Raw genomic sequence first — 53950 nt, 5'->3', positions numbered from 1 at the left:
GTAGCAGCACAGCTGTTACATGTACTGAAGACAATGAGGCCTTGACTGGAGCTAAGAATGCTTTGTATATCAAATCTATCATGACCAGATTTACCCCATCCAGCAGGTCTCAGGTCAGCTCTTTGCCTCTGATGAAAATGTAGGCAAATTGGCAAAGTTTTGTAAAAGCACTCAGTATTACAATGTAACAACTATATGTAGGTACCCACAAATACATAATGCAAGTACAATGATAGTACCTGATAGTACATGTTGTTACACAGGTTGTACCACTGTACCTAATTAAGTAGGTACACTGTAACAGCGACACATTAAAATAAAGTGTTACCCAAATTACTCATATTGCTTACTCATTCAAACAAAATAACAAAACAGCTGGTGAGGTTATTAAAATTTTGAAAATGGTTGATTCTTTGGTGGAATAAAATGGACTTGCCGGATGAAACTCCACTCCGCTGTGCATCGTGGAGTTCTTTGACTCTGCATCATCCATTAATTCGTATTGGGACACCTTGGCAGCCGTTGTCCCTTACATAACACCCAAAATTTGATTAATTAACAAAACGTAAGTTAGAAGGGTAGAAATACTGCAGCTTTACTGCTTGGTCCCCAGTAAGAGAAGGCAAAAACACAATGGGAGCAGGATAACACCATCTATAATAATAATGATCTGTACAGAAACAATAGGGCTTTGCACCTTCGGTGCAGGCTGTAGACATGATTTTATGCCAATAGTGGCACACAAATGAACTGATGTAGCATACTTGTTGACAAGTTATGTTAATCCATAAGCCCAGGGACTACATAGCACCCACTTATTTCACTGAGTCTCGTGGTCGGAATGTAGTTTGTCCTTCAAGCAGAGTGTCTAACAAAAAAACTTAGAGTAAAGTTGGGTTTCTATTAAAGAAACAAATGCTGTTTCTCTTTTAGTGCGAGAAAAAGACTTATACAAGCAACATTTCTGGCAATACTGGATTATGGTGATATTTTATACATGCATGCAAATCAATCTTCTCTGAAAATGCTGGATTCAGTAGGCCTATACCATGCAGCTCTAAGAATTATAACTAATTCTGGTTTTCGTACTCATCACTGTACAGTAGCTTGTATGAGAGTGTTGGTTGGCCTTTGCACAATCGCAGGTTGGAGCATTGGTATATTTTTCTTTATAAGGCTATTCTGTGTGAACTGCCTTACTTGTGTTCTTTCCTAACTCCTAAAGTCACCACCAGAAAAATGTAATCTTCGATCATGTGGGCAAATCATGTATGACATTACCCGAACTGTCTTCAGTGAAAGTGCCTTTTTAGTTTTTGCACCCTCATCCTGAAATTGCAGAAATCATTTTAAATTAGACTGCCTACCAACAATGACAGTTAAAAACTAGGATAAAGGACTATTTGAGTAATAAATGCACATGTGCTGTTACTGAGCGCAGCTGGTGATCATGTTGAAATGATGTTAATTTGCATACTGTCTTTTTCTGTTTTATGTTGTCTGTTTTACATTGTATATTTTAATATGGAACTATTATGCTGCTGTCTTGGCCTGGACACCCTTGAAAGAGATTCTGAATCTCAATGGGATTATTCCTGGTAAAATAAAGTTTAAATAAAAAAAAAAAAAAAAAAAAAAGTTTCAGCAACACTCAAAATTGGGTAGGCATGCAGAACTCCCGAAGATGAACAACTCTCGATGTACACTGCATTAGCCACGCCCAACAAGAGGTATTTTGGATTTTGCACATTTTGACACAAGAACAAATTATCAATTTTGGTGCACTTCTCCTAGAAAATTCATCCGACAATGTGGTAGAAACATGGAATCAGAAAAATAAGCGTTTTTGTCTTTTTTACATTTTTATGAAAAATGGTGTCCAAAATGATTCATACCCTTTTTAAATAATCAATGGAAACATTTTTATTTTCCATCACAGCTTTCAATTTTTTTTTATAATACCTACCAAGCCTCTCCATGTCTCCACAATGATTGTAGATCACACCTTTTTAGCAGCAATCCAGGTTTTGAGGCAGGAAAGATTTGTTGGCATCTCTCTGGCCTTGTGCTCACTTTTTTATGAACTGAGGTCTTGACTCTGGCTGGGCCACTCTTAAATGTTACTAAAACACTTACTTTCACACTACATGCCCACTAAGTTGCATGTGCCCTGGTGTTTTGGTGTCCTGGGAATTGTGACCGAAAAGCTCTAGTGGCGGTCATAATAAACTTAAAATTGCAAAAAGAAAAATATAGTAAAAGTAAATATATACAAAAGCAATGATCGAGCATTTAAAGACGTTCAAGGTGTTGACGTTCAAACAAAACAGAGAGCTAGCTAGCCCGCCCCTCCCTACCTCCCTCCCGTGCAATTGGAACTCTCCTGAGAGTGCATCTCTTCAGTGAATGGCTGGAAAAGCTTGTCATATTTCATGGTCCATGCTGTACCAGGCTGTTTTTGTTGCCATTTTAGGAGCCTGGGCTGTCTACAGAGACTGAAGTTTGCTGTATGTATGTAAGTATGCTGACAAAAAATGTTTTAGCTTAGAAACCGTGTAACCTCTGAAATGTGAGAGTTGAGCTGTAGCATGAAAAGGTATAGCTTGATTACACACTTGACCCAGACTTCCATTGTGTTATACAGGCACAATTTTTGATCTCAAACAAAAACAGACATTATAAGAGTTATATGTTTTTTTTATTAGACAAAACAAACAAACAATTTAATAACAAAACAGGCCCACAAAAATAAAATGGCCACACTTACAAAAAGGCAAATAAGCTAATGTATGATCACACAAAAAAAAGTTTATCAGGTGTCATCTCAATCCTTTGGCTTCTGAAAGGCTCTCTTTGTTTTTTCCTCCAAACTAACATCATCTTCCAACACGGAATGCCCACGTTTCATGGCAAATTTCTTTTTTATGCTGTCGACTAAATCTGCATACCTACAAGGAAGAAAAAGAATAGAGAAAATATTTATGGAAAAACAATTTGCATTAACAACTCACATAAAAAAACAGTGATCAGTTACTTTAGTTGCAGAGGTTTTTAACTAGACCGTTTTTGCATTAACAATGGCTTAAGGGGTATTGCTTCACTTTGAAACAAATTGCTTTTTTTAAACAACTGGCAAGACTCAAAATAGGGGGGAATGATATTTTAATGCCGTCATTGCAAATAATAACACACTTCCACATAGACTACTATGGTGCACACACACAAGAAAATAGACTTGAAAGACATGCTCCAGCACTGCCTCTTTAAATGATAAGGGCACTTATAGAGTGCAGATCTCCAAGGTGAAATTGGTAGCATAGCTTTTCTGAACATGAAACCAAATTCATGAATCCACTGAGTGATTTGGATTAACTTCAAAATTGTATTTCTTCACCCATGCTACACTTTTCCATCAAATAAATAGTCACTGTCGGATGAAAACAATGCATCTTCACTTCTGACGATTTTGACTTTTTACTAATATAGAATTATTATTAAAATGATTACTTTTTAGTAAAATAGAATTTTCTCCTCTGTCTACAGTTAGCTTTGGGTATCTAAATGACATCTATTTTGTACACCCTCCACTAGTAGCAGTATTGAGCACGAATTTTCATGGTAGGGCTGGGCGATATACCGAATATACTCGATATATCTTTGTTTGCTCTATGTGCGAACGTGTGTTAGTTGTTATATCGCAAACACTGAGTATTTAACTTGCTGTTATCTTTTTGTTGTTGAAGCAACAACATGTTTGTCTTCCTATTTCTCCATTTGCCCTCTCTCCCTCTCAGTAATTGAAAAAAAAATCACATCACACACCTACCAACCAATCTAGAGCAGTCTTTTCAGAAGAGGGTGTGACGTCTTATGTAGACTATGGAAGTTTAGTTGAAAATGAAAGCGCCAAAGCAACCGTGTTCGCTGTTGTTCGAAAATAATCAGTGAGCGACTTCCATAGGAAAATGGAAGCGGACAAATTGGTTCCAAAAACAAATAACAAGGGTCAATCATTTGGCAGTTTTTTGAATTTCACCAGGACGACGTGGAACCACAAAATGGCAATCTACAAAATTTGCAATAAACGAGTCGTCACAAAAGGTAGCAGTACGACAAATTTGTACCATCATTTGAAAAACCACCCAGGTCAAAATGAAGAATGGCTGAAACTTCTAATGTCCTCCTCATGTCCACCAATGCCAAACCCAAACAATAGGTGCATCGTTCTCCAAAGGCATTCCATATGACGAAAAAGTAATGTGTGAAAATACGGCCCTTGCGGTCCATACTCACACACAGGATGAGCGGCTAGGACTCACTGAGGTGAAGTGATGATGGGGTGAAGACACAGCAAGCAAACATGGATTTTGGTGAAAAGTGCTGATTTATTTACAGTGCGAAAACAGTGCAAACAAATAGACTTGACAAAACAAAACAAAATTCAACCAACCGGTTTGTTAAGCACTAGCAGTCACAGTTCTCAACTCTGTATTGTCCAGACTTCTCACACAGCACCTCTCTTTACACTCTCTCACCCGACTTCTTTCACCAAAGCCTTGCTTTTAAAGCCAACCAATTAACTAAGGGCCATACCATTATGACTGAGGGGTGGGGGTTATCCAGCTCCCATACAAACAGACGTGCACAATACATACATTGACAAACTTAAACATACATTGGAAACAAAATTTAACACAGATCACTACTAACTAAATATTCATAATTAAATAATAACACTACAATACCGTTATTTATTCTTGAATTTCCCCTTGGGGATCAATAAAGTATCTATCGATCATTAAAATGGGGATGAAAACCACCCCGCACAATCATACACATTTCCCAATCCCCATTCCCAACCAGGGAACAAGTTACCCAATTGCAGGGAGTGATTATAATAGTCAGTATTTGTGTGTGTAGGAGAAATAGTCAGTCTAAATGCTACGGTCAGGCAGTTTGGGGAAAAGGAGGGACTCACATCCCAGGTTGTGTGCTGAAGGACTGCGCTGAGGAGCTTAAGGATGTCTTCACAGACATCTTTAACACTGACTTCTTTCCCTGAAGCAAGCCATCGTCCCATCATGTTTCAAAGCTGCCACCATCATACCTGTGCCAAAGAAAACTGCTCCATCCTGCTTCAATGATAACCACCCTGTGGCACTGACACCCATCATCATGAAGTGCTTTGAGCGGCTTGTCATGTCACATATCAAATCCATTCTCCCCCCCACCCTGGACGCCTTCCAGTTTGCATACCGAGCCAAACGGTCCACAGAGGATGCAATCTGCTCTGCCCTCCACCCAGCCCTCACCCACCTGGAAAAAAGAGACTCATATGTGAGATTGCTGTTTATAGACTTCAGTTCTGCATTCAACACCATAATACCACAACAACTCATCTGCAAACTTGACAAACTGGGACTCAGTACCTACCTCTGCAACTGGCTACTGGACTTCCTCTGTCAGAGGCCTCAAGTAGTACGTGTTGGCAACAATATCTCAAGCGGCATCACACTGAGCACGGGGGCCCCCCCAAGGCTGCATGCTCAGTCCCCTGCTCTTCACCCTGCTGACGCATGACTGCACTGCAACCTACAGCAACAACCACATAGTGAAATTTGCTGACGACACAACTCTGGTGGGTCTCATCACCAAGGGCGACGAGACTCAATACAGGTTGGAGGTCGACCTTCTGACCACGTGGTGCAGGGACAACAATCTCCTGCTGAACGTCAGCAAGACCAAGGAGATTGTTGTTGACTTCCGGAGAGGTCACACCCAACACCTGCCACTGACCATCGACGGTGCTGTGGTGGAGAGAGTGAGCAGCACCAAATTCCTGGGGGTGCACATCAGTGAAGACCTCTCCTGGACCACCAACACTGCATCACTGGCTAAGAAAGCCCAGCGCCGCCTCTACTTCCTAAGTGAAACTCAGGCGAGCAAGTGCTCCACCAGCCATCATGACCACATTCTACCGAGGCACCATTGAGAGCATCCTCTCCAGCTGTATCGCTGTGTGAATACAACAGGAAAGCCCTGCAGCGCATAGTGAACACAGCTGGAAGGATTATTGGTGCTTCACTCCCCTCCCTGAAGGACATTTACACCTCCCACCTCACCCGCAGGGCGACCACAATTGTGAGTGATGCAAGTCACCCCGCTCACAATCTGTTTGATCTACTGCCCTCTGGGAAGAGGTACAGAAGCCTGCGCTCCCGCACCACCAGACTCACCAACAGCTTCGTACACCAGGCTGTTAGGATGCTGAACTGTCTCCCCCCTCTCACCCCTCCACCCTCAGCTACATAACATCCTGGACTTTGGACCCACAATGGCTGCCTTGCACTACTCCACTTGTACACTTTGCAACTTCTTGTTGTCCTGTTGTCCTGAAAACACTTCTGAACACACTTCTGCTGCTCTTACATAACTTGCACCACTATGCCACTTGCATACTTAGGTCAAACAGAACTACCTCAGCCGTTTATTGGCCTGACTTTTGCACTATTTTTGTAATTTTGATCTCTTTGTATGTCTTGACATGTGAAGAAATTGACAATAAAGCAGACTTTGACTTTGACTCCCTTTTCATAATATGTCAGCTATATTACAAGGCATCACATTGTCCCCAGAGCAACTTGGGGTTAAGTGCCTTGCTCAAGGGCACAACGGTGGAAGCCGGGAATTGAACCGACAACTTTCAAACTTTTCTCTTTTGTCATTGCTTGTGTGTGATGCCAATGAAACACACTTTCGGACATGGAATAAATAATTTAATTTTGCCTGTTAACCGAGCTAGGTAGCTAACGTTAGCACAATAAACTGAAAGTGAATGGGAATGGCTAGTGATGTTCGCTAGCTAGGTAGCTGCTAAGGACTTTGGTTAAACTTGTACATTGTTGCAAACTAACCTGAAAATATAGGCGCAAGCGGCAATGGCGGGCCCGAGCACCTGCGGGCCGCAACCCGTGACATGTCAGAATCCAACAAAGCATCGACGTGGTGCATTTGTGAAATGTACATATTTGATGCGTGTGCTACTTGTTTTTGTATTTTATTTTCTGACACATTTACTTGCTTGGCCAGGTGGGGGCGCAATGCAAGGCAGGCCCATTGGGTGTCATCATAATCATTATTAACTTGAGAAATTTTAGATCATTCATTTTAAGCACAGAACATTTCTGATACATTTTTTGGTTGGCCAGATGGTGGCAGGCGCTATGTTAGGCATGGAAATTACACATGTGAATATCATCACAATAATGATATCCAAAATGTTTGTAAACTTTCAGATCAATCACTTAAGGCATTGTCCATTTCTGGCACATTTCCTGCTTGGCCAGGTGGTGGCACTATGCCAGGCAGGCCCATTGGGTGTCTAGATATCATCATAATCATAATATCTATTAACCTGTTAAGTTTCAGACCATTTATTCAAAGCATAGAACATTTCTGGCACATGGTGGCACTATGCTAGGTATCTGAATTACACATGTGAATATCATCACAATAATGATTTCCAATATTTTATACCTACCAAGATTCAAATAAATCAGTTAAGGCATTGCCCATTTCTGACACATTTCCTGTTTGGCCAGGTGGTGGCGCTATGCCAGGCAGGCCAATAGGGTTTCTGGATATTCTCTTAATCATAATATCTATTAACCTGAGAAGTTTCAGACTGTTCATTCAATGCACTTTGACTTTCTGGCACATTTCCTGTTTATGTGTAAGATATTAAAATCATAACATATTACAACATATCAAAACTCCCTTCGCGATTTAACATCAGCGTCCTCTTGCCATCATATTTGCCAAATTTCACATGAATCTGACAAACCGTCTAGGAGGAGTACGTTCAAATCTATCACGTGACATCAGTGTTCTTGTCATTCCTTCTGTTGCCAGTGGGTGGCACTATGGCAAATATGGATTATGGGCTTGTGAATATTGTCATTACCATGGTATTCAATAACCTGTTAAATTTAAAACATTGCAAGCCATGCATGGTGAATTAAGACACATTTATTGTTTTTGTGGAAGGGTATCAAAATTCATAGTTTCGCCATTTCGTCAAATTACAACATATGAAAAAAAGCTTCTCCGTTTAGAATCAGAAGCATATTGGCATCATGTATACCAACTTTCACATGAATCGGAGCAACCGTCTAGGAGGAGTACGTTAAAATTGATCATGTCCACAACACACAAAATCTCAATTACCTCACTTCCTGTGGGCGTGGCTAATGGCATGTTAATACAAAAGTTGATTGTTGATTGTCAAATTTGGTGTGTGTATCTAAAACTATATGCAAACCACAAGTCACAGTGACATAAGGGGGTGCTATGGAGTTCATGGGCCAAGCCAGTGCCAAGGCATTTCCCCTGTGTATTCACGGTACCTCTTGATGTGTGTATCCACTTGTATCCTTCTAGACTTTTATACGACTTCAGCGAGTCACGGAAATAGGACGAAGGGAAGTTAATTAAATAGTTGTAGATGTCTGGGTAACCGAGCGCCGACAGGGCTATCGACAAGTTGTCCTCTATGTTTTTAAAAAGTACACCTGGGGCATTGTACAGATCGCTAATATTCAAACGGTTTAGCTTTCTTATGTAGTTGATTATTTCAAATGGAGTAAAATGTGTAGTGTATTCTGACACCCTAAACCTACTCTCATCAGTCTCTGTGAAATTCTCGCCATTCATTTTTTCGTTGATGGCGGCGTAAACAAATTACGTAACCGATAGAACTTAACTACTGGAACTGAATAACGCATTACGCCACTGACCAAGAGAAACCTGGTCAGAAATCCATGGCGAGTTGTTTATATGTTATTTTGAGAGCGCATTATCAACAGTGATGGGCGGGTGCACAACACAGCCTGCTTCTCTAATCCATGAACACGCACCAGCACACATCCATTTCCAATTAAAATAAAAATATTACGAAATACATCTCATAGTGCTGGGCGGTATACCGGTTCACACCGTATACCGGTGTATATTTTCATTATGATATGAATTTTTAATATACCGCCATACCGGTGTATTTGATTACACAACGTTTGGAACGCTGCGCCGCGCGACAGTGTTTCAGACGGGACTTTTTTTCACACGCACGCATGATGACACTGCGAGGCATAGTGAGGGTAAACACAAAAACACCTGACGTTTTTCCCCTTAAGTATGACCCTTAAGGCTTAATTTCTCCTTAGATAAGAGGTTTATTTAAGGGTGTTGCACAGAATACCTTAAATTGTTTCTTTAGTTAAGGAAAAACGTTAAGGGATCCTGCATTGAAAGGGATTTACCGTCACGAAAATTCTATTGAGATTGTTCAACAGCTGTAGCTAGCTGGCTAGTAGGTGATGTCGTTAGTTAGCAACCCACCGAACACAGTGAAGTTTAATGAGCTTATCATTCATCTCACCTTAAGAATATTCGCTGAAATTATCCAGGTAGCAAGTAAAGCATGTGATAGACATGCACTGAGCAATACTAGCTGGCTAGTTAGAAATGATCCTGACTGTCATCAGTGCACCAAAACAAACTTTTTTGTTAATGTTTTGCCTAGCGAACCGAACCGAAGCTCATGGCAGGCTAACAAGACATCCACATCCACATGACGTTAACGTTAGCCTACAACTAACGTCATGTAAACCACACAATAACAATAAGGCATGTTTCTGATAGGCCTATTTAACAGAGTAAGCATATTAGCAGAGAGGTTTCATTTTAAATTGTATAATTTTCAAAAAAGTATAAAGTTGCACTACTTTTTGTACTGGTTTTATAGGCTACAAGATGTTTGTGAAATTTGCACAGTAAAAGTTCTGTATTTTGACTGCAATTGTCTTTGCATTCTGATTAGATTCTTCATTAGAATCACGAGTGGCTCTTTGTAAACAGCATCATTTTCTGGGGCCATGCAAAACTGCATTATTCCCAGAGGAAAGAAAATGTTAAAATGAGAGCTCTTCTCTTTCTCAATTGTTTCTCCTAGACAATAATGTGATCATAGTGATATAAAAATGAGATTATTGCTTTCGTCTCCCGCTTCTCAGGTTTGTCTCTGGAGCAAAAGAGTTAAGTTATCTTAGTGTAGACTCCCTTTAATCTACAAATGAGATCTCAACAATATTTTAAATAATGCTCAGTGTTGTCCAATTTATACATCTCATATTTTACTCAGGCTGATCCTCCACCATCAGTTCTGTAAAAGAGATCTCTTTACATGTTTGAACCGTTCTCATTCTAGTCATCTCAGTTTAGCCCTTTTTTGATTTACAAAAGAGATCTCAGCAAAGGCTTATACAATACTCAGACTTGTATAATTTGTTTTATAAATTAGTCTGGTCTGTAAGAGCTCTAGCTGTGGTATAAACATTCTCAAATGATTTTTCATTGGCTTATTTGTTTTAATTGCACATATTTTCAAGTTCACATTTGCAAACAGTAGGCCTAACCATGTGATGTGACCACCAGGCTCTGACAGAGACCTCTGAAGTTCGCCTACAAAAAAAGCTACCATCTTTGCCCATATAAGGAGATCACCTGTTAAATTCTCGCGCAGGAAGACGACGAAATCGGAGACGTTTCCCTGAACGCACTTTTGTCCTCAACCTCCGAGTGGATATTATCGTCTCTGGTACGTGAAGGCGGCACAATTTGATTATTGCTACCCCAGAACTAACTTGCGATTCAACTCGCTATTAAGATAGCAAGTTAGAGAGAGCAAGTTAGACTCCAGAGGTCTAGGACGGTCGGACGTGGCAAACTCGCACGCAGAAGACTCCTACCAGAAAATGAATTCAGTCTAACGTTAGATTTGGCGCCCAGTGAAACCAAGTGAAACGGTGTGTGGGTGAAGGATTGTGCAGAACTTGCCACCACGAAAACTCAGAAAGGGTACATTAACATTTTGGTAATTTGCTAACGTTCTTACATATTTTTAGACTCTATATCATTGATCAACCTGATGAAGCAGCACATAAAGTTAGCTAGCTAGTTTAATGTTAGCTACTTGTAAGTTACATCACTCACTGGCTGTGCAGCTTGTCTAAAAAGCTAACGGTAGACAATTTAACGTTGCTAGCTTACTTTGCCTTATACAGCTTTAGTCTGTATGTTTTGAATGGTGTTAAGCCATGCTGTAGCCAAAATGCACGGAATTTTAAAATGTCTTTGGGATGTCAGTCAAGATGACGAAACTAACGTTATTGCCACTGGTTTAAACTGGTTACAGCTCAATACCACTGAAAAGAGGCTGACAGCTTCTTAAAAAATTGGAAGACTACACTAGACCATCAGATCAAATTGCTGAACAAACAGCGCACCAAAATGGTAAGTATATTTTTTATATATTCTCACTTTTGTTTAACCTGCTAAATTGCAGCATACTGTAACAGGAGTGAAAGGGCATTCTTGTAACCCAGGTAAACTAGGAAGTAGCGTTGCTGCGGTCGAGGGATCGAGAAATAGGCAAGTCAACATCTGCAGTCATGAATAACTTACCAGTCAACATTTCTTTTGCAATTAATATAATCTGTAGCATGCAAATCAAACCAGCTATTAGCCTAACTGAAATAAAACCATGATATATCTAGGTATGGTGAAGGGTATGTGATGTGGGGCTATTTTAATTACAAAGGCCAAGGGAACTTTATCAGGATGCATAGTATCCTGAGTCCATTCAATAACTGGCCTTTAAAAATAAAAATCTGCCTGCCTCTATGGGATTTTAACATAGGGGGTTCCTTACTTATGCCCCCTGTATTTTAAGGAATAACATTTATTAATTTAATATACCTGGTTCATTCAAAAAGAATATTGGTGTGTTTAAAGGTTGGATTTTTTCCTCATTTTTTAATTGAGGCATTAAGATCAATTTCCAACAGATTTATCGTATTCCTCTTTTAGTCATTTCAGCATGGTTGTCTTAACTTATGCACAGTTGATGGTTTTATAAAAAGACACATCACATTAAAAGGAATATGATTTATTTAAAAACAACCATTCCCTACACCAATAAATAGTTCATGTAGACTGTCACACAATGGTAAGTGGAACATTGGCCTCAGCTTGTAACAACTTCATTTTTTACCATTCCTTGCGTAGGGATGTGTACACAAGGATGTGTAACCTTGTGTAAGGTTAACTTGGGAAACAGAAAGGAACACGTTTCAGCTAATTAAAATTAATGACTGGAACTGTCAGTTTCAGAGCTATTATTACCACACTGATAGATTGATTTTGCCTTTTATCTGCAGCCTACGTTATGCACTGTGGAACGCTCTGCGGATGGACAGCTGTGGAATCCGCAAAGGTCAAGAAGACTTTTGTTACAAGGACTGGAGGTTCCAAAAAATCCATGAAGCTGGGGTAATTTTCTCTTATTTTAAATTATTCCCAATTGTGGTGAGCATTATTGGTGGGCTTTTTATAAAGTAGGCCTCTATTGCACTAAAACTATTCAACCTTTATACAGTTAACGTCAAACTGTGTAGCTACGAAAGCTACGAAATCACATTGTCATAGAAATGATAGAGGCGAAAAGATGGGCTGAACATACATCAAAAGTAAAAAAAAAAAATGACATGGCCAAAATGATTCTCTCCAACAATATTTGTTGTATGGTGTATACTGTATTTTCTGTATTTTGTTTTTGTTCAATTGTCAGTGTCTCGAGTGATCAGAGCTAAATGTTTTGGGCTAATTTAGATGTAATATTGGAGTCATTGTCTTTGCTTTGCCGGATTGACGAAACGACAACAATGTGAAAATTCAACAGGGGGTCGTGTAACGTCAGAGAACGTCTAATTTAGTGATGCAAAGTGTACCGATACTACAAAAGTGTCGCAATAGCTATTAGCAGTTGTCACAATACCTAATTTTATTAGTAGCAATACTTTTAAGAATGACCGTGTTCTTGTTCGTGTGCACAAGGCATGCTTCTAGTGCCTCCTCCCCAAGCCTGTGGCTGTGCGTCTTTTCTCCTCACACACACAGAGCAGCTATCGTGCCATAAACAGCGAGATATGGCTGCTAGTTTAGCTTAAGTGATTCTGTGGTAACACATAATAATAGGCTAATATCAAGTTGATTTGCTCACTTGCACCTCTCAAGTTTGTGTTGCTAACCTACCTAGGCTATGAGATGTAGGTCTACTATTGGGTTTTAATGTCATTTGGAAACAGGCAGCGCAACCTTTGCAAACTTTTACATCTGGAGAGAGCTCCTTGCTAACTAATCCTGCTAGCTCAGGTCATGTATATCATACGTCATTAGTGCTAAAATCATTACTGAACATGATCCCTTCTATGAACTTGTTAGGTTTTTTTTAATTTTACATTTACACAACAATGAATTGCATCCACATATCCTTATGCACTATGTGCAACTATTATTGCCTAAAACCTTAAGACTGAAGGCTACAGTAATTACTCACGTATTTCTTAAAGTGACAGGCACTCAATTACACCTAGGCCTACACACCACCAATGTGCACTCAATTAGCCCTACACACCACATTAAAATTAGCCTAGGTGTAATAGTTTAAAAATAAATATTAAGTATTCAAATGACTAAATATGTTTAGCAATTAAGCAGATTAATAGTAATTATGCAGATTAAAAAATACTATACATTAACTGTACACTTTATATGAAATATATATGAAAATAGAAACATAGAAACACATGGTTTTCCGTGTGTGTGGAAAGAGTCAAGCAGAATCTAGGATGCCCACTGGTGTGAATGATTACACTATATTCAATATTACTGATGATGGTGGGGGCCCCTACCCTGGAAATCCAGAGTTCTCGCGAGAGCACAATGGAATTGTCTCTGCGAGACACTCTGGCAAAGAGCAATGATGCACGTTACTTTTTCCCCTTGCATTCTGGGGAACCAGCTAAACTGATGAAGACAGCGCAGCAACGTTGGAGGACAGTACACATCGGTCATAGTGTTATCCGATTGCGTCGAAGTCCGAAATCATTCAGAGTAAACATGGTCTAGTGTTATCCAATTGCGTGCAGTGAGATTTTTAAATGCATGCTTGTTGCCGCACCTCGAGTTGGGCCATTACATTGCTCTTTGCCAGACCCTTAATCTTTCTAGATTATCAGGGTCTGGATTTTCCAGGCTAGGGGGCCCCCAAATCAAATACATTTTTTAAAAATGATCAAAGAAGTATCGAAATTCTTGACGTGGTATTGGTATCGAAACAATAATTTTGGTATCGTAATACTTTGGGTTTTCGCACCGGCAGCAATGAATATGTCGAAAGGAGAGGACAGCACATCATGGGGAAGTGTTGTTTTAATTGTCATTATGGATTTTATCTGGTGTTTTACAACCGCATAATGGGTGTGATGTAGGTCTTAATTTTCATGTAAATGGTCTTAAAAAGGTCTAGTCTTATTTGGGGTGGTCAAACCTGGGGAAACCCTGTAATGGAAAGAAGATACCGAAGGCTTTTTTGCCATATTGAGTCAGCTTCACTTCCTTGTCCATAACTTGTCTAGGTTATGACATTTTATTGTTCTTTGTCCTTTGGACAGTATGGTGAGCTCGAACAACAAGGCTTTACACCAGATTTGCCCTTCAATGAGACTTTGTGACATGTTCCAGCAATACTCATCACTTAAACCTCACAGATCACAGAAGAAATGTTCCTGTTGAAACCCACTATCAGAACTAAAAAAGACGACACTGCATTTAGTTGTTATGCGTTCTGACTTCCAGATGACAAAAAAAAAAAAAGCCCTTTTTTGACATCAGGACTCTAAACTAAGCTATTTTCAGATGCTTATTTTTTTTACACTGAATAGGCTTAGTCCAACCAAAACAAGGTTTTGACTAGCGGTAAGATGGATAGGGGTTAATCCTAGTCTGAAAATACAGTTTACTCACTAGATGAGGTGAGGGAATTCAGCAAACTTGTTTAAGCTTGACAAATATATCAATAAGATCTGTTTGTTTGAAGGGGGCAACATATAGCAAATGTGAGTGGTAGCTATCACGTCCCCCATTCTGTGTTTAAGTGATTAATAAGGTGTGTCTGATCATTGTGCTGTATCAAAATTCCCACAGTTATGAAAGCAGACGGTCAGACAAATGTCTTACTTTGCATTTTTAAGTGGCTCACAAACTAAGAATGTTTTATTTTCTGCTCTTCTCTCCCTCCTCCCTTTGGTTGGTTCCACCACCAGGATAAAAGACGCAGATTGACCAGCCCACGCTTTCATCCACCATTGTACACAGTATGGCACGCTTTGGCACAAGTTCAGTTTGTTTATGTTATGGTTTATTAGTTTATTTCTCCATGTTGTATGATTTATAGATAGACTTAAATTGTCATTGTGCAGTTGGTCCGTACAATACAATTTGCTTGTGCAGATTCTAAAAACAATACTCACATACACACTCACACAAAAAAATAAATAATACACAAAAAAAGAACATATCAAGGCATTAACATGGTTCCATTGCTTGAAGTCCATTTTAAAGTGCAACTGTGTAAGCTCCCATTGCTTAAAGTGCAACTGTTTTGCTTTGTTTTATAAAATAAAAGTTTGAAATGCTATGGAGTGCCCTATTTTTTGACCCTCAAACTGATATCTCAATTGTAACTCCTACTTTTCAACAGTTTCTCATTGCAATGTCTCCTCATTTGCTCTATTATTTCTCCTAAGGAGAAAGAAGTTGCGAGTGAGACTACACTCAAACATATAAGAGATCTCCCGTATTTCCTCTGCTTCTCAAACTAATATCTCTTATGTGACTATTTGCTCTATTATTTCTCCTAAGGAGAAAGAAGTTGTGAGTGAGACTACACTCAAACATATAAGAGATCTCCCGTATTTCCTCTGCTTCTCAAACTAATATCTCTTATGTGACTCTTTGCTCTATTATTTCTCCTAAGGAGAAAGAAGTTGTAAGTGAGACTACACTCAAACATATAAGAGATCTCCCGTATTTCTCCTGCTTCTCAAACTAATATCTCTTATGTGCCTCCTACTTGACTCATTGCTATGTGTCTCATCTTTTGCTTGTTTTATTTCTCCTAAGGCAAAATTAGGAATAACTGTGACAAAAGTCATACTTAAATGATCCTTAAAAGAGAATCACCATTTTGGCTCCTTAGCAACAGAAGGGATAGAAATGAAAAGCAAAAGTTACCTCTGGGTTACCACTAGTGTGGAGTTATTCTACATCATGACAGTAAAATAGACCATCCTTAGTCAATGTACTGCAGCAATTCCTCTCTCAACCTGTAGAAAATGCTGTGAACATCTGATTATGCATGAAAAAGAAAATACCGTCATATACCCTGAAACCGTAAGAATTTAGAAAAATACCGTGATATACATTTTTGGTCATACCGCCCAGCACTAACATCTCACAATGAGTAGTTATTCACCATCATTTGCAAATTGGTAATGATGGATAAAAGTGATTAAGCAAGATACGAGAGGCAAATATGAAGCACAGCTGAAGACGCACTGTCACAAGATGTAAGCATGCAACTAGTGATGCACCGATGTGAAAATTGTGGCCGATACCGATAACCAATATTAATTTTGCTGTTATGGCCGATACCGATATTTACCGATGTCGATAAATCTGTATAGAAAACACATTCTTATGATAATCAAATAAAGAGCTATTTTCCAAAATGCATTTTTTTAAATAACGTTTCAATAGCCTACCTTAGAACACCAGAGGATTACAATATAATAGAATATCTGTATTATTTTATATCCTGATATAAAAAGAGAGAATACCGAATGTCTGATATTTATGACAGCACTTTATGCAGATTAGCCTATAGGTATGGCACACTATAGGCCTACTATTTATATTACAACTCTCCCTCTTTAATTCAGCTGTGTGGTTGAAGCCTGGAAATATTGTAAACAAAGTAGCATAGTAGCATAGTTGGCTAGCTTATCATAGTCTACTGATTGGACTGTTCAGTTTCCCCATGTGTGTTTAAGTTTAAAGGTAATACTTGTTTTCCTTGGTACAGGCACTTTTGGGAAACATTGGTATTGAGATGATCAGTCAACTTGAAACCAAGAGTTTTAAACAAATATGTGCAGCATGCTAATGTTGCTAAGCAGATTTAATAGTAATTTAGCTAGTCGTCTTCTATGAGTCCTTGCTTTCACGATTGTAATGTTTTATTTGGATTGCGTTGGCCGAGTCGCGCGTGTCCATTGAGTGAGCGAGAGAGAAGGGTGTTGTAAAATGGTGTTGAGAGCTCCGTGTGTGTGTGTGTGTGGGAAGCTGGGAAGGAGGGAGATAGAGTGAGGAATTGTATGTATGCGACTGGAGCAGAGAGTGTGGAAGTTCAAGTTGGAGTCTGTACACAGTGTGAGCGGTGTTACTGTCCGAAATAAAACTCCATAAAAGTTCAGCTCGTGTATTTTGCTCATCAGAAATGGGACCGTGACCCGGCGTTATTCTATCTTATAACATCGGCCCCTCGAATAACGAATCTCCCCTGCGTTTCTGACTACGGTCTGAAACAAAGCAGGAAAGGTTAACAGGGGTTTATACTGTTTGGTAAAGTCTACAATGAAAGCAACGTAGGCTACCGCCAAGTAAAGCGGGGAGATGTGTGTTGTTTATCCGCCGGCGTAAGCTGCAAAGCACTGCTAGACACTAGAAAGGGTGTGTCGGTTCTGCCTTTTCACACCGCTACACAGGTTTGTGGATATGAGTGTTGCGATTTCAGTTTTGAATCGCATATCGTTACAGCCCTATTAAATTCCTATTACGACCATATAACTACATTCTGCCTGATACACAGTTATATTTAGCCTACCGCGAGAGATGTAGTGCTAGGCGTGACATGACATGCAAGCCAGCCATCAACTTGACTACAAGCAGCGCAATACAACGCAACGTTTTGAAAGAACTTTTGTCAGATGCCCAGTGTCTTCTTTCTGTCAGTCTTGTTGCCCTGCTATTTTAAATAAGAAATATGATGCAATAGAAGGGCATATTTAACGGATTCAGTGTAGACAGATAACACGCTTGGATCGCTACACACACGTCAAATACACAGGAATGATTATCGGCCTGTTCACATCGGCCCTATTTTGACATCGGACCGATACCGATGTGTAAAAAAATGACCATATCGGCCCATATTATATCGGCGGCCGATATATCGTGCATCACTACATGCAACTGTTCTTAGGTTTTTTATCCAGTCATTCGAACATTATTGGGGTAAAAACAAAATTGTCACTTCCTTAGGCTACATAAACAGCGCTCATCACCGCACGTCCCTGCTGCTAATTGCGTGCCCACAGCTGAACCACAAGCGCACCTGAACGGAGTTAACCAATTGCGACATTAAAAAGAATCAAAATTTAGCGATCATAGGCTACATGAAAATAAGATGTCAACAAGCAGCGACATACACTAGGCCTAGTAGTACTCCACTTAAAAAAAATACTCAAACTATTTACTGCATCTCTAGTTTTAGTAAAGCATGGTTTAGTGGAATACTCAGGCACACGCACACACACACACACACACACACACACACACAAATGCACCTAAACAAACACACACACACACAAATGCACCTAAACAAACACACACACACAATTACCCTATATACACAAAAGCAAAGACACACATGCACACACTCATTTACATACACAAAAGTTGCAAGAGTTGGGGATGGAGGAGGAGATGGAAACAAAAGCTGCTTTCAGACATACGTGTAAGTCTGCATGTTCTGCACATATCAAGACGTTGGGCTGTATATCTGAACAAACATATCTTGACATTTGGAACTCCAAACAAGGCAACTCTTACACTACTTCCTTCCAAGTATTTTCGGCGGACATTATGTAAATGAGCTCATATCTGAACAAAGCGATGAACATGCTGGTAGGATTCACACCACGTGAGGGGGCATGTTAATTCAACACACTTCTTTCAACGCGCACTGGCAAGAGAAAGCACTCAGCTCAATGAGTGGCTCCTCGACCTCAACTCGCTCATGCAGCAGGTGATCAAGAGGTTGCCAATCCCGCAGGCCCTTGTCCAGTAGTACCCTTCTCATGATCCAACGTGAAGGTAAGAGCCCTGGTATCACCAACGGACAGGGTCCTTTGTACACAAACCTGCGAGCCTTCCTCGTTTTATTTATGGCCTGTGCCATCAATGCCACTTTTGGACACGACACTTTTGTTCACTCACGTTGCACATCGACACTTTTGTCCATGGTGTAAACTACTGGCAAATTGACACTTTGGGTTTGTTTGTGAGCAATTTTTAAAGGAGAATTCCGGTGTGATATTGACCTAAAGTGTGTTGAAACATGATACCGAGTGTGAACGTATGTCTCATAGCCCATCTCGGCTCGTCCCCTGCACTCCAAAATCTGGCGCTAGTTAGCCGATGCTACCAACAGCTTTTTCAATGGTGGTGCTTCGGCATCGGGCTAGCCATGCAAATAAATCACTGTTTTACACCATTTACGAGGCTCAATGTATCTCCACACTTCATTGGTAGACTACCGAGGGCCCTGACATTTAAAACGAGACATTGAGAACTTTGAACAAGCACTGGTAGTTTACTTACAAGACGATTTATGCAGACAGTATCTTCACGAAGTTTAGCGTTTGCAGCCATCTTGAATTTAGTCGCGACAAGTCGAGCAACAAGTAAGAATGAACAGGTATGATAAGGGATCAGATTCCAAAAATAATTCAGTGGAAATGCATGGATTCCAGTTTCTTCCAGTAGCAGCAACTATCGGATAGTGTGTGTGGCTTTAGGGGCTGAAGCCCCGAATCTTTTTTCAAAAGCCCTGAATCTTTTTTTTAGTGTTTTAAAAATAAGAGACAACTCTCATTTCCAGTATAACTTCCCCTCGGTTTCTCTATAAATGTCACAAAATGCTCAAAATGTGCACAAAATTACTGAGCAAATATATCCCTTATTTTCAAAACCCAATATTGAAAAATAATTTGACTTGTTACAGGTCTCTGGGCTATCCGCCTATCGAACCCTTATACGTTCTATAGAATAACAGTCTATCTATGCATCAAATAGTGTTCCAAAACACTTTTACAGTCTGTGATAATACACTTTGTGTACGTGTTGTAATGGTCGTTATGGAGATTAGACATTTTTTCAAACGACCACCCAGCTCCGTTCAAGCGACAGCATCGCCCAGTTAACTGGCGGATGTTGTTGTTCCAGGTTGGTGATTTCACGTTAAGAGCTTTCAGTCAGTTAGGCTACTTGGCTAGCTCCCTAAATGCTTAACGTTAAAGCTCCTTGTTCATCAGCGGAAAAGGCAAATTCAGTCTGTACTCTCATAGGCTAGCTAAGCCTACTGCAGAATAAGAAGAAACTGTGGCAATTCCAGCTCCCAAAACAAAGTGATCCTCGTCTTGTAATAAATTAGGCTACACTGTTTTGAAATGTCAGAAAACCCATTAACAGTTATCTGCCCATGTCAACTTTTCAGTGTTACATGTTGCACAAAAGACTGTTACAGTTAATGTTAACGGTTAGCCTACCTTAAAACCTTGTTGATATCCTATCCACCACAGATCTTATAATCTAAGAGTCCACATAAATATTAGTCATGTTATGTTGTTTGTTTAACTGGGATTTTTTTAAATTAAAATTATTATTAAATGGTCAATCTGGAAAACAGCATAATTTTGCGAGGTCCTGGTTAGGTTTCATCCACTCTAAACAAACCTGCAGGCGGCCGAGCTAGCTAGCAAACAGTAGCCTAGTTTTGTTGTCAGTTTATTTGACATGCTATGTCGGTGTCACAGCTGGTGGAAAACAAAACCCACATAATAGGAGTAGGATTAATCATGTGAAATTATCTCGATTAAGTATCTCATTTGGCTGGACCACTTTCTGCCCATGCACAGCATTTTTCTGGACTGTTTGCAGTTTTGGCTGCCTAACTAATTATTAACAAAAAAACAAAAACATTAATGATATATTGAGAGGAGCAGTCTAGGCTATTTCAAGCTGAAAAGTACTTTGTTCATGGGTTTCATCAGGTCCCTTTCTATAAGTGCATTAATCAAGCATTCATAATCTAGGTGTTTGATTTTATTTTATGTAAAGGGACCTGATGAAACCTATGAATAGTCTTGCTAAATTGAGTCCCGAAGTGTGACGTAGCGTTTCCATGACGGCAGAATCACTGGATCTAAACAAACTTTCGAAGTGGCATAAATAGCATTGAATGTAGACATGTGGCATCATTTCTAGCTAATAAAAATAAATATATCCATTTAAACGTGTTTTACCTGCTAGGCAGCAGCTTAGCCACATAACACGGATTCCCTGGCTGGTGTAATAGAAAGAAACTAAATTCCAGTGGATATTTCACGTCTTCTCAAAGACTGGCGGCTGTTAAGAGCGACGTTTTTTGCCAAAAAAATATAGCCAAAACACGTCCGTGAATTTAAGGATTTTAACCGCATGCTGTGAAGTTACATGCAGGTCTCTTTTACGGAGGAAACCCATGCTAAAATAAAACTCTGTAGTCACGAATTTGATTGTGTTGGTATGAATATATGTTGTGTTATGTGATTCCTACAGTGTAAAAAAAAAACATTGTAAAATGATATTAAGAAATATATTAAGAAAGCCACCGCTATGGTGATTTCTAATGGTAGATTGATTTGTTTAGATCCAGTAAAATTGCTGCCTTGGCAACGCTACGTCATGGTTTCAGGACTCTATTACTAAATGAATATAATTTAAAAACGCCTATGTCAAGATGATGATGCATTCCTTCTTAAATTGTAACACCCTTGTATCATGATGACTGGCCATACTGTAATTATATCATAATATTATGTATGTTATAGTATAAGATATTATATATGTCACACAGATGAGATCAGGGAAAAGGAAGCTTCACAGCAAGGGACAGCAGGGGGAACGACAGTATATTTAGGGACTCCAGAAAGTGACCAAATCAGGGAGGAAGAGGAGGATGCAACTTCAGAGCAAGGGGCAGCAGGTGGAACAGCAGGGTGTGATTAAGGGACTCCAGAAAGTGGCCCAGAGCAGGTTCTTCTCCCACAATATCCCTTCAGTCAGTTTGGAGCTCAACAAAGACCATTCAACAAAAATTGGTTTGAGCAGTTTAAATGGCTGGAGTACTCTGTAGCCAGAAACCCAGCATTTTGCTTTTCATGTTGCATCTTTGGAAAGCAGAACATCCAAACCAACAAAGATAACCTCAGTGGCTCTGGGTTTTCCAATTGGAAAAGGGCTTTGGATACCTTCAGAGAGCATGAGAAGAGCTTAAAACAGGTTAAAACAGCCAGTGTAGCAGAGATCTCAGAAAGGCGGCAATACCTTTGCCGAATTTCAGCCCTGAACAGGAGTCAAGCCAGAATCAAGGCAACTTTCTCGAATTCATGAAGTTTCTTAAAGAATTTAATCCATTCTTGCAAAGCTATACTCCCCCTTCACATACCACCTATCATTTTTCCCAAATGAAATGATTAGGAGTGTTTCACAAGAGATCACAGGAAGCATAATCAACCAAATTAAAAGAGCCAAGATGTATGCTGTAATGGTAGATGAGGCCAGAGATACACACAGAGCGGTCTGTGTGCAAGAAGGTTTTAAGGAATCTTTCCTTGGGCTAAGAAAGGCAGAGTTAAGGAATCTTTACTTGGGCTACAGAAACTGCAAGGGTTTGATGCAAAGTCAATAACAGATGCCATTGAGGGACTGTTACAGCCGTGCACCTTGGGTGATCTGCTGTGTGTTGCCCAGTCCTATGATGGTGCATTCTTTGAGCTTTTGGAGAGTGTGTACACTTTTTATAAGCAATTCCCTTGTGACCTACAACAAGTTTATGGAAATCCAAAACAGCTTGGATTAGGGTCATCTGAAGTTATATAGCTCTCCACAACAAGATGGGCATGCCAGGTGAGGTCAGTCAATGCTGTCCTGAAATCCCTCCCTGCCATTTTAACATGTCTCAACACAATGGACACAACCATGCCTCTAGGCATCCGGTCAAAGCTCTGTAAACCAAAGATGCTCTTTATGCTGGTGATGTTCTCCAAACTCCTCGGCATAACTGAAGGTCTGCACAGATATCTACAGGGGTAAGTATTGACTTGGGCAAAGCTGTCCAGTACAAGATGGCAGTCCATCAAACGTTGACGGAGCTCCAAACAGAAGCTAGTGCTGAAGAGGTGTTCAAGAGGGCCATGGCCTTATGAGAGAAAAACGACATCCAGATCCCTGTTGGTCCCTGGCAAAAGCAAAAAAGATTTGAAGGTTTTGTAGTGGTTTGTCAGCCTGTGGGTCAACATCAAATCTGACAGGCTCAGATGACATCAGATTTTTTATCCGTGCCTGGACAGAATGTTACAAGAGCTCACCCAACGGTTTGGGAGAAGAGCTTATGTCAGGTATTCAAGCCTGCAACCCAACCTCAGAGACCTTTCTCTGTGAAGATGCTCTCATTAGCCTTGCCAGCCATTACCAGATTCAATTAAGGTCAGAAGAACTTCTGGTGGCTAGAAGTTTCATCAAGAGAAAGATGGAGAAAGAGGCTATCCCTGACACTGCCACTGTGATCCAAATGTCGGATGCAGATATGTTTCCCACCCTGAAGGCTGTGTTCCAAGTTGGCCTGACAATTCCAGTCAACAGAACCCTTTGCTTTAAGCCCTTTGGTTCTAAGAAGAGTGCTAACTAATCCTTTCGTCCTTTTTGCCAAATATATTTACTTCCGTCTTGTCCTTGTTCAAATGAAGAAAGTTATGAGACATCCAGTTATTAATTTTTTTGATGCATTCACAGAAAGAGTCAAGAGGACCATAGTCATTTGGTGATAGAGCTAGGTATTTAGGTTGTCAGCTTAACTGGTAAGAAATCTGATTTGCTTTTGACTATTTGTCCAGGTGAGAGCATATAGAGATTGAACAAACGTTACGTTTAACTCTAGTTAGTTTGATAATATTGCTATTACGTCGAGTAAGTTCATAACTTGATTAAGCGATAACAGGATTCAGTAGGTAAGTTATATTACGTTAGCTAGAATGTTTCTAGGGTTGTGTGCCGTGGCGTTGGTAGTGCTAAGCCTTCACACTCAAATTGTCAGCCGCCTTTCATAGCTGGCCTGACGAGGGAAATGGCCTTCTATGGGAAAAAAGGTCACTGGCTGAAACTTAGCCTTCGTTTTGAACTAGGTTTGTATGAGTGGTAGGTTGTGGCGTAAAATGACTTGATTGTAGGCTTAGCTGTTAGTTTGTTGTTCAGTTGAACATATTTATCTAACAACTGTGTCTTTTTCCCCACTTTTATTTCTGTTAGGTGCCGCTTCACTCTGCTACAGGAGGATTAGGCTGACTGCAACTGCTATGAATACTAGGCCTACTGAATGGATGGCTTCTAAGTGAAGAGTGAATAAATGCACTTGCTTAACTGATAACAAGTTGTCAATGGTTATTTATGCAAGCTTGTGTAGCCTAAACCAGACATACCTAGGCCTAAGGTCCAAGTACAGATGAGAGGAGCGTCTGTGTGTGTGTGTGTGTGTGTGTGTGCGCGCGCGTGTGCGTGCGCGTGTATGAGAGAGAGCACAGGACGAGCAGAAGCCGTGTGTCAGTGCCACTGCATAGGCCTGTTAACTAATGAAAGAAGGTCATATCTACATGAAATAGAAAAAAAACGTATAAGAATCATTAAATGTTTACAAGGCTGGAAGTTCAACAAATATAGGCCTACTAATGAAGTTAAATAAATACTAAATATTATACTAAATAGTTAAATAAAAAATATTTCATTCATTAATCATATTCAATCACCTAATGCCATCATAACATAGGCCTGGGCACCAGGAAAGAACAGCTTATGTTTAATTTACGTAATTTTGTGTTGGTCATACTATAGAATGATATATTGCTTGTCTTTGTTGAATAAGACAGAAGATAAAGAGTTTAAAATAATTGCATATTGCATCGCAATCGCAATATTGGTGAGAAAAATTGCAATTGAAATACCATTGAAATCACGTTGATCTTTAGTTTGGTGGTAATTTCAACATTGTTTCAATATTCATTTTAGTGGAAATACCATTGAAATCCCATTGATCTGTAGTTCGAATTTCAAAGTTGCTTCAATATTAATGAAGTGTGCAAAAGTGATCAATGTTGCAGTGCGACGTTGATTCAATGATTTTAACATTTACAAAGTAATCTTGATTTAACACAGATTCAATGACTAATTGTTACCTGGGTGCAGAATGAGCAGTCACCAACACCAACTGAAAGCCCCGTTTTGCAGGTAGCCTATTGCATTGCATACAATTAGGCTTTCTCTCAACTACATTTTCCAAAGGCCAGCTTTCATGCTTGTGTCACAGCTTCAGAACGGCTTGAGGCACATGCTTCAAATTTGGTGTGAACATTTGTATGGACTCAATGATGAAGTAAAGGTCAAACCCACCGTGAGCGTGATATCTCAAGAATACCTGACACACAAGGTTTTTATGGTACAAGGGTTTGTATGAACTCAAAGATTAAGTGATTCAATATTTGTTTGTTTTTTCAGGAATCTCCCCACAGCCCTGATAACATGTCAATGTTTCCCAGAGCCCGAGGTGATGTTTTGTAATGCCTATTTTTGACCACACATGAAAGATATTCAGTTTATTATCATACAGAACTAAACCTCATCCTTAAATTTCATCATTACTAGTAATTCCATATGAACTCCAAGATACTGCCGTTTACTTACAGACTTATAACCACAAAAACGGTGGATTATTATGGTGATGGGAACTATTAAGCACGTCGTGGGTTGTTATGAGTTGTGCTTTCTCACAAGAAAAATTAACTGCTTACCTTGTTGCCATTTCTTCATCAGTTATATCAGTGTCCATTTTGGACATTTCCTCTTCATCATTAACGTTCTGACTTCTTACGGTCATCAATTTCTGTATAAGAAAATATTACATTGTTTCACATCCCTTTCACATACAAAACCAATTACCGTATTTTCCGGACTATAAGTCACATCAGTCAAAAAATGCATCATGAAGAGGAAAAACCATATACAAGTATATTTATAAGTATATAAATTCATTTCACAAAAACCAAGAACAGACACTATGTAACTGGACACATAGACGCCAAAAAGATTGAGAATTCTACCGGGAATGTTGAAGATGGATGAAGCAGTGAAATGAGGTGAGCTGGGCAATAAGGCGGTGGCCAATTTACAAAAGATTCACTGAACAAAAATGCTGATGTGGTACATGAAAATTTAGCTAGAAATGTGGAGAATGCAATGCAATCAAGCATTTTGGGCATGTGGAGGCATGGAGTGAATGGCTGCAAGCTGAGGTGAGCTGGAAGGCAGCCAACGAGAGCCCGACGGTAATTGTCAAGCAATTTACAAAAGATTCACTGAACAAAAATGATGATGTGGTACATGAAAATTTAGCGAAAAATGTGGAGAATGCAATGCAATCAAGCATTTTGGGCAATGTCGACGCACAATCTGGCTGCAGAGCAAATGCTCGGCAGGCTACCCCCGAGAGAGCGAGAGAGAAAAAAAGATGCGCGTTTAAAAGAACGTGCAAACTTTCAATGACGCTATAGGCTACTAAGGACTAGGCCTACCCTTATTTTAGAGACTGTTCACATGTCTTTCTTAACCAGTATGGACATTTAATCTGAAAAGGCAAGTTATTCAACTCACACAGAATGTGACCAGACGTCCTGGTTTAACCGGGACAGTCCCGATTTTGAGTTGCCTGAATGGGAATGTTTAAGAGACAGACTATCGTAAATCCTCAAATTAGTTTTATTTATACTGCAAAAAACTGCTTATCTAATAAAATCTAACCAAGATTATTAGTCTTATATCAAGATAAAAAACAATAGTTTGTATTGTTTTCAGTATAAAGAAACTTACCTTGCGCTTTCTCGTGAAATCATTTGACTTAATTTAAGAAAAGTTTGATTTATTTTAAGACATCTCATCCTGAAAACAAGCACATTTTTGCCAGTGTGTTAAGCAAATTTGTCCTAAAAACAAGCAAATTTGTCTGCCAGTGCGTTAAGTAAATTTGTCTTGATAAGACTCCTTAAAATAAGTCAAAGTCTTCTTAAATTATGTCAAAATGATCTTTCGAGAGAGCACTAGGTAAGTCTTTTCATACTAAAAACAATACCAAATAGATTTTTTGATCTTATTATAAGATTAATAACACTTGGTTAAATTTCATTTTCTGCAGTGTACTTAGGCTGCGCAAAGCACAGTACCTTTATTTGGGGCCGGCTTGTATTCGAGGCAGGCCTTTATTTCTTACGTGGTGCGTTTTATTGTGAGACATGCATTTTGTTTGGAGCGGCATAACTATGGAAGAATATTAGACTCAAATGTTTTGTACGTGTGTATCACATTTTGAAACTGTAGAATTTATTTGTAACTGTAAAAATGACCTGTACAAGTAATTGTCAATATTACAAATATGCCCTACAATTACACATCTATTCTACGGGTACGGATCGATTTTACAACTACAAATCATCCTACAGTTAAAAATATTTTACCATTACAAATACTAGTGCAGTGCCCGTTCAAACATGCTATTCCTGTAGCCCAAGTACATGCCTGCAGGTAGGCCTGCTTTAAAAATAGGATGATAGGGAAAAACATAATTGCAGGTAAGCATTCAATAATGAATACATGATAATATAATAATATAATAAATGTGAAGTGAGCAGAATTTAAGCATGGCTGCATGTGACATTTTTTACAAATCAAAATGACAATCCTAACAGCTGTTTTGAGTCAAAGCTATATGCTTAGCCTATTGAATAACTTGATGATAGAGAAAACAAACCATTTTGTGGAATGATGCATCATCATATGAAATTTGCAACGGTGTGACTCAAAAACAGTCTCTGGTGGCCTATAAGTGACATCACACTCTGTCTGCCACTCGTTGTTTGTCGCTGGTTATGCTTTGCATGTGTGGCATTCTGAGACGTTCTTTAATTCGGGACCATTATCGCTCGTTTCAATTTAGGACCTTGCAGTCATTTTGAAGAGCCACTGCATACCTGTGTGTGTTGGCGTGTTGTTGCAAAATCCGTCATTTTATGCAAGCAAACCGCATACAGGGGGTCTTTATTGTTGAGGTCAGACATGTGAACACATCTTGCACTCGCTTAAGTTTTTACCCGTGTAACCTACACTGATCCAGTTCTGCCAAAGCCCTGCTTCTATCCTCACTGGTAGCTTACAGTACAGTGCTGTGTGGGAGGGGGAGTGGCTAGCGGCGAAAGCCAAAGTGTGCTTCTTTTACCGATATATTTAACGATATCTTTTGCATTTAGTATTCAAACAACGTCAAATTTGGCACTGCACTTACTCATGTCCGTAGCAAGACACCTGCCAAGTTTGAAATCAGTCTGACAAACGGTCAGCGAGATATGCGTGCCACAGACATTAGGACACACAGACACACAGACGCTTCTTGCTTTTATAGATAGATATTCTACAATTACAAAATCAATATTCTACGCACTAAAAGCTGTCGTACAGTTACAAATCTTTTCTACAGGTGCACCCTTTGCACCACCTTAGGGATGAGAAGTGTCTCATATGTATTGTGTGTGTGTGTATCAGGATTTGTAACTGAATCATAAAAATAACACGAACGATTTTAAGTATTACTCATACAGTGGGCATTGCTTTCAAATGGCCACTTCAGTCGTGCATTACGAGGCGTGAAGCTGCGTGAAGCTTTAGCACCACTTTCAGCCACTGTGCGTCGCTCTGCCACTGTACATCGCTCTGCCTGCCGCCCCTTCTGAAAAAGCTCGATTTAGGCTACTTGGGTATGGCATAAGACTTGACTACACGGTGGTAACGGAAATCGAAATTTGCTGTCTACATTATTGTCAGTGTTGGGTTAACGCAACTACGCAAATCATAACAGTGGTGTGATAATTGAGCCCGTAAATAACTGTTCAGAATTAATCTGTAGCCTTGGGTAGGCTTCTGCGACGTCTTTAACAGGCTACACTATAGAGGCTTAGACAACTATGACCCACGTTTTGGTTTCGTAAATTAATTTGCCCTACTTCTTGACTGCAATGTAGTCAATTGACTGCTTGACATGTCATTTTTATTTTTCTGTACAATAAACAAATACATCTGCTTTATGCCGCAGAATTACATTCATATTTGGAATTTACATAGTCCAATGCATCGTTACACTACGTTAGTGTTTCCCAAAACCATAGTAGCAACGAACGTCGCAACCACTATCGTAAAGTTGTGTAGTTACAACTACACCTCTTGACCTGTGGTAGAATGCTAGTAGAAGCATAGTTCCAGGGATCTTCATGTCAAAGACGTCACTGACGCCAGTTATTTGTTTGCAAATTAATAATTATAAATATATTTAGGTTTCTAATTGATATTTACACTTCTAACTACCATACATCCATATTTTAAAATGCCCAAGGCAGAAAATACATAAATTAATTTTTTTAGTGCAATTTTTTTAAAAATTGCACTAGTATTTTTATTGACTGTCTATGCACAATTTCAACCACATTTTGCTGCTCTTATTTTTTCATTATTATATGTGCCCTCTTATTTACTTATTTACTTACTTTTTTGTTTACTTGAATGTTATGTTTGTCTGTGGACCTAAATTGGTAAAATATGTCTTGTCTTCACCGTGGGATAGTGAGAAACGTAATTTCGATCTCTTTGTATGTCTGGAACATGTGAAGAAATTGACAATAAAGCTGACTTTGACTTTGACTTTGACTTTGACTTTAAAAGTCAATTTGCAGCCATGTGCACGTAAGTAAAAGTCACACACTTGCAGATAATAATAAGGTGGTGCGCACTTTTTGACGAGTCAGCTGAGAATATGTAGCCTTTGATTTTCATGGAGGGGGTCCTTGTTAGTTTACATAAACCAAGCCAAGAAGGCTGATTCTGATTTTGATAATATGATCTGCACAAAAGATAAACTTAGGTAAACAACAATGTCAATATTGTTGTCAAAATCTTAACCCAGATTCGAGCTCTTGGACAGGGGACTGGTAACTGCTGTGCAACGGCGGCTGTCATCTGCCGGCCTTAACGCAACGCGCCACAGAAGTATGTGCAGGTGCCCGTTCATGTGCTACTAAACGTCATTAACCACCTTAGTCCAGACTACTGAAGTTTGGAAACTATCATGGTCCAAACTTACAGTAGTACTATGTAAATCACGACAGTTTTGGGAAACAGTCGTGAATTTACATGTTGGTTAGTTGAACGATGCATCCTGTTAGTAAAAGCTAACCTCCGTGGTTGTATGGGAACGCACCCCAGATCAGCTTGTAGGCCATTAGCAATCTGTTTATTTTATTTTATGAAGCCTACACAGTAGATCACATGCCACATTCTCACTTTCAATAGACAGATGCAATAGCCATTGGTCAAGAATTGAGTATAAAGCAATTAAGATAGTACCCTATACAAAAAGTACTTCATACTATAATAAAAAATTGTTAAAAGCGAATAGCATTTTGCAACTTGACAAAACACTGGATTAAATATCGAGGCACAGGAGAAAACTTGTACATCCATTGGCCCGTGGGGAGATCACATGCCAGTTGCCTCTCCCTTCAGTGCTATGACTTGTTCGGCTGTGAGCTTGTTTCGCCAAAAAAAAACTATTGCAGATAACAATGCGTCTTTGTTCATGGGTTTGGCCTCACAGCAGAGGCTTAGACAACTATGACCCACGTTTTTGGTTTAAGTAATTTGCCCTACTTATTGACTGCAATGTAGTCAATTGACTGCTTGACAGGTTATTTTTTATTTTTCTGTACAATAAACAAATACATCTGCTTTATGCCGCAGAATTACGCACTTGGCCAGCCTATAGAACGGGCAAATTTTGGAGAGAATAGAGAATGTACGCACGCAAGAATCTGTAGGTTATTTGTGGCTGGTTACCAGCAAACAATGTTTAATGCAGTGGTTCTCAAACTTTTTCTTTCATTCCCCACTTTGATCAAGGGGGCATTCTCGAGCCCCACCTGTCCCTCATCGCTCTAAGAAAGTGGTAGGTCAAGCTTAAAATTGTCAAATTTATTGAAATAATGACAAGTTCTAAATATATCCTCTTCAACAGAGTTAAAATCAGCTGGTGCTGCAGATATAATAATAAATAAATAAATAAATAAATACATAACGCACATATTTCTGTTTTCCAGCAACATATTAGGAAGTATAGGCCATTTTACAGCATTGTACAATATATTCAATGAAATACCAACATGCTGCATTAAATGGATCCATAATCCAGTCATATTAAGCACTGCTGGTTGGGAAATATTTTTGAAATAAACTTTGCAGGGATGTGATGTAGGCCTACTGTTTAATACATGGGATCACAAGAGTGCCTCCCAATCAGACGTTTCAGCGATTTGGCTCCAGAAATCTCAAAGGCATAATACTGTCGGATCGAGCCTGTCCCATACTCTCAAGTTTTTTTGGTGAATGCAGTAATCTTATTTGCTAGGTGAGGTAGGCTTGTCTTTGCCTTGTAACTGGACATTTAACTCAAATGTATCGCTAAGATATATCAAATATATTGCTAAGAAAGCACAACACACCACCAACACAACCCACCCACATTAGTACACACTCCTGGCTCTGTGATTGGTTAGTGAACTTCGATTCCTGATTGGGCAAGCCTGAGCATCGCCATTGCATCAGCGAGCATGGAGGCAAAGGCACACATGGGTTATGGGTTTAGACAGACACTTTTGTCCAAAGCGACTTACATATAAAAACAATACAATAGTTAAAATTAACAGTAAATAGTTTTAAAAATGCTGCACAGCATGTAATAGTGACGTAACAATCTGGTGGTAGTGTAGGTGTTAAAGGGGTGGTTCAGGATTTTGGACGTAGGACCTCATTTCCATGTAAGCAAGTGTGATATTTATCAGTGGAGACCGTTTTCAACACGTTTCATCCAGTCTTGGAAACTTGGAAATGAGGTCCTATGTCCAAAATCCTGAACCACCCCTTTAAGGAGCTGGGCTGAAGCAGTAGCCTGAACATTTCTGGGTTCAAATCCTTGCTTCCACTGTTGTGGCCTTGAGCCAGGCTCTTAAAGGGACACCAGGCAACGTTTTCGTGTTAATTAATCATCTCCGTAAGTCGGTATATGGTAAAATGACTCATTACGGACGAATGAAGGCTCTCTCACCCGCCCCTACTGCCTGTAGGAAGAATATCCCACTTGCAAGTTCGGTGTATCCTACCCGCCGACCGAAGCAGGATCAGTTTACAGCACAACGTTAGAGATTGCTGCAAACGTGTGTGTATAATGGCAGAGCCGGCGAAGAAGCAGCGAAAACCCTTGACGGAAGACGCAAAGAAAAGGAAAAGAGCTTCAGACCGAGCGAGGGGGAGTTTCGTAGAGAAAAAGCATCAGGATTGCCTGGTGTCCCTTTAATACCGAGTTGCACTGGGGACAATGGCCCTTGTAATATCGCTTTGGATATAAGCGTCTGCTAAAATAATAAATGTAAATGTAAAATGTATCAATAATGCAGAAGTAACATCTGCTTAATGTGTGCTGTTATGAATAAATAATCAGAAATATTTATTCTTTTTCTGTTTTCTTCTTATATTAGTACACACACACACACACACACACAAACAATGCATGTGTGGCTACCACCACAAAATCTGTAGTTCTGTGGGAAACACTGGACAATAGAGGTTAATCTAATCTAAACATAGCAAAAGAAAAAATGAAAGTAGAAAAAAAATGAAACATTACCTCAATCTCAGGATTGAAACCCTTGAGTGAAATTCTCCCAAACACCAAATTCTCACAGGATACAACACTTTTTTCCATAAGAAGGACATGCCTTAAAAGAAAACACAGCAATATCATTACTGGGTCACTCTGACTCTGTGCCAAATCCGTATTTCACTAGCCGCATTTACATGGACGTTTTTTTTTTTTTTCAATCGGATTGAAATTATTCTGATTGAAGATTTCAACCAAACTGTTTACATGAACGCTAAATAAACGGATTAATCTCAGTTTACATGGAACAAGCATTTCATTATTTAGAAGCTCCTAGTTGTATTGCTGCCATGGAAACTTGTTTACATAAATTGACCAAGGTAATATCACAGTGCTTCTTCTGAGAAGATGCATGGTTATGGTTATGGTATTTAGCAGACATACAAATACAACAACAATACAGTAGTTAAATTTAACAGTAAACAATTTAAAAAGTTGGTAAGACTACATTAAGGAGAATGGCAATAATAAAGGACAATGTCAATTCAATCAATAGCCTAATGAAAATAAATATCTATAATATACAAACCATAACAAAGAAACACTTAATAAACTAAGTGCATGTTCAGCAGATATGCCTTTAGACCCTTCTTGAAAGACCCAAAACTATCACAGAAATGGAGAGCACTGGGTAACTCATTCCACCAACAAAGAACCACTGACGAAAGAGTCTGATTGTGTCAGATAAGGTCTGATCTTCCTAATGTTGTAAAGGATAAACCGACATGATTTCGCAATTGAGGCTGTTCAGAGAAGTTTAGTCAAGCTGGATGTTAATCTGTTGGGGAATAGATGTTTTAGCTGTAAACACCAAAAGCTCCGTTTTTGAGAGATTAAGCTGAAGGTGCCGATCTTTCATTCTGTCTGACAAATTTCCCTCACGGGATAAAAAGAGTACATATACTTATACTGAAGTATCCTTAAGGCATGCAGAAATCCAATGGGAAACACTAGAGTCCTCAGGTGGGAAAGTTGAGTGTTGTGCACATAGCAATGATAGTCAAATCCATGGGAGCGAATGGTCTCACCTAAGGAAGTGGTGTAAATAGAGAAAAGCAGGAGCACTAACACTGATCCCTGAGGCACACCTGTGGTTGATACTTATCTTTGCCAAGACACACTGAAAGAATGCCCTTTAAGGTAGATTCAAACCAGTCTAATAGCTTTCCCAGAAAATCCCAGTTCAGATAGTGTAGAAAGGAGAATGTCTTGGTTAACAGCATCAAAGGCTGCAGATAAATCTAAATAGATCAAATTAACACTGCCCAGATAGCAAAGGGGCGTTGAATCCACGTTGAATCAACCTCCGCCGCTTCAAACAAACGTGGATTCAACGCCCCTTTGCTATCTGGGTGATAACTGAGCAGAGGATTTAGCTACTCAATGCTTCAGTCACAGACAGAAGAGTAATTTTAGTAGAATGACCACTCTTGAGACCAGACTGCATAGGGTCTAGTAGGTTATTCTGATAAAGGAAGTAACTACTAGATAAATAGACAGATAGATAGACAGATAGATAGATAGATAGATAGATAGATAGATAGATAGATAGATAGATACTTTATTGATCCCCAAGGGGAAATTCAAGGTAATTTAATAATAATTTAGTAATGTAAAACGAAGGTGTAGTAGGAGATTTAAGCCTAATAGGCTACCGGGGGGTATTTTGAACTCGCAGGTTTCACACATTTTGGCCTTCATCGACATCAACAGGTGTTAATAATTAACACCCCACCTCTCCACTCCAATCCTAGGCTACCAACACGCACACACAACCAATAGGTATGATGAAATAGCAACCGTTCACGGCAAACATTCTGTCTCAATAATTTGTTCCAAACCGGATGGTACTGTTAATATGTGTGTCATACAATATCCTCGCCGCCTGGTGGGTGAATAGGTCAGTAACTACGTCGAGAACAACCCCCTGAAAAGTTAGAGATTTTGAGCTTTCAGCCCTGAGGTGTTTTCGCGACACCTGGAACATTTAAGTGGCTTATCAACTGGTCGGCGGGCCTATGAGGCGCCCGCAGCGCACCTTCTAAAAAAGTCGCCTGCACACACTCTAAAAACATCCTGCATTGTGAAGTTTTTAATAGATATTTAAAATAGGGCTGTCAAAATAACTGATTAATTTCAATTAATTCATTTGAGAAAAAATAACTGATTAAAAAAAATAACGCAGATTAATCGATTCCGTGTGACCTTTGACCCCGAGCCATTCTAGTCAGTAACCATTAGACTGTAAAATAAAGGAGAGAGAAGAAAATGTGCTGCTTAGATCATTGATTGGAACATTTACTTTTAAAAAACGGCCTGATGTTGATAAAAATAAAGGTGTTGAAAATAAAGCCCTCTGCAATGTCTGCAGCAAGGAATTTGCATATCACCGGAGTTCATCAACTCTAAAGTCGCACAATCAATGCAAAGAAATAGTGTTGACATTCAGGGGAGTGTTCATTTATTTTCATTGTGTCCCCTAGGTTATATCTGTGGCCTGAAATGCCTTGTATGTGAAAAAAAAAAACTTCTTCCACTTTTAAATTGATTTCCTCAGGATATTAGGTCATATCATAGATTATTATGGCCATTATTTGAACAGTGAAAATAATAATAAAAGAGTTTTTGAACTTTAATGTCACTAATGCTGATTATTCAATGATTCATTTGAATTTAAATATTTAAAATACTTTCACAGCAAAAAATATATACGCGATTAATTTAGATGAATTAATCACAGAGTATGTAATTAATTCAATTAATTTTTTTAATCGATTGACAGCCCTAATTTAAAGGGACACCAGGCAAGCCTGATGCTATTTCTCTACGAAACTCCCCCTCACTCGGTCTGAAGCTCTTTTCCTTTTCTTTGCATCTTCCGTCAAGGCTTCTTTGCCAGCTCTGCCATTATACACACGTTTGCAACAATCGCTAGCGTTTCGTTAGCCTGCCTCTGTGCTGTGGATGCAGGATGTAAACTGAAACTGCTTCGGTCGGCGGGTACGATACACTGAACTTGCAAGCGGGATATTCTTGCTACAGGCAGTAGGAGCGGGCGAGAGAGTCTTCATTCGCCCTGTAATGAGTCATTTAACCATATATCGACTTACGAAGATGAGTAATTAACGCAAAAACGTTGCCTGGTGTCCCTTTAATTGTAGACCAGAACGATTTTAAGAATGTATGTAGCCATACATCTGTAACATTAAATTGATATTGATGATATCTTACAAATTGTAGCTGGGTTAAATTGTAGCCTTTGCGCCGAATCCGTTTCCCATTCGATCTTTAAACGGGAGCGGAGTGCATACAGGCTGTTCGCACACAAAGACAATAAAGGGGAAAAAATCTTGCTTGTCTGGTGTAGCCAATGGAAGCATATCTTTGTGAAAGTTCGTCCCGTCCGTGTTCGTCCCATACGGTTCTTGCATGATTGTTCAAGGACTGAAAAACAATTGCTTTAGCCTTTTCTCTTCCATACCGGTGTAGCAATAGCACTGAAATGCATGCCATGCAATAGGACTGCATTACCTGGTGAAAAACAAAACCTTTTTTTCAGATCATGGAGAGATTTCAGATGTGCAATAACTATAAAAGGCGTCTTCATAAGTTAGGGTGGTGTTGGTGATTGCTATTGAAATGTTAAAAACGAATTGTCCACTGAAATCAGAACTTAAAACAGCCCCTGAATTCGGCCCTTGAATTCTTAATGGTGGGTAACTAAATAAAAAAAAAAAAACAATACAAAGTGAAAGCAAGAAGTCATATGCGCCTGAAGAAATCCCTTACACACAAAGATGCTGTGAGTTTGAAGAAAGAATTACAGGTTTTTTCTGAATGCTTAAACCCTAACCGTGATTCTTATAGCACAATTTCTAAAACTATTAATACTTATCAGATGACCAAACTGTTTACATTAAATGTATTGAAATGATCAAAGAGACCATGCAGAACCTGAAAGATCAACTACACTCACCTGCTGTATTCCTAACTCGCACAACAGACCTCTTTGGAAATCAGCTGAATGCTGACAAAATCCTTGAGAAATTGCAACAACCACCAAAAGACACAGTCATGTTCACTAAAATGATGGAAAGCTGTCTGAGAGCTGTCATTTTAGCACTTGAGAGGCATTTCAGCATTTTATTAAAACAGAAGAGAAATTATCAGCCTTCAACAACAGCGGGACTTCATATGGATCAGACGCCAACTCAGTTAATAAGAAGGACAAAAATAAATAGAAACGAAATTAGAAAATGTAAACTAAGTGGAGCGCATGGAAAAGAGGGCTGCTCCTCCCTATCTCACGGTCACTTTTACACCCCTTTTCAGTGGCCTAGTAGCAGAACAAGCGCAGGCGACCAAAGTTCTTGATTGAAGTGTGAATGCATTCTGCTGATAACGTTCTTTTTCGTGCAAAAGGCACATTAGAAGAACGTCGCAAAAATTCAGTTAGAAAAAATTTCAAGTCAATGTAAAATGGAAGCAGGAACAGAGAGAGTTTGTACCTCCAAAATGACTCTATGCAGAGATCAGTTCGTCTCTGCTCTTGGGTTTGGCCTCTCAGCGAATGTATCATAGGGGTAGAAAACTGGATTGAACTAAACAAATGTAACTAAGTAAACTGATTGTTTACTCTATAGTAGGCTATGTTCTCCCTCTCAGGCTGTACAGTAGGCCTATTGAAAGTAGGCTAATGAGCTTAATAGACACATTAGCGCTTCCAGCCTAATGACTTTCACACATGATTTGAATGATTTACAGTAGACACATTAGCGCTCCACGTGTAGAGACTGCGCAGAATACAATGTGTGAATGGTGTTCAATGATTTGCCAATATAATAGTCTTCTGCTGGGTTGCATGTAGCCTACATGTTTTCAGCCTTAATTGGTTAAATGACAATTTTTATTACGAAAATATTTCTAAAACTTCAAAAACTCAATGTCTTAAACTCAGGGCCAGATGTACGTACATTTGCGAACGTAGCGTTATCAGCGCCATAGACAAGCCGCAGATTTCGAACACAATCAGACCCAAGTTTCCGTCTTTTTGACTTAACGCATCCGACTCTGGTGTCCAGTCTCCAAGTGTCTCATGCGCTATCGTTACACTATCAAATCTATAAGTAACCGTGACAATAATATATATGAACTCACGCTATTGTATTATCATATATGTTTGGTAATGGCTCAACTGTCTCTGATTTTTCTACTGACTTGGACTGACTTGGAAACTGGATGCAGAAGCAGTAAGTCAAGTCGCATCAAAAATAGTAGTGGCAGAACTCCCAAGTGCCACCTGGTGGTTGTTTGGGTCAACTGCAGTTTGTGCCATTTCTGCCGAGAATATGGTGCATGATTCATGCAGAAAACCGTCCAAACTTAACTGATACCCACTGTACAAAAAAGAAAGAGGAGGAGTAAGCACTTAGAGCTACAGGAGGAACGGAACCACAAAAGAAAGGAAGAGAAGTGAACAAGAACGGAAAGTGAAAAAGGGCCAAAAATGTACAAAAAAGTAACTTGTTACTTGAGTAATTTATTAACAAAGAAATTGTTTTACTTTTACTTGAGTAATTTATTAACAAAGAGCTTTTTTACTTTTACTTGAGTAGATTTCTCAGTTGGGAATTTTTTGAAGGGAGTAATTGTACTTTTACTTGAGTATGGATTTTCAGTACTCTACCCACTCCTGATTGTTAGTAAAACAAAAAAAAAAAATGAATGACTATGAATATGAATGTATATTTGCATATTCAGTGTGTATAAATATGAATTCACAATTAAGTGATGTGTAAAGTTGTTTTCGCTTGTATTCTGAAAATAAATGTTTATGAATATGCCCATTCCAACTAAAACCTTCTGTACAAATTTAATGCAAATATCTGATAAATTGAGGAAGTTACAAGCAAAAACATATGAATAATACTTCCATTGAACTATCTGCCAATTAACACCCATTAAACTATTTTCCTATCAACAACCATTGAACTATCAGTCGATCAACAACTTTTAAACTATCTACATTCAACTTTTAAACAATCTATTTTTAAACTTTCAACATTAAACCATGTGTATCAACATCCATTTAACAATCTGTCTATCATCATTCATTAAACTATGTCTTTCAACATTGTTACGGCCGGCTCGTTTACTGACCGCAACATAAAGGGAAACGGACAACAAAGTTCCAATTTATAATTTATTAAGATTAAGCAACAATAGTAATACCAAACATGATGTGTCTAGGGGGAAGATGAGTGTTGGCGTGCGTGTATGCATGAATGCAATGTCAGCATCAGTATGTAAGATGACTAAATGGTAGACAAAAGAAGATAGAAAGATTAGAGAGAGAGGAGAGAAAGAGTAAAGTGCCAGTGCAGAGAGAAAGTCAAAATGGTGCCTGCAAGAGAGAAGAAAAGTGCCTCCAGGAGAAGAGAGGAGAACTCCTTATATAACCACACCCTGATGCAGGTGTACACAATTCCTAATTGACCTAATCAGGCCCTACCTGCCCGTGCACTGACAAGGAGAGGCCTGAAGGGGCACAGAGGGTCGTAACAACATTCATTAAACTGTCTATCAACAACTTTTAAACTATCCATCTATCATCCATCAATCTATATCCATCGATCTAACTATATCCAACTATTTATCTGTTAATTTATCCTTATCCATCTACTCCACCCATCCATCTATCCAGCTCTCAATATTCATTCAGTGATCTATCATCCATATTTCTACATCCATCCATGTATCCTACTATGACCCTTCCATCTACCCACATCTATCCATCTATGTACATCAAACCATTTAGCAACCTGTCTATCTACATCCATCTCTTTCTTTCTACATCCATTCACTCATCCAACCATCTATTTACATCCATCATCTAACTAGATCAATACATCTATTTATATCCTTCCATGTGAGCTAGATAGATAGATACTTTATTGATCCCCATGGGGAAATTCAAGGGTCTCAGTAGCATACAGACATCACACACACACACAACATGCACTTACAGCAGAAATGGTAAACATAAGTATAAATATAAACATATAACTAAACTCCACTGTACAATACAGACAGTACAAGATAAGAAAGATAAGAAAACTAACAAAACTAAATACTAAATACACTATATAAATTAAATTAAGAAAGTCCAATGTGCTTGAGGGTGATCAAGCATAAGACGCTTGTAGTGACAGGGCCAGGACTAGTAATGTGCTAAAGGGAGTGAGTGTCATGGTGAAGGTGCAAAAAGTAGTCCAACCATAGTCCTTTAGTTATGTGTGCATGGCAAGGTGCTGAAGAGAGTGAGTGTCATGGTGAAAGTGCAAAAAATAGTCCAACATTAGTCCAACAGTGCAAGAGTAAGGTCTACAGACCAGCATAAATAATATGGACAAATAGGAGAGTAAAGTATAATGTAGACAAGGTAGAGTAAAAAACTATTTCAGTGCAAGAACAGGTTGAGGTAATAGGGTTATAGCCATTCATTAATTCAGTATTGTAGCAGAAGCCTGACCGCAGCCATTGATCATGTGTGCTAATATAGCATGAAAAACAGTGTAGCAGTAAAACAGTAGTGAAAAACATTAGGCTGTGTACATTAGTAAAACAGTAGTAAAGCAGTAGTGGGCAGTCAGTACTCAAACATGGAGAGGGTGGAGAGGCAGACAGATTTCTCGGCTTAGTCTATCTCTCCTCTTCCCTTTAGTGAGGCATTGAACAGTTCAATGGCCCTAGGAACAAATGACTTCCTCAGCCTTTCAGTTGTGCATGGCAGTGAGCGAAGTCTCCAGCTGATCAAGCTGTTTTGCTTTTTGATAGTGCTGTAGAGTGGATGGCATTCATTGTCCAAGATGTTGATCAGTTTGTTTAGGGTCCTTTTGTCAGATATTGAAGTGATGCACTCCAGTTCAGCTCCCACTACAGAGCCAGCCTTCCTTACCAGCCTGTCAAGTCAGGAAGGCTGGCTCTGTAGTGGGAGCTGAACTGGAGTGTTAATGTAGCGATCTATCAACCATCCCTTTCCCCACATCCATCCATTTATCTACATCTAACCATTTATCTGTCCATCTATCTGCTCCCATCCATCTATTCATCTCTCCACATCCATCCAGCCATCCATCAATTTCACCAATATATCTACATGCATCAATGTATCCATCCATGTAGCCGTCTATCATCCATCTACATCCAGCCATTTATCTGTCCGTCTTTATATATCCATCCATCTATCTACATTCATCCTTTCATCCACCAAGCCATTTATCCATCACTCCACACCCAACCATGTCTATCCACCGGCCAATAGCCATGAATCTGATCTACATCCATTCATCTACTCATCTATAAATGTACAATATGCGTAATGCTTAATGTTCAATGTGCAATGTTCAAATGATTGGACCTCGATAATTGCATAGAAGTATATTTTCACTTTATCATCATTATTAGTAGTAGTAGTAGTAGTAGTAGTAGTAACAGTAGTTGTAGAAATAGTACTAATAGTAAAATAGTAATAGCAAGTCACACCGCTCCGTCTGACAGTTTGTTATTGTTTAATTTGTTATAATGTTCGTAATATAATGTAATGTTTTGTTTTATTTTGTATGTACGCTTTAAGTTACACTTAGTTGCTTTGCGTGGGTGTCAATTGCAGTACATGTCTCTCCTGGTGATGATTGTATAAGCCTATCTCCAAATGGTCTCCAAATGGCTAACATTACATCAACATTAGGATTTCACCCTAGCAATGGAGGATCTCTCTGCATTTAAGGTTCACCGAACTGCTGATTTGCTGGCTGGCTTTCCAGTGTCTACTCTGCCCGGAGAACAGCAGCTGACCTGTGCTTCTGGAGCTCTAAGACTGCCTGCTTAGTTGGCCGTTCAAGAGCAACTCACCCCATGTTACAGTCTTAATATGCTACGATTGGACTGTTCAAGAACAAAACCATGTTGCTGTTGTTAAATACCAGGAGTCACCAATGCCCATGACTTATTATTTTTGTGTTTGGTGAATGTATTTTTACATTTCATTTGTGAAATGACCTCGGAGGTCTTGAAAGGCACTTTATAAATAAAATGTACTGTATTATCATCATCATCATCATCATTATTATTATTATTATTATTATTATTATTATTATTATTATTAATAGTAATATTTCATAAGAAATCAGTGTCATACTCATTTGCCATAAGTTCTGGAAGGTCCAAAAACCAGTGCTCATCACTTATGACTCTCTTTTCATCTTCTTCCAGTTGTTTCTTTGCATCTGGATCAAGGCTCCGCTGCATAAACTGGGAAGAATTGCAGAAAAAAAATCACACACATCAGCACATGAATATGTTACAACTGCTTTTAATTCCACAATTTTTCCAACACAAGCAAAGATAGGGGGGTGATAATGGGCTGACACACACTCATTGAACACTAAAGTTCAATGGGTTTAAATTTAAAGGGGTGATAGATTAGTTGAACAGAGCATTTTAAGTGCAATTTCAGGCAAAAACTTGAAATTTGTATTGGAATTCATGTGGTTAAAACATTTTAAGTCGCATCATAAATTCTTTGGAGCTAGTGAATGTGTAAATCCATGCTTGGTGACACTGTCGGAAAAAAACATTTCTACTTCTATGTTTGAAGTACGCTACAGTTGACGAAAGCACAGGTTGACGGAACCATCTTTTTTGACTCGTTTTCCAACTGATTGGGTTTTTCTGCAACACAGCTTAATTTAGCTTGAAAGTTAACCTGCTACGGACCAGATTAGTTCTGTGGCATGAATTCCCATAGTTACCAATCACTTTAACCTCACTAATGGAACGGAAATTAGCGAGACTTATCGAAAGCCTTTAGCGAGATTGATAGAATACCATATCATCCATCTAGGGTTGCCACATTTGATTTGTGAAAATCTGGGACACCACCTGCCCCCCCAAAAAAAACAAAACATATATAATATATTATAAATTATAAAGTTAGAAATATTAAGAAATGCTGCTAATTGTTAACCTGACTCTCACCAGATGAATTTAGTTCCGCCTAGCTCCACCCACATCTATCTGGGATCGCTTCCGTTGGGAGTGATTTCGGCACCAGATTTTATGGTAGAGCTAATCAGGACACAGGGCGGGAGTTATTGTTGACATATAAGTTGAATTGAAATCTGTTTTCTAGGGTCACCAGCACTAGGCCAGACCTTAGATGTTGACAGAAATAATCTCTTTTTTTATGCGATTCATATTTTCACAAATGGCCGATACCTTTCACAGTTGTAATTGAGTGTTTTTAGTGGATACCAGTCTGAGGTTGACATATAAGTTTAATGGTAGAGCTAATCAGGACACAGGGCGGGAGTTTCATAGATGTGATGCAGCGGAGAAGCGACTGGGAGACTGTTTGTTTCAGACAACGCATCGAGGAAGCAAGCGTCATGGGTTGGCTTCGATGTGAGTGGTTGAAGTAGCACGTCAATAAAGATGACTGAGAAGTGGCTTATCCAATCAAAGTTGAAAAAGTTTAATTGACATGTTCATCTGCTTTCTAGGGTCACCAGCACTAGGCCAGACCATAATTTTGACTAAAATAATCGCTTTTTGCATGCAATTCACGTTTTCACAAATGACTGATGCCTTTCACAGTTGTTATGAGTTTATTCTATCAGTACCAGTCTGATGTTGACATAAAACCTGAATTAAAATGGTTTTTTTTCCATGTACCTATTCCACAAATTTCATTATGTTACATTTATTGTAGTGTTGTGTACAATGCATCTAATTTATGTTATATTATTTTTACAGTTTTAGTATGTTTTCCCAAAAGTTTTCCACCCTGCCTTATTTGATATTTTCCTCTGTTTATCTATCAGTTTACACGAGCTGCGTTGGGACTTTTATTTCGAAAAGCTGCCCGACGAAAAGGCAGGAAACATGGGAAGAGAGAAGTGGTTGTGCCTGGGATGTATGAATATGATCTTAATTGCAACAATTTTGCCCTTTATTGCATTCAATTACAGTTAATATCTTTTCACCCCTAAATTCAAGTATGAACATCACACTTTGTGAGTAGTTTGTTCAGCGTTGATTGAGATAGAGACCTAGAGATGTTTTGAATTTCTGGCGAATATCTAATTTCAAGCTAATTTAACCGCGGTCTTTGACACGTGTTTATGAATATGGAGATTGAGTACTCCAGCCACCTTGGACCACCAATGAGTCAGAGAGAGTGAGTGAATACCCTATACACCACACCAAACCTCCCCCAGAGAAATAACCTTGATTATGTTAAATAAAAGTGGTAGAGAGGTAGTGCACCTCTGTCAAGCCTTAGGCCTGTATATACTTAATGGCAGGACAAAAGGGGACTCTTTAGGGAGGTTCACATTGTTCATCTCTTGGCAATAGTGTAGTTGATTATGCAGTCACTGACATGGACCCCTCCTCCTTCAATGCATTCACTGTCATGCAGCAAACTCCTCTCCTCTCTGACCACAATCAAATGAATGTGTTTCTTAAAATGGATGGAAAATCCACAAACACGGCGCCCAGTAAGCTGTTTAAACTTAATTCGACCTACAGATGGACTCATAATAGCTCTGAAAAATGTATACAGGCAGTAAACTCACCTGAATTGGTTGAAGAGATTACTAATTTCACTAACAAACAGTTCACTAATAATACAAAGGGTATAAATATGGCTGTGAATGAGCTGAATATGATATACCAAAAGTCAGCACAAAAGGCTGAACTAATAAGGAAAACTAAAAACAAAACAAAAAAACAAGATCATGTCTGGTTTGACTCTGAATGCCAGAGCATCAGAAAACATATTTGGACCCCCAAAGAGGGTCTCTTTCATGGGGGATAAGGGTTTAATCCGTGACAGTCTCAGTATTTAATTGTTTGCCATCACTGAGCATAATACTAAGTTATTTCCACTATTTTCATACTTTATCATCACTAAATTCTCCCTGATCTATATTCCAGACTTCTGGAAACAATGTGCAAAATGGTGCATTATGAAGAATAAAATTCATATTATGGAGCTTCATAGTCAAAAATTGTATTTCATTAAAAGAAAGAACAAATATGTGTCTTTATCTGGTATAAATCCCATTAGGATCATCAAGTGCCCACATGATCTTTTGGGGGTCCAAATATGGGGTTCCAAAATAGTCACCTCTGCCGGAGAGGGACTCTAAAAACCCAGGAGCTGAAACCTGAAAAGAGTCCCCTAAGCCAGCTGGTACTGAAGCTAACTAACTCAATAACAACAACTAATACACATCAAGCTCAGTCCAGTTTTGTTTCCCAAACATCAATCAGAGTCAACAAAATCATGAATCAAGCAAAAGAAGAATATTTAGATCATTGGACAAACCAAATTGCCAACCAAAGTAGAATGAATTCCTATCTGATCCTAAAAAGAGAATATGAATTGGCAGAGTATCTCATCTCTGTCAGAGATACGAAACAGAGGCAAGTCCTGACCAAATACAGGCTCAGTGACCACAATCTAGCAATAGAAACAGGCAGGCACAGGAAAACCTGGCTGCCAAAAGAACAAAGAATATGTGGTCACTGTCAGGCAGAGATGGTTGAGACAGAGGAGCACTTCTTTCTTCACTGGGAAAAATACAAAAATGTAAGAGACATTTTTCCCCAAATTCCAAATAGTTATCCCACACTTTCAAGATTTTGACGATGAAAAAATGGCCATACTTCTTGGTGAAGGGGCCTCTGCTGCCCACCAACACAGAACGTTTAGGGAACATATATATTATACGAAAGTGTACTCACGTAAGTACACCAATTGAGACAGACTCATGAACTACGACGAAGTATCTTGCTCCGCCTTAACGATCTTTGATACAATTCAGACATACTGGGAAGCCATCTTGCCTGTCCTTTGACCCCGGATGTTTGCATGTGACACCGACACACATGACGCACGCCGCGAAAAGCTAAAGCAGAGAATGTCTAATAAGGGGAGAACTGCCACTCTCAGAAGGTATGAAGGTATAATCATATGAAGGCAGTTGGCTACTTTTCCCACAGCTCTCTCTCCCCAAACTCCCTGGACATTACTTTCAAACTGAGCTAGTTCAGACATAGACCACTGGACTGCCTGCTCATTTAAACAATTGAGCAAAACCTTCTTGCAGTCGTTTTTAAATAAATTTGAAACAGATTCAAAAACATCTTATTTAAAAAAAGCATCACAGTAGAAAAGGAATGGTCACATTTATATATCAATGTTTATTATATAAAACATAAAATAGGCACGCACAGTAGGAGTGTAAAGGTAAACCTATTCATACCTTACCATTTAGGTACAGGATGTTCAATACAGATGCAAATGCAGCCTTTAACAGTAATCAACAGTAGAATGTTATGCCATGGACATACAAGTGGTGACCATTATGTCAGTTTACTCAACTAACATCAAAAAACAATTGACGCTTTTTAAAAAATACTACTTTCATTGAGAACATATATTGTTAATGAACTTTAGGTTAGCAGTGGCAAAAATGAACCTAATGACAAAACTTCAAAATTGAGGTACAAGCCAGTTTTGTGTATCATTACACCCCTAGTACTCAGGCATTGGTGTGTGTGTGTGTGTGTGTTTATGTGTTATTGAGTGTTTCTTCTGGTCGTTTGGTTTCCTCTACACATGTTGGGGTGATGCAATCTGTAAAACAGAAATAAGAGAAGAACACAGCACTGGAAGAGGCTGTGGAGACACAGCACTCAAAATACTCCATAGAAATGCATGGGGCTAGTTTGTCACGCCAATATGGCCGTTGTCTACACATATCCCACCCCTTCCTCGGCAAAACGTCGACATGTGAATACATTGAGCCAATCATATGGTGTGTTGTGAAGACATCGTGCCAATCATGTGTTGTGATCTCGCCGCTGGAGCAAGATTGGTGTCGTGAAGCCTTGCACACGCGCATTTCTGCCGAAATGGATGCCCGACGAGTGCCCAAAAAGCGTTGTCAAATGGCCGCCGAGTGGAGGGACTTGCCTAAAAGGACTTTGTTAATGCCCAACCATTGATTCACATTTATTTTTTAGGCACTCCTATCCTTCAGTACTAGTATTGACAGATGCAGTCCTAGCTTCTCATCTGCACTGTAGTTTTGCTGTAGCTCTGTAGCTACAATGTTAAAATGGTTAAATATTAATAGATCAAATGTTATTCTACTGCTGTAAATCACTTTGGATGTGTCCGACAAAAAAATGAATGAATACATGTAAATGTTAGGTTGTCACAGAAGCATAATCAAGGGAAAAATATGAAGATATGAAACAACAAATACAGCCATTGGCTTTGGAAACCATTCATGATATGGACAGGTTGAACAAAATCTGAGCTTGTGTAGCTACCATCTTAAAAATTACCCTATAATATTTTAAACTTGACATAGGCTACTCACTTATGATGTCAGATGTTTTCACAGGATTAAGCTGCAGGTCAGGCTGTCATCCAGGGAAGACAGATCTTTGGGGCCGTTCTTGCATCTGCTCTCTTGATGTCAGCATATTGGGATGCTGTAATACATGTTGTAGTTCCTACTTAAACCTAAAAATGATAGAGAAACAATAATGACAACAAGCACTACAGCAAAGTTGCACAAGCATGTTACAAGGGCTAAGGCCTCATGGGAATGCAAGTGAATTTTAACTGGGTTGATGAGGGTAGTGATATTGCTAGTGAAATTATAACATCAAATCATATTTGAAAAGATTGTGGATTAGATAGCACAGTGTGTCTGCCTTAGCTGCAACAGAATATAAGACAGTATTAACTTAGCATGCATTACTTGTCCATGTCAACAGCTTTCTTATAAGGTTATATAACATTTACATGTGAGGCAGACATCACACAACATAAAATTCTGATAGCAAAACGTTTTAACTTATTATATTCATACGTAGTTGTTAGTTAGGCTACACTAGCCCATTGTATTTACAGTAGTTAGTGAATAAAAACCGCAGAAGGCAAAAGTAAGGTAGAGTGATAACGTTAATGTTAAATACTTTTATGAAGCAAACACCGCTTACATTTACCTCAGCTCACGTTAAGGTAACGTAATGTTAACTTTAAGATAATCAAGCCCAAGATAGCGCCAGCTTCACACATTTAACGTACATGACGAATTCTTCTTTAAAGTTGATAGTAAAATAAAACGTACACCAAAATAAAAACAGACATAACGAGATAGCCTACCGACGAACATTTACCTGAATTAATTTCATCTCCTGATAATACAATAGCAAATACAACTTACTAGCCCGATTGAAACCAGACCCTCACAACTTACCTCAACTCAACTGATATACATAACGTATTTTCGAAACACCCAACATTTAAATTCAACATTTCTCCTAATATACTTACATTTATAAACATCGGCAGAAGTAGCTGCCGTGACCTCCATCGTATCAGCCATTTTGTCCGATTTGATTTTCCCGGCGGCTCGTCTTCTTCTACGGTTATCGGGCTCCCGCTGAATTGTGGGATAGCGTAGTGACCATCCGTTGTATACTGTGGAGGTAGTAGGCCATCCGGGTACTTTTCGCCTACTAGTCGATGCCTACTAAGAATTCGGACGTACTACTACTGTGGCGTACTGCGTCTCGCCTACTGTACAGTGCGCTAGTATGGATATTCGGATGCACCCAGGGCCTCTGCTTTCAGGTCATCGATTGAAGTCGATTGTTCTGACTTCCGTAAACGGGCTCTGTTTGAACACCGCTTGAAAGAAGAAGTCTTGGAATGGATTACACTCATCTTGAATTCGATCTCACGAAAGTAAGTGAAATATGTTACAGTTTCATGATGTAGGCCTAGTGGTTGTAATGCAAGGGTTTGAGGTTTAACCTTTCACTTGTAGGGCTTTGTTGTATTCCGATTGTGCCAAGTTTGTAATTTACCAGCTAACACATTGCTCGTTAGTCTTTGTTTGCTGCTGTTCACAACGTGTTATGTTTTGCAACATTGTAACGTTATGTTTTGCATCATCGTCTCGCGTTGTTGTTACAAATAAGATATAGCACTAGCCTACCGTTTCTTTTAATTAGTTTTAGTTTTACAGTCAGTCCTTTTAGTCAAGTCACTCGGCGGCAGTGGTGTAGTCTAATAGGCTACTGGATATGCTGTATGTAGCTAGATATACTGTGATGTAGGCTAGTAGTTAGCTGTAGTGGGTAGGCTATACTGTGATCAACCCCAAATGTATCCTAGTCTATTTTAAGTGGGTATACTAAGATGGTGATGCTTTTTAAGTGGGTATAGCCTACTGCATAGTCCTGGGTATGTAGACTACACCAGAGCCATAAAGATGGCTATAGGCTAATGGCTGTCGGCGGCCATCTTGTAACAGTTTAGCAGACAGCCGATTCAAGTGAATAGACCTCTGAATTCAAAAAGCTGAGATCTGGTAGCCTATCTTGCGATTTTTGCTATGGGAAAAAAAACATGGGTAGAGAATTATTGCACTCTCCCGGGGACGAAGAAGTCTGAAATGCAGACATTTTGCTCAAGACACTTTTGTCCTCTGCCTTCGAGTGGTAGGCTGTGATCTTCGGTAGGCCTTCGTTAAGACAGCAACTTAGATTTGTGCTACCCCAGACCTAACTTGCAATGTAACTTGTCATAGGTAGTTAGGTTAAATTAACACCCTGATCTCCTTATAGGCAAAGATGGCAGTTTTGGTTCCTTTTTGTAGGCGAACCTCAGAGGTCTGTTGGGAAGCATACAGGAAAGGGCAGAATGTGTGTAGTAGGCTATACACAGCTGCCATACTGGCTTTACAAACTAAGCCCATGCATTTCTAAGCATGCTTTGTCTCCCCAATAGAAAATGGGCTACAATGCAAAAATCAAGTCAAAAGCTGGGCCACATATCCAGTCAAGAAAATCTGGTTGTGTACAGGTGACTTATTGCTGCAATACTATCAATAATAGTTTTCTCTGTATGGAAATACTGCTTTTTTCTACTACTGACTCACAAAAACATTGTTCTCTTAACATAGATTCATACACCAAAGCTATGGAAAAATGTCAGCAGCTGATGGACACTTCTAGCATTGAGGCGGAAGAAGATGCGAGCGTCCACAAAAGGCAGTGCAGGGTCAAGTGATGGTAAGACCTCTTAAGTACAGACCACATTATTTACACAATTCAAATATTCTTTTTGCAATCAGTGCAGATTGTATGGTCTTTTATTTCAGATGAATCCGTTCCGCAAGCAAGAAAACATTCCAGGACGGTGCGTGTGCCTGAAAGCCCTGTCTGTAAGTTAACATTTATACATATTTGTCCTACCATGGAACTACTGAAATTCATGTTTATTAACCTGGTGCATATCATGTGACTGTTCTGATGTATTTATCTCTTCCTGCCTTTTTTTAGGTCAGCAGACGTCACTGCCTCCACCACCTGCATGTGAGTTTTTCTTTTTAGCGATTGTTTAATGTAACAGCATAGGTTTATCTTTCGCAAATGTCATGTGCAAGAAACCTACCATAAATTAACTGACCAATTTTCATATTTACTTTCTTTTTAGATGAGTCAACACCACACAGGCAACCAGCTCATTGCCCAGAGCTGGATGGGTCTATTATAATGCCTGCCACTTCATCTTGGGACCCAGTTGAAGGTACAGTGTCTTTGAATTTTCCATTTCCAAGTAAATACAATTTCATGACAAGGAACTTGAGAGTAACTAACTTTTTTTAGTTGTAAACAGCACAAGTGACTCATCACACAGAGGGAGGTGGCTTGGCCATGGAGACGGAAATAAGAGGTAAGAAGACTCACTTAATTTGTTCACATATGCAAGTATATAATGCAACTAAAACTAACACCATCCATTTTTTTCCATAGCAATAAGGACAACCATTACCGCATGGCACAACGAATGGATGTATTTGAGGAGAAGATGGATGAGCTGCTCATGCTCTTAAGGAGCTCCCAGTCACCTCCCTCTGCTCCAGTCGATGACATATTGCTGTCGTCCTGCTCGACAGTCACCGAGCTGCAGGAGAGAAGGAACAAAATGCCCTACCTCCAGGACTTGTACTCTGGGACCTCTGGGAGGAGAACATCACCAAAAACTCCACATATCCTGCACACACACTCTTTAACTTCCTCCCCTCTGGCAGGCGCTACAGATCCCTGCACACAAAAACAACCAGACACAAGAACAGCTCTTTTCCCACTGCCGTCACAATCCTGAACTGCAGATAAGTGGGGTCATCTCTACTTTGACCATTCTCCTGCACATTACATACTTTATCTTTCCAATACGCATCTTGCACACTACATTTGCACTCTACATCACACTCCATGTGTACTTGTATTGGTATTATGTCTTATTTGTATAGTTGTTTTGTATATTGTGTTGTATCTGCCACAATGTATATTGTTGTCTCTATTGTACAGTATGTCTGTCTATTTGTTGAATGTATAGGGCACCTACCAAAGTCAAATTCCTTGTGTTAGTATACTTGGCTAACATAGAGTCTGATGTTTGTATATATTTTTAGACCTTTTATATTTTTTTGTATTTTGATTATTTTATATTAAAGTTATAAATCCCATCAATTTTTGCCTGTTCATTAATTCCTGCTAATATATAATAATGCATTCCTGCTCATGCAGTTTAAAGTAATAATAAAATTAGTATGCAAAGGTTGCAATGTTACAGGAAGGTTGCCTAAAGGTTGCAACGTTTAGGGAACGTTAGGGGAAGGTTCTCTAAAAGGTGTTAGGGGAACTAACGAACTAACGTTCCCGGAACGTTCAACAAACTTTCCATGGGAACCAAACTTTACTCAAAAAATAACATTCAGGGGACGTTCGGGAACCAAAAACTAAGCATAGCAGCACAATTTATCTTGAAATGTGAGGATCTGAGGGACTAAAACATATGTGTGTCTGTGACTGACACACACACACACACACACACACACACACACTTCACACTATTACAGTATTACTCTTGTTCTTTACTGCTGTTAATTTTAGATCTTTTATGTCCACCCCATACTGTCCCCACCCCACCTCTTCTTATGTATTTTCTGTTTTTGTTTTTTGTCCTATGGTCGTATGTTCTTTTTTGTTATGTTGTATGTAACAACAGCTTTGGCAACACTGTTCCCATGCAGTCATGCTAATAAAGCAACTTTGAATTTGAATTTGAGTGAGTATACAGTCGATCTTGTTCATCTGCACTGCTTCACGGCACTTTGTTCAATACACATATTTAAGGGTATTGCCAGGATTGCATTTTCGTGAGTGTTCCTGACATGTAGTGGGCAGTTCGGGCCGATTTTTTGACCCAGGTCAGTCCTGCCGGTACATGAATACTGATAAAACACTGGACACTCGTCACGGCAACGTGGTAGGCTGCATGATTTTACGCGTGGCAACTCACCTTCATCCGTAGGACGTTTTTGGACAATTTTGCTGTCCCGTCAGTATCCATGCTGTGGCTAGCTGACGTTGATCTTCTACGACACAGCTTCTGTTTCGGACACTCAGCTATCACAAAGTGGATTCACGTAATCGCCTAATTTCGAAGAGGAGTTAGGTTTAGCAGAAATGCTTCAGCGGTACCAGAGAAGTTAACCAAAACAAACAGTTCCGTGAAGCTAGCGAAAGCGAGCGACATCGACGGGCAATATGGCGACGAAATTGCGTCAAAATAAAAGTACACACGAGTAAGTTAAAATTCGTTTTTGGAAAGGTTCAATGTTTAGCACGACTAAATAGTGTGCTACAATCTGCAAATCTGTAGTCTGTAATTGTGGCATCTTCCGACTGTCCTTGGACATAGACAACAAAGTTGTCTATCATGCATCCAGTAGGCCAGTGGTTCCCAAACTTTTAACAGATATGTACCCCCTGAGACATTATGATCTTCCGGAGTAGCCTACCCCCAACACCTAGCCTAGAAATCTAGACGCACCCTAGCGGCGGCAAATTAATTTGCTCAGCCTGTACCAGGGGGTCAGGATTTGAAGGGTTAGCGTCAGCCAGTTAGCATGGCATTTGGCCGCTGACATTTTTGAAAACATGGCGTTACATGGTTGCAACTTCCGGCACCAGTTTGCACATGCTGATTGGTAGATGACAGCTCAATGCACGAGTTTAGTGTTGGGCACGAGCGTCCTCGCACGTCCATGTTGGTTTGGATTTCTGGAAGACGACAAATAAAACAGCTAACTACTTGGATTAAGCTACTGATATTTGACTTAATGCCTACATGGTTTAGTCTGTATTATACCGGACTTTGTCGTTAATAAAAAAAAAAATGTAAATGTTGTCATATTAGGCTATTATTTGCCTTATGTGTGGGTTGACAAGGTAACTGACTATGACCATACATTTTAGCAGATGCAATGACCTATATCCAATTATTAGCCTACTCATTGTGTTGTGCATGAAAACTATTTTAAAATGCACAGGCTGTAGTTCCTACCTGTAGTCCATGACAAAGCAACATCTGGATGTAACCTATGTCTCCTCAAGTGTTTTAAAACGAAACAAATGTCAATGACTTATTTAGTTTGCTTTCTTGCAACATTGACATGATTAGGCTATGCATTTGATTTAAATGACTAGGCTGCCAGTCGAGGCAAAAGCCAAATATCCAACAACAGTTGCAGACTCTTTGCCTGCTCGAACCACAATACCCGAGGGATGTGCACTTATCGGTCCAACTTGCGTTGGCTTCATTTTGTCTGCCTGCAAATGTAGCCTAGGATTAACCGGGTTTAACAAGCTGCAAATGCACACTGGGTGCAGCAAATATTTCAGCTATCCACAAGTTTTTTACATCCCATATGTCTACTTAATTTTAGTAATTTTCGTTGGCTAGCCTATTGCGTAATACAACCTGTCCAAATATAGCATTTAGGGTTCATTATTGGTGTAGCCTAAAGTGACTCAATATTGATTCGCATTGTTTATTATCACATATGAACATCACATTAAATAACCTAGGAC

The 53950-nt window shown here is 39.3% G+C and overlaps 1 protein-coding gene and 1 long non-coding RNA gene across 3 annotated transcripts; one reads left to right on the top strand and one right to left on the bottom strand.

Annotated features, from left to right (window-relative positions):
• Positions 1 to 2679: 2679 nt before the first annotated feature.
• On the bottom strand, positions 2680 to 52637 carry mphosph6 (M-phase phosphoprotein 6). Of its 2 annotated transcripts, XM_048257525.1 has the most exons (6): positions 48336 to 48737; positions 47371 to 47516; positions 42111 to 42223; positions 32879 to 32969; positions 25899 to 25990; positions 2680 to 2948 (listed from the first exon to the last, which is right to left on the bottom strand). In XM_048257525.1, exons 3-6 carry the CDS (start codon positions 42218 to 42220, stop codon positions 2825 to 2827), a joined length of 417 nt encoding a protein of 138 aa, XP_048113482.1. In that variant the 5' UTR covers positions 42221 to 42223; positions 47371 to 47516; positions 48336 to 48737; the 3' UTR covers positions 2680 to 2824. The 2 variants fall into 2 exon arrangements, with proteins under 2 accessions (XP_048113482.1, XP_048113481.1); XM_048257524.1 differs by lacking the exons at positions 47371 to 47516; positions 48336 to 48737 and adding an exon at positions 52377 to 52637.
• LOC125303661 lies at positions 49374 to 50915 on the top strand. Its single transcript, XR_007195074.1, has 5 exons — positions 49374 to 49871; positions 49972 to 50080; positions 50170 to 50597; positions 50688 to 50744; positions 50825 to 50915. It is a non-coding gene; the product is annotated as an uncharacterized LOC125303661 (long non-coding RNA).
• Positions 52638 to 53950: the final 1313 nt, after the last annotated feature.

The sequence above is a fragment of the Alosa alosa genome, chromosome 11 (assembly GCF_017589495.1).
Source record: "Alosa alosa isolate M-15738 ecotype Scorff River chromosome 11, AALO_Geno_1.1, whole genome shotgun sequence".
Lineage (NCBI taxonomy): Eukaryota > Metazoa > Chordata > Actinopteri > Clupeiformes > Clupeidae > Alosa > Alosa alosa.
This window is presented reverse-complemented; position numbering and strand designations above follow the sequence as displayed.

Bases quoted from the DNA above. Each gene is read 5' to 3' on its own strand.
- mphosph6 (XM_048257524.1), bottom strand. From the start codon at position 52,427: ATGGATACTGACGGGACAGCAAAATTGTCCAAAAACGTCCTACGGATG. The intron at 25,991-32,878 runs GTAATGTTTCAT...TTTCTTATACAG, and splicing joins GTTTCAATCCTGAGATTGAG to AAATTGATGACCGTAAGAAG. The intron at 2,949-25,898 runs GTAAGCAGTTAA...TCTTCCTTGTAG, and splicing joins GATGAAGAAATGGCAACAAG to GTATGCAGATTTAGTCGACA.